General features: G+C 39.3%; 5 protein-coding genes across 5 annotated transcripts in view; 4 read left to right on the forward strand and 1 right to left on the reverse strand.

The window, feature by feature from the left end:
- Positions 1-12,731: 12,731 nt before the first annotated feature.
- LOC138903136 (cell wall / vacuolar inhibitor of fructosidase 2-like) lies at positions 12,732-13,298 on the reverse strand. The gene has a single exon (XM_070191054.1). It carries the CDS (start codon positions 13,296-13,298, stop codon positions 12,732-12,734), a length of 567 nt encoding a protein of 188 aa, XP_070047155.1.
- Positions 13,299-45,996: 32,698 nt separating this feature from the next.
- On the forward strand, positions 45,997-46,389 carry LOC138903137 (uncharacterized). Its single transcript, XM_070191055.1, has one exon. It carries the CDS (start codon positions 45,997-45,999, stop codon positions 46,387-46,389), a length of 393 nt encoding a protein of 130 aa, XP_070047156.1.
- An 887-nt stretch (positions 46,390-47,276) lies between these two features.
- LOC138903138 (uncharacterized) lies at positions 47,277-48,829 on the forward strand. The gene is made up of 2 exons (XM_070191056.1): positions 47,277-47,539; positions 48,676-48,829. The coding sequence occupies exons 1-2, from the start codon at positions 47,277-47,279 to the stop codon at positions 48,827-48,829; spliced, it is 417 nt and encodes a 138-aa protein (XP_070047157.1).
- Positions 48,830-55,996: 7,167 nt separating this feature from the next.
- On the forward strand, positions 55,997-56,587 carry LOC138903139 (uncharacterized). The gene has a single exon (XM_070191057.1). The coding sequence runs from the start codon at positions 55,997-55,999 to the stop codon at positions 56,585-56,587; it is 591 nt and encodes a 196-aa protein (XP_070047158.1).
- A 15,035-nt stretch (positions 56,588-71,622) lies between these two features.
- LOC104109405 (uncharacterized) overlaps positions 71,623-72,089 on the forward strand; it is a 2,503-nt gene continuing 2,036 nt past the window's right edge. The window contains exons 1-3 of the mRNA XM_070191058.1: positions 71,623-71,796; positions 71,848-71,950; positions 72,038-72,089. The exon at positions 72,038-72,089 is cut by the window's right edge and continues 166 nt beyond it. Of these exons, the coding sequence (XP_070047159.1) occupies positions 71,623-71,796; positions 71,848-71,950; positions 72,038-72,089 (329 nt within the window). The remainder of the gene's footprint in view (positions 71,797-71,847; positions 71,951-72,037) is intronic.

The raw sequence follows: 72,089 nt of genomic DNA on the forward strand, positions 1-72,089 counted from the left end.
GCTCTTGCGGGATCTTCACAGCATCCGCTGCTTGCTCCTTGTCAGCATCATTGGGAGTTCTTTCCCGAACCTGTCCATGATACCGTCTGTCATGCACCGACGTGGCGTCATTCCCCTCATTGCGGGTGTCACTGATTGAGTTCTCAAAATGAGGTTGATCCTCTCAAATTATAGGGTTGTATGTATCGTTAACAGTGTTATCTGCCATTTTTTGCGATTTTTTCTTAGACAAAATAGTCAAAACATGTTAGTAAAAAAGGCAAGAATCAATTTAATTGCACGGCTGTCTAGGCCCCACGGTGGGCGCCAAACTGTTTACTCGTAATACAGTTAAATTTGTACGTAGTTTCTAGACAAGTAAATTAATTTGATCCTGAAATAATATAATAATCGAAGAAATACACAATACTTAGCCTTAGAATGTAGATGAAATAGCAAAGATAGTGATTCCGTGAGCACGGTTCCGAATACAGTAGTGATGAGATTAGAAAGCAAGAGTGAAATTGTATAAAGCTTTGTATAAAATATAGTAGATATTCTTGCCAGAAATTTCGTGTCCTTTACAGTGGTAACTAAACTCACTATTTATAGCTATGCACAGGGAAAGAGGTCCTAGGATTGTGCCCTCCTTTAATGCCAATTATGAGGGTCATTGATGAAGATATAACGTTGAGCATAAATGCCAAATTCTCTGTAATGGACCGTCGCTCTCAATGTTGTAGAATATTCTTTAGTAAATACTACCGGGCGCAGGACATTTAATACACTTTTATGAACGTTATCCGTTCCGGTGACAAGCGCAGTGGCTGCGTTCGGTCCTCAGCCATTCCATCTTGGATTTCACATGTCCTCCTTTTAGTCATCCACGTGTCATATCATATTTTACCCTATACAAAAAGAAATACAGTGGATTTAGCCCTTTCCAAAAAATTGAACGAAATGTGACTTAGCATCACTACACGATGCCAAATTATAGCTTTCAAAAAACCTTGTTTCAAAACCAATGGAAGGAATTCTATATAGTTTCTTCAACCAACTCATCGGTCAAGGTTTTTGTCCTCAAAATAAATATTCCTACTCAACAAAGGGGTCTTTCTATTTTTCTTGACACTTAATGATGAAGGAAATAAAACAAATTATCAACTCCATGCTTGGTTTGATTAGAGAAGAGGAGAAAAAATATAATATTAATCAGGTGCGGAGGTCGTCCGCAGAAGCGGATCTTCGTCCAAAGAAGGCTGGAGGTTGTGGCGGATCGCGGTTTTTTGACCGCACCTGCGGTTCTACAGATGCGGCTAAGTGATCGTAGGTGCAAAAATCGTTGGGCAGAGGTGCATTTATTTAGAGACTTAGCCCATTTTTTTACACACTTCAACTTGGTCTTGGGCGAATTTGAGAGCACTTTTGTGGAGGATTCTCATCAACATCACAAGCTTCGGATTGCTCGGCTTCCTTTGGAGAGTTCTAGTGAGGTGTTAAAGAGCCGGTTAGTGGACTTGAAAAAGAGGTAAGTCTCTTGCATGATATTGTAAGAGGGAACTTATCTCCTTATTTGTATTAATTGTTGTGTGATACTTGTTGTGGGGAGCTATGTACGCACGAGGTGACGAGAGTCCGTACGTAGCTATATTCATGATATGTCCGGGTAGACTTATATTCGCAGCATGCCTTTACTTGTGCTATTTATACCTACCTTGTGTATTAATTTTCTTGATTATGACTAAAATTGAGGATTTTAATAAAGATATCGACTCAGCCTCTTACTTTGGAAAAATAGGGAAATATCTGATAAACTATAGATCCGTGTCTTCTCATCTCACATGTGCTTCCGCGAGCGAGGTAAATTTTTCTACTCTTATGGTATCGGGTCGTTCGCCTTGACAGTATGATAACATTATTCTTATGGGATCGGGTCGTTCGCCTCGCCAATATGGTAATACTATTCTTATGGGATCGGGTCGTTCACCTCCGCAGTATGGTAACACTATTCTTATGAGATCAGGTCATTCGCCTCGGCAGTACTGAGTACCACAATTCCTATGGGATCGGGCCGTTCGCCTCGACAGCTTCGTGCGTAATATTTGAGACTGGATTTGGTTTGGTAATAGTTGAGTTAACGCCCTCGAGGACGGTTATGACATGTTTAGTGATTTGATATAGACTTATGTGTGGATTTACTGTAATTATTTTTATTTTCTTTGTTGCTACTTGTTATACACTCACCATGTCTACTTTATATATTTCTATTATTGTTTGACCTCTAGTAAGTGTCATGTCGACCCCTCGTCACTATTTCTTCAATGTTAGACTGGATACTTACTGGGTACGTATTATTTTTCGTACTTACGCTACACTTCTGTACTGAATGTGCAGGTACTGAGACTTGTACTACCGGTGATCATACGGACGCGTAGCCACACTTTTATGGAGACTTAGTGGGGAGCTGCTGGCCTTGCTACGATCTGCAGCACCAGAGTCTCCCTCTACCTTGTTATTATTTCTATCTATTACCTTTCAAATAGTAGTTGTATTAGTTTTGTATATTTTCTAGATTTCTCGTGCACTTGTGGCACCAGGTTTTGGGGGCTTTTTAACACTTATGTACTGTTGTACTTATTATTACTGTCACTACAGTGGATGTATTCATCACTCTGGTATTTTGTTGTGAAAAAAGTATGCACGGTTGCATGAGATCTTACTTATTTCGTTCTTTTTTTTTTTCAAAAAAAGAAACTTTTGTTCTTAAATGTTAAAAAGGGGTAATTAAATTGTAGGTTCTCTTATGGGCTTGCCTAACGGCGGCGTTAGGTGTTATTGCGACATATTATGGATTTTGGGCCGAGACAGAAGTAAATATAAATATCTGCATATATCTTTCTCTCCATGTGTGTGTATGACCTTCTAAACAATTATCATAACGTTCTTTACTAATTCTCTTTCTTGCAAATTAATTTGTTTTTATTAAAAACGCTTTTAGAAAAGTTTCAAATTGTCCTCTGGCGTGAGGTAATATAAACTTGTTTATTTAATTTAAAAAGCTTACTCTCCTAATTTTCTTTCTAAATTTGTTTTATCGATCGACTGTATATAATGAATTTTTCACAATAGACTAGAAGAACTTTTGCTTCACACTCTATCATTTTCAATTTCTAGTCAAATTGTAAGACTTATTTCAATAAAAGAATTTTTGAACAACAAAAGGTGATGAGACTTCTTCCATTTGTATTTTTTTTCATTTTGGTCAAATCCTAAACCCCAAAACCTTTTATCTCTAAGAGCCCAAACAATGATCTGGTCTAGATTTTGCTTGATAACTCCACAAGTTCAGAATTATTCTACTTGTAATTTAGCACAATCGCAAATCTATTCTTGCTTAGTAATTAGTACTACGCCTCATGTTTAGGGGCTTACTCTTCGCCCCACCTTAAGTAAAATGTTCCGCTTCACGTTTCCGCCTTTTAAAACATTGTTTAGTAATTAGTACTACTGTAAGTAACATGAAAGATGGTGGATCTGACGAAGAGAAAAAAAAAAGTTACTTTAAAAGAGATTTAGATATATAAGTCGATTGATATTTTATGCGTGTAGCCGGAAGCTAGCCGGTTAAGAAAGAAAAACTTGATAGTGCAAGTCAATTCGTTGCCATTAATTAATAACTTGACGAAAAAGGAAATATAATATGCGTAAATTTTTAACTTGTAAAAACAGAGCTATACCATTTTCTCCATTGCTCTATTATGAACATATTTTTTCGCTTATAAACAAAATATTAGTTATACTACGTTATCCTAAGTTATACCCCAGTTAGACTTAGGATACTACGTTATCCTAAGTCTGATACACAGTCTTAGAAAGTAGAACTGAATAAATACAACTGAGGAATAGGGGAGGAGAGTCAAGGTCTGCGGACGCCAAGGCAGCTACCTAAAAATAATCTCCGAAAAACGACTGAAAACTCTGAGATCAACAACCACCGTGTCCAGAAACACCTGGATATGCACACAAAGTGCAGGGTGTAGCGTGAGTACAACCAACTCAGCAAGTAACAAGTCTAACTTTTGGGCTGAAAGCAGCGACGAGCTTCACATGTACAATCTAATTATAGAAATACCGTACAGAAATGTAGGCATGCTTTCAAGTTCAATAGTTAAAGTTCAAAGAGATAAGGTATGTCAAGTGTGACTGAAATGAGAAATAATACATCTCGATATCGTCAGTTATGTATGCCAACTATAGCACAAAACAATGATGAAATCATATGCATACTCTCATAGTATCAATCACTCTGTCTTCCCATTCACTCCATCCTCACAGTCACTCATTCCTCAAAGTCACTCATTCCCCACAGTCACTCCATCCTCATAGCCACTCTATCCTCTCAATCGCTCGACACTCGCTCTATCACGACCCAATTTCTCCTATGGGCTGTGATAGCGCCCAACGTTATCACTAGGCAAGCCGACAGTGAACTAACTCTGTGATCCTTTCTTTTAAAGATTTGAAATAGTTGATAATTTTTTTGTGCATAATTTGCAAAGTAAGCATTTAATAAAAATGAGAAATCAAGATTTTTAAAGTAGTGAGATAAGTAAGATGACCCCAAAAATGAATCATCACGTGTCTACTAGCTTAAGCCACCAAGACCTGGTGTCACAAGTGTACGAGCAACTAGTAGAATATACAAAAGAATTCTATGCTACTATCTGAAATGAGGTAGACAGAAAATACAAGCAAAAGAAAAGACTTCGACTGCTGCTGAACGGCTCGGAAGGCAGCTCACGGTGTAGTCTCATAGGAGCGATCAAGTATGAGCTCCAGACTGATATCTAGATGCACCTGCCTCAGATCTTGCACATTAAGTACAAAAGTATAGCGTGAGTACATAAACAACATGTACCTAGTAAGTACCTAGTCTAACTTCGAATAAGTAGTGACGAGGGGTCGATTTTGACACTTACTATGGCCTAACAATAAAATGTTAAACAATAACTAAGCATGGATTACAGAAAATATATCTGAAACTCAATAACAGGAAAAATAAACAATCCTTTCGCTCATAGTATATCCCAAGTTTATTTCCATCATTTAACAATTTATTTCTCAGGTCCACGAAACAATATCAATTATAATCAATTCCAAAGGTTTATCATGAGCAATTTATGCCGAGGTCGTACGAACCAATCCAACATAAAAATATTTAAATTGTACACTGACGAGGGTCAAACGTCACAAACCATAGATGCATCTATCTTCTACCGAGGCGCTCGGCCCGCTCCACGAAAAGAGAAAATACTGTATAACAGTCAATTCAAGATTTATTAAGAGAAAATTATTTAAAGAAACACCAATCCTCAATAACGGTCAAGTGGCCCGTTCAAGAATTTAAGTAAGTGAAATTTAGCCTTCTACCACTTCCTCTATCAAGTTCCAACATGATTCAAGCAATTAAGTTAACAAGTAGGGTGCAGCATCATAAATATAGCATGGTATGAGTCCTAGACTACCGGACAATAGTATAATCAGTAGCTACGTATGGACTCTCGTCACCTCGTGCGTACATAGCCCCCACAATTTGGAGCACATAATAATCAATTCACCTATGAGGTTAATTCCCTCTTACAAGGTTAGAAAAGAGACTTACCTCGTTTCAAAGCCTACTTTCCGGTCCAAGATTGTGCTCAAACCCTCAATTCGATGCCAAATGACTCGAAACTATTCAAATGTTATATAAAATGATCAATACATGTTCAAAAGTTCATATTCTATCTATTAAAGTGATTATCCAACCCCATATGTAGGATTCCTAAAATTCACCCCGGGACCACGTGCCCGAATTCCGGAAATATTTTGAAGAATGTTGTTACCATAACCTCATGAGCTCAAATATATGATCTTCATTAAATTCCATAACCATTTTCGTGGTTAAATCCTATTTTTATCAAAAACCTAGATTTTTACCTAAACCCATAATTTTTACTATTTTACATGTTATAATCTACCCACAAACTATGTATTTAACTCACATTGTGTAGCAATTACTTCCCTCAAAGTGCTAGGTGAAATTCCTTCTCTAAGAGCTCCAAGAATCGCCCAAACAATGAAATAAACTAGCTCAAAATGGCTAAGTCCCGCATTAAATTGGGGTCCGCCTCCAGTGATTATTGCTTCTGCGGTCGCTGGGCCACATCTGCGGCATCGCTTCTGCGGACAAAGGTCCTCTTCTACGGAAGAGCATAAGGCAGGCTGGTTTCGCTTCTACGGACGGGATCCCGCTTCTGAAATCCCGCTTCTACAGCAAGTGTGCCGCTTCTGCGGCTGGGTCCGCTCCTGCGTCCTTCCTCATCGCACCTGCGCGTTCGTGGGTGTGCACAAAAATCCACATTTGTGGTCCCTGGCGAAATGCTCCAGAACCACTTCTACACGCAATCCTTGTGACTGCGGGCTCGCACCTGCTGCCCAAAGCTTGCAGGTACGTGCACACCAGAACTGGTGCACCAGTAGCCTCTTGAGTTCCAAACTCAATTCGCGCACCGTCCGAATGGCATCCGGGGCCTCCGAGGCCCCGTCCAAACGTACCAACAAGTTTGAAATTATAAAACGGTCTCGCTCGCACCCTCAAAATGCATAAAACAACAACGAAATTAAGAATCATACCCTAACCAAATTGAATGAAGAACATGAACTTCAAGTTCTTCTAACTTACTCCCAACGCGCCGAAATATACATAAACTACTCGGAATGACCCCAAATGCTATAATAATCCAATCATGGCATGAATCAATAAAGCCTTTTGCGACGTGCAGCCCGATCCCATAAATATCCTCACAATCAGGCCCTCGACCTCACTCAGTCATCCATCTCTTCAGTCTCTCTTGCTTACAAGAATCATGATAATCCGCCCAAATAATATAATATAATATATCAATAAATGGCAACAAAGACTGAGATATGATGCAATTAATAGCTATGACTGAGTACATAATTACAAATTAAGTAAATAATTCAACATGCAACACGACCTTTATGGGTCCTAACAGTACCAACATGTAGCCTAAGCATGATTTTTAACATGACTTTCAACTCAATTTCTCTAACACATGGAGAATATACGGATAATGACAAGATTATTCAACTATACGGTTTCACGGAATCGACCAAGTCACAATTTTTACGGTGCACGCCCATACGCCTGCCACCTAGCATGTGCGTCATCTCAACACCGATCACATAACACGTAATTCGGAGTTTCATACCCTCAGAACCAAGTTTAGAAGTGTTAATTACCTCAAACCGTGCAAATCTCTACTCTAATAAGCCCATGCCTCGCGAATCGGCCTCTGAATGCCTCGAATCTATCCACAAACAATTCGATACAATCAACACGAGCTAAAGGAATCAATTCCATATGATAAATCTAAGTTCTTGATCAAAAGTCAAAAAGTCAATTCAAAAGTCAACCCCAGGGCCCTCGTCTCAGAATCCGAAACAAAAGTTACAAAATCTGGAAGCCCATTCAACCACGAGTCCAACCATATAAAATTTACCAAATTCCGACACCAAATCATCACTCAAATTCGCAAATTTAACTCTCTAAATCCCTAGCCTCAAACTCCCAAAATTTCACCTATACAACATACAAACTAGGTGGTAAATTCAATAGAGAAACAATATTATTGAATAAAAATGATCAGAAGTGACTTACCTCAAGAAACCCTTTGAAATCCCTCTCAAAAGTCGCCTTAATCCAAGTTTGCAAAGTCCAAAATGATAAAAATCACGAAAGCCCTTCGACCTATATTCCGCTCGGTGCTTTTCGCACCTTCTTCGCTCCTGCGTTACCGCTTTTGCGGTCAAGTCTCTACATCTGCGGAACTCTCTTAAACTCTGCTCCATCGCCTCTGCGGCTCCCAATCCCTCATCTGCGAGCTCGCTCCTGCGCAACAAGGGTTGCTTCTGCGAACTACCATTTCCAGCTCACCCTCCGCTTTTACGGAGCCACATTTCCCTCGCACATGCGACCCATCAGCAGCCCAGTCAAACTCGCTTCTGCGATGCCATCCACGCACCCGCGACCATGACCCTCGCAAGTGCGATCACACTAGTCCAGCATCTATCAACTATTTCTCAAGTCCAAATTTCGATTCGCTAACCTTCCAAAATCCACCTGAGGCCTCCGGGACCTCAACCAATTATACCAACAAGCCCTAAAATACGATAGGAACTTAGTCGATGGCTCAAATCACATCAAACAACATCAAAAACACGAATCACACCTCAATTCAAGCCTAACAAAAACTAAGAAATTCCAATTTCCACAATCGATGTCGAAACCTATCAAATCAAGTCCGATTAACCTCAAATTTTGCACACAAGTCATAAATGACACAACAGACCTACTCCAACACCCGGAACTAAAATCCGACCCCGGTAACCACAAAGTAAACTCTTAGTCAAATTCCTCAATTTTCAAAACTTCTAATTTTCTACTTTCACCATTTCAAGCATAAATCAACTACGGACCTCCAAATCACTATCCGGATACATTCCTACGTCCAAAATCAGCCAACGGAGCTATCTGGACCATCAAAACTCCATTCCAGAGCCATTTACACATAAGACTATATCTGGTCAACCTTTTCAACTTAAGCTTCCAACCTTGAGACTAAGTGTCTCAACTCATTCCGGAACATCCCCGGAACCAAACCAACTACCTTGGCAAGTCACATAGAGACAATTGGGCTTAGAATAAGAAACAAATGGGGGAATGGGGCTACAACACTCAAAATGATCGGTCGGGTCATTACATGTCACCAGATCTGGATCTGACGGATACGCCGGAATTTATGGCTTCTTCTCCCTCTTTATATCTCACACATGAGTGTATTAGTTTGGCCGGAAACTTATTCTGCCACCTATTCTTTTCACGCCAGAAAAAGGAGTCGCCTCTTTCTCCTCTACTGCCTTTCACGCCGAAAAATTATTGTATAAATATAATGTATTTTGTATTTCGTCAGAAATTTATAGTGTATTTTATATTTTTGCCGGAGATCTGACGGGATTTGATTGTTTTCTCCATTTTTAAATACATTGTATTTTGCATTCTCGTCGAAGATTTGACTGTATTCTTCATTTTAGTGTAAATACAGTATCTTTTTAAAAGGATTTGAATGTATTTTTCATTTTTAGTATAAATATAGTGGTATTTTATATTTCATCGGAGATCCAACCGGGTTGGATTTTATTCTTCCTTTTTAAATACATTGTTTGTTGTATTTTTGCCAAAGATTTGACCAGATTTGACTGTATTCTTCATTTCATCATTTTTAGCTTAAACTGCATGCAAATACAGTCGAACGTTCAAACTTGCGACATCAAAGGATGGATGTTTTTGCGTAGCCTATTTGTAATGACTCAACCGGTCATTTTAACTTTTAGAACCTCGTACCCCTAAATAAGACTCCATGTATGTGCTTATATTAATTTATAACTTGAGGGGATGGTTGGTTCGGGATTTGGAAGTGTTAGGGTTGAAATCGGAACACTTGGTTCCTTAGTTTGGCTTTAAAGGCCCAAGTTTGACTTCGATCAATATTTTGAGAAAACGACCCCGAAATCGAGATTTGACGGTTCCAATAGGTTCGCATGATGATTTTGGACTTGGGTGTATATTCGAATTGGGTTTTGGACAACCCAGAAGCGTTTCAGCGCTTAATAGTGAAAATTAACTATTTGAATGTTTAATGTTCTTTAAATTTGGTTTGGAGTAGGTTTTGGATAATTGAAGTCCGTTTGGAATTCCGAGCCCGAGAATAGCTTTGTATGGTGATTTAAGACTTGCACGCAAAATTTGGTATCATTATGAGTAGTATAAGTATATTTCGGTGCATTTGGAGTAAGTTTGAAGAATTTAAAATTTCTAAGTTGAATCAATTTGGTTTGAGGTATGATTCTTAGTATTGATATTGTTTTACACATTTTGAGGGTGCGAGCGAGTCCTTTTTATGATTTCAAACTTGTTGGTATGTTTGAGTGGGGCCCCGGAGGCCTCGGGTGTTAATCGGACGAGGCTCGGACCAATTTTGGAAGTTGGAGCAACAGCTGAAGCTTCCAGCTTCTGCTGCAATCGCACCTGCACTCGGGTAGCCGTAGGTGCCAGCTCGCAGAAACGATCCCCAAGCCGCAGATGCGAGAAAAAGGAGAGGCTGGCACAAGCCGCAGAAGCGGGATTTTTGGGCGCACTTGCGACCGCGTAGGTGCGAAGCAAGGAGCGTAAAAGCGGAAACATGCGCAAGTGTGAAGGTTTGGGTGCACCTGCGGTTGCGCAGAATCGACCACTTTGTTCGCAGGTGCAAAAAAGGTTGTTGGACAGAATGTTAAAAAGGGACGAGTCTCAGTCGTTTTTAGTCCGTATGTCCTCCATTGTTTTGGTGATTTTGGAGCTTTTTGAGAGGGGATTTCAACTAGCAACTTGAAGGTAAGTTTATTCTTTACACTTTGAGTTAAATACATAGATTATGAGTAGATTATAACCTGTAAATGGTGGAAATCAAGGGTTAGAGGAAAAATCTAGATTTGTATAAAAATAAGATTTTAACCACGAAAATGGCTATGGAGTTGGATGAAAATTGTATATTTGAGTTCTTGAGGTTATGGGTAACGATTTCCTCTGAATATTTTCGGAATCCGAGCACGTGGGCCCGGGGTGAATTTTAAGAATTTTACCATTTTGGGTTGGGTAATTAATTTAATAGTCTAATTTTCAATTATTAAGCATATATTAATTATTTTATATAACAATTGGATAGTTTCGGATTTTTCGTCACCGAATTGGGATTTTTACGCGACATCGTGATTGGAAGTGGGCTTGAGACAAGGTAAGTCTCTTTTCTAACCTTGTAAGAAGAAATTTACCCACATAGGTGATTTAAATTAATAATTGTTGCTAATTGTGGGGGGCTATATACGCACAAGGTGACGAGAGTCCGTACGTAGCTACTAATTTTGCTATGTCCCGGTAGTTTAGGACTCAAGCCATGAATTTCTTGTGATAATTGCATCTTTTATTTAATTAAATTACTAAAATTATATTGTAAATTGTTAGAGGAAATAGTAAAAGATCGAAACTTCATATACTTGAATTTAGTGTAAATTATTTAATTGTTAACAGAAATTGAATATCTTATGTGTTAATATTATTAATAACTTCTCATTCCGGAGGTTTATAAGAAAATGTCCTCCTTTCTTGTAGAGCGGGCCGAATGCCTCGGCAGTATAGATGCATCTATAGATAGTGCCGCACGTCTCTCGGTAGTATACACGATACTCTGGATCGGGCCGTACGACCTCGACAGAAATCATGCCTAATAATAATAATTTCACGATCCCTTGATATTTTAATTGCAGCTTGTGAAGCTAATTGATAAATTAAAAATTATTGAATTTTAAAGAATTAATTATTTCTGCTTGTTAAAAAAAATTATTGTTGTTCACCTAAGAATCATGTTTAATTCAATATATTCTATTGTAATATTATTGACCCATAGTGAGTGTCAAACTAATTCGAATATTATATTATTAAAATAATAAATAAATATCAATTACTACTTTTAGTAGGATTACTTCCAGAAATAATGTATAACAAAAAAGAAATTGATTATCAAATTACTCAAATAAATAAATATGATTATCACACAATTTCTCAATCAAACAAAAATAATATATCAAAAAATATCTCTCAAATAAGGGTGGGTCAAGTCCTAATGAATCGGGTCAGCAGATTTTGGTTGGGTCTGGTTATTAATTATTTAAGAAGACAAAATAATGGTTCCGTTAAACTAAGGGCATGAATGAGCAAGTATTGGACGGATTGGGCATATTTGTGCCAAACTATTAACGACGGGTATATTTGTCCTAATTCGCATAGTTCACTGGCATATATGACCCTTTTCCGTTAATTCAATATATTCTATTGTAATATTATTGACCTATAGTGAGTGTCAAAGTCGACCTCTCGTCACTACTTCTTCGAGATTAAGCTTGATACTTACTGGGTATACGTTGTTTACGTACTTATGACCTGAGACAGGTACTATCGGAGGACCTATCGGCGCGCACCCACATTATTCAGAGGCTTAGTAGTGAGCTGCCTTTCTGAGCCGTTCTGCAGCAACTAGTGTCTCTTCTTGTATTTGTATTCTGTCTATTTTATTTCTGACAGTATTTAGAATTTTGTATAATCATCTAACTGTTCATACACTTGTGACACCAGGTCCTGGCACACACTAGTAGAATTAGTGGATTTAATTATTTTACTTGGGTATTAATTTATCTTAATTTCTTATATCTTTCTTAATTTTTTGAAATTTCGAAGAGTTTGATTACTTGGATAATTTTTAAAGAATTGAATATATGTTTAAATCATTAGTTGGCTTTCCTAGCTGGAATGTTGGGCGCCATCACGATCTATAGGTGAATTTGGATCGTGACACTATTGGTTAGAAATATCCGAAAACATTAGAAAAATGGATGTGCTCAAGAGCCCAAAATTGACTTATTTCATGAGGATCAAACGATAAAATAGTGGGATAATTTTTTAACAATTTATTGTAAATAGTGAATTTTATTTTACTGCCTTAATCTTTTAGGTTAAGCATAAAATTATTTTTACCTTTAGTATAAACCATTAAACATCAATAACAATATCCCAAAAAGGAAGAGCTTGTTTTACTTTTCTATACCATTGTTTTATAGGGTGCGGCTAAAGATAACGACTTTACAATCATTTGAAAATTGTCTAACAAACTCAATGTTATATCATTAAAATGAAAAAAATCATCACTCCTGGCTTTTAATGGATCCTTGCGAACTGAATGCCATTCAGTGAAAGACTCTTTATAAGTGACAGAAAAAGTTGTGGCACCACTTATACCATCATTCACCATATCAAAGTTATTCTCGTCTAAATATTTAATTGAACTTGTAATTTGTGACACAGCTAGATCATAATTATCCCGACAAATTTGAAGGCATTGCTGGAGAATTGGCTCCATTGGTTGCTTCAATATAATAAGAGTTTGATTATAAATGTTCTTAGCCTTGGTTAAAGACAATTGAATCATAATACACACCAAACCTTTCTTATCAGCAGAAGAACTTCTAGGATTCGCTCTAAGAAAACTGACACATAATTTGTAGTTTGTAGACTTTTTGCAAACATCTTCTGTCAAATCTCCAGAGGAACCAGCCACTAAAGATAGAAAGTTAAAGAAAATCACTATTGATGTTCTTATGTAATTCATTTTTTTTATAAATTTTTTTATATGTTATGATGAACTGTTCTTATAGAATATAGTATTCACGTTAATGTTGGTATTCCCCTAATGAGATTGTGGTAATCAGATTTTACTTCTTCTTTTTCTTGGGAAAAGAATTAAATGCTAGAAATAAATAACCTTCATTATTTAATGTGGATGAAATTTCACATAAGCAATTTTCTAAAGCAAGAATCATCTTTATCCCTTTCCCGTCTTTTACTAGTAAGTGTGTAGTGTTATCTACTAATTTAGGGGAATAATCAAAATTTTAGTTGATTTCATATTCCTAAATATTAGAATAATAACTAAATTAAAATTTCATCCAATATGAAATCTATTTATAAAGGATAAAAAGGCAAACGACATTTCGCGGACTTCATACATGGTTTAAATAAGAAAATATTTAATAATAATATTTTAATAGATTGTAGGGTTTTTAATATTAGAAAAATAATTAAGTTCCTTAATATTATGAAAATAATTAAATGACTATTCCTATATATTAGAAAAATATTCAAATGATTATTTTGTCGAGTGTGAACTATTTTTTAAAAGGGATAAAAATGACGAGAGATATTTCGCTAAGGGTTTTCATGCTTTTAATATAGCATAGATTGAATACGTGTTACGTGCGTACTAAAACTTTAAAATATTATATAAATATTACTTAATTGTGTATTCCTTCTATGCAATTGTTAATTATCATTTATCATTTTAAAAGTATTTCTAGAATTTGATATTGAGTAAAACAGTATAATAATTATGGATATTGAAATAATTTATATATCACTAAGATCATAAAAAAATATTTCCAAATTATTTCCAAAATATATTTTAAAATTATTTCCAAATTTAGAAATTATTAAGTTAATTTATATCACTAACAACATAAAATTTTAATTTTTCACAATGCAAACTAGTATTTTTGTTTGAACTGAATTTTAATTTTAAAATATTAAATTAATCAAATCCAATCTAACTACAAAGATTAATCGGGTTGACTTTAGAGGCGAAACATAATTAGTATTTTGGGACAAACGAAATAATGTATAGGAATTAAACTCTAAACTAAATATATTGCTCGACATCAACTTTATCGTTGTTAGATTCCCAAAGCTGGAGCACATTAATTCTGTAACGACCTGACCGGTCATTTTGAGTGTTATAGCCCCATTCTTCCAGTTATTGCTTATTTTGTGCTCACTTGTTGTTTTGTGACTTGCCGGGGTGGTCGGTTTGGTTACGGGGATGTTTCAGAATGAGTTAGGACACTTAGTCTCAAGGTTGGAAGCCTAAGTTGAAAGAGTTGATCGAATATTGACTATTGGGTTAATGGCTCCGTAATGGAGATTTGATCGATCCGATAACTCTTTATGGTGATTTTGGACTTAAGAGTGTGTTCGGATATTGATTTGGAGGTCCGTAGATGATTTTGACTTATTGAAGAGTTGAGAAGTTTGTCCGAGAATTGACTTTGTGGTAACCGGGCTCGAATTTTGGTTTCGAAAGTTGGAATAGGTCCGTTGTGTCATTTATGACTTGTGTGCAAAATTTGAGGTCAATCAGAGTTAATTTGATAGGTTTCGGTATCGATTGTGGAAGTTGAAAATTCATTAGTTTTATTAGTCTTGAATTGGGATGTGATTCATGTTTTTGACGTTGTTTGAGGCCTCGACTAAGTTCATATCATGTTTTAGGACTTATAGGTATATTTGGTTGAGGTCCCAGGGGCCTCGGGTGTGATGCGGATTATGTTCGGTGCATTTTGAACTTGGAGGAATTGCTGATTTTGATGTGGCTGCTTTCCTTATACACAATCGCGAGTGGAGGATCGCGATCGCGAAGAGTATTGTAGGCAGCTGGGGAATTTGTGCTATGCGTTTGCGAGAGGGTGTTGCGATCGCGAAGCTTGGGAAGGTAGTGCTACGCGAACACGTGTGTTAGGTCGCGTTTGCGAAGAAGAATGGAGGAGACTGGAGTTCACGCAATTTGTTCTTCACGATCGCATAAGTCTGGGAGTCTGTGTATCGCGTTCATGACTGTCGGTTCGCGTTAGCGAAGAGTACTTTGAGGGCAGCTTAATTTTCTTTCTTCGCGATTGCGGGGGACTTTCCGCGATCGCGAAGAGGAACACTTGGGCAAAATATAAGTTTTCAAAAATGAGGGTTAGAGTAAAATTTCATAATTAGACTTTGGGAGCTCGGATTGAGGCGATTCTTGGAGGGATTTTCAAGGAATTGATTGGGGTAAGTGGTTCTAACTCGGATTTGGTTAATATGCATGAATCTATCATTGTTTTTATCATTTAATTAGTGTTTTGAGTTGGAAAATTAGGAAAAATTGTAGAAACTTCATAGGCTTTAATTTGACGATTTGAAGGTCGAGTTGTATTAAGAAATGAGTAATTTTTATATGATTAGGCTCGTGGTTGAATGAGTTTTCGGATTTTGTTAATTTTGTCGGATTCCGAGACGTGGGCTTGGGGTTGACCTTTTGAGTTGACTTTTTGACTTTTGTTAAAGAACTTAGCTTTGTCATATGGAATTGATTCCTATAGCTTGTGTTGATTGTATCGAGTTGTTTATGGCTAGATTCGAGGCGTTTGGAAGCCGATTTGCAAGGTAAGGGCTTATTGGAGTAGAGATTTGCATGGTTTGAGATAAGTAACACTTCTAAACTTGGTTTTGAGAGTATGTATCCCTGAATTACTAGTTATGTGGTTGGTCTTGAGGTGACGCAAATGCTAGGTGACAGGCATGTGGGCGTGCACCGTAGAAATTGTGATTCGGTCGATTCCGTAGAGTTGTGTAGTCATATGAACTTGTTATGTTCCACATATTCTCCATGTGTTAGTGAAATTGAGTTGTGATTCATGTTAGAAACAATGTTAGGCTATATGCTTATCCAGTTGAGACCCACTGGGGTCATTTCTCCTTTTGAATTATTTGCTTAGATGGCAATTTTGCACTCAGTTTCATCCATCATTTGCATATCATATCTCAATCTCTGTTACTATTTATTGTTATGTTATATATCATTGTTTGGGCTGATTGGCATGAGATTTGTGAACCCGAGAGACTGGAGAGATTAATGACTGAGTTTGGGCCTGAGAACCGTATTGTGCGTGAGATTGGTGGATCGGGTTGCACACCGCAGTAGGCCTTATGGCTTTATATATATATATATATATATATTATAATATGGATCGGGCTGCACGCCGCAACATGCCTTTTAGGCTTTATTATTATGGGATCAGGCTGCACACCACAGCATGCCACATTGGCTTTATATTAGCACTTGGGCAGGATCCACCCCTCCGGAGTCTGACATACTAGCAGTGAGCACAGGTACCGTACAATGCTAATTGACTAAGTGTGATGATCAAGAATTGAGACAATCAGATTGAGTATTCTGAGAGTGTGAGTACGTGAGGTTTTCATTGTGATGCATCACATGTGACATGTAGATATAGAGATGTAACATTCCTTATTTCAGTCATACTTGACATATTTTATCTGTGTTGAGCTTAACTGTTAAACCTGAAAGCATGTCTACATTCCTATACTGTGTACCAACAAATTAGGAGTTTCTTTGAGATATTATTGTCATATTTCCTGTCATATCTGTATTGTTTGAAAATCGGTATTCATACTGTATTGGATGAGCTCGTCACTGCTTTCAGTCCAAGGTTAGTCTTGTTACTTATTTAGTACATTGGGTCGATTGTACTCATATGACACTCTGCACTTCGTGTGCAGATCCATGTACTTTGGAGCATGGCGGTTGCTATCTTGGGAGCTTTAGCTCTTAGGAGACTATTAAGGCAGCTACCTTGGCATTCGCAAACCTTGATTCTCCTTTTTCCAGTTATTTGTATTATTTTATCTTTCTAGATAGTGTTTGGCAGTCAGGCTATGTTGTCAGTTAGATGAACATGTACTCAGTGACACCCGGATTTTTGGGGGATATTGTATTGAGTCACGATATTTTATTATCAGTATTTATGAGATTTTACTCTTGAGCTTATTGTACTATGTTTCCAAATTTAAAGATGCATGATTTATTGTGATTGTCAGTTTACCTAGTATTGCGATAGGCGCCATCACGACATATGTGATTTGGGTCGTGACAAGTTGGTGTTAGAGCCTAGGTTACATAAGTCTCACAAGTCATGAGCAGGTTTACTAGAGTCTTGCAGATCGGTACAGAGACGCCTGTACTTATCTTCGAGAAGCTGTCGAACCATTAGGAAAACTTCACTTTCTTGTATTCTCATCGTGCGAATTTGATGATTCCAGAAACTAAACTTCTGTTATTATATTCTCTCACAGATGGTAAGGACACATACTATCGGATCGGGCAGACGGCTACCAGTACCACCAGTTAGGGCCACGAGAGGCCGGGACCGCGGTAGAGGCCGCGGTGTAGCTCTTACAGAAGCTAGAGCATCACCTGTAGACCCACTAGTTGCTCCAGCTTAGGAGCATATTCTAGATATGGTTAAGTCAGTGGAACCAACTCAGGCACCAACTGTGCCCATTGTGATTCCAGGCTTTCAGGAGGCTCTGGCCCAGATATTGACTATTTGCACTAGCCTGGCTCAGGCATTTTCAGTTCCGGCTGCACCAACCACTTCTCAGGCTGTAATCCAGAGTAGGTGGTGCAGGGACTTCAGATACAGGGGGTACTACCAGCCCAGCCAGTTGAAATTGCTCAGATCCAGGTGGGTCCTATTATGAGTGATGAGTAGCAGAAGAGACTAGAGAGATTCAGGAGGCTCAAGCCTTCATCATTTAGTGGGGCTGAGTCAGAGGATGCTTATGATTTCTTGGATAGGTGCCATCAGATTCTTCACACGACGGGTATTTCGGAGACTAGTGGGGTCTAATTTACTACTTTTCAACTATCAGGGGAAGCTTTTAGATGGTGGGAGGCCTATAAGTGGAGCAATCTAGTCGATGTTGCACACTTTTATGGCACGAGTTCTCCGTTCTCTTCTTGGAGAACTTTGTACCACCAACCCGCAGGGAGGAGTTGCGTAGGTAGTTTGAGCAGCTACGCTAGGAGGGTATGCTCGTGACCCAGTACGAGATGAAATTTTCAGAGTTGGCTCTTCACACGAATTGGTTGGTTCCCACAGAGAGGGAAAGGATTAGAAGGTTCATTGATGACCTCAACTATGGACTACGCTTTGTTATGACTTGAGAGAATGTATCAGGTTCTAGGTTTGACGAGGTGGTTGATATTTCTTGGTAGCTAGAGCTGGTCTGTAGTCAGGAGCATGAGGAGAGGGAGGCCAACATGCCTCGTGGTTTGAGTGGTTTCAGCGGTGTTTCTTCCAGGGGTTAGTCCCACTACAACATGAGTCGTCCTTACAGGCCCGCTCAGATGGCTCATCCGGTTCATCGTGGTACATCAGCTAGCCATGGTTCATATAGTGCCCATCCGGGTCAGTCATCTCTCATTGCCCTCCCATCTCAGAGTTCATCTCGTGCTCCATTAGTTTAGGGTTCATCTATACCAGGTTCTTCTAGCAGTTATTCTGGTTTTCGGGGTCCGATTCAGTCCCCACCACCATTGACGGATCAAAGTTACTATGAGTGTGTGGAGTTTAGACATGTGAGGAGGTATTGTCCCCATCTCTTGGGAGGTCCAGTTCAGTAGAGGGGTTAGGCTATGACTTCTAGACTAGTTACTTCACCACCCGCTCATCCAGATCGGGCTGGTGTTCATGCAGCTAGAAGTCGCCCTGGAGAGGGAGGCCGATTAGGTGGTGGCCAGGCTCAATTCTATGCTATCCCTGCCAAGCCAGAGGCCGTTGCTTCATACACAGTGATCACATGTATTGTTTCAATGTGTCACAAAGATGCGTCCACATTATTTGACCCTAGTTCTACTTATTCCTATATATCATCCTATTTTACTCGTTATTTAGATATGCCCCGTGAGTCCTTAGTTTTACCTTTTCATGTATCTACGCCAGTGAGCGATACTATTGTTGTGGACCGTGTGTATCGGTCATGTGTGGTAACTATTGGGGGATTGGAGACTAGAATTGATCTCTTATTGCTTAGTATGGTTTATTTTGACGTGATTTTGGGTATGGATTGATTGTCCCCATATCATGATATTCTGGATTGTCACGCTAAGAATCTGACATTGGTGATGCAGAGGTTGTCAAGATTCGAGTGGAGAGGTTCTCTAGATTATGTTTCCAGCAGGGTGATTTCTTATCTGAAGGCCCAACGGATGGTTGGGAAGGGGTGTCTATCATATTTGGCCTTTGTGAGGGACGCTGGTGCTGATACTCCTACTATTGATTCTGTTACGGTTGTGCAAGACTTTTTGGATATGTTTCCTGTAGACCTGCGGGGCATGCCGCCCGACATGGATATTGATTTTGGTATTGACTTGGTGCTGAGCACTCAACCCATTTCTATTCCTCTGTATCGCATGGCATCAGTAGAGTTGAAGGAATTGAAAGAGCAACTTTAGGAACTTCTTGATAAGGGGTTCATTAGGCCTAGTGTGTCACCTTGGGATACACCAGTTCTGTTTGTGAAGAAGAATGATGGTACTATATGGATGTGCGTCGACTATAGGCATTTGAACAAAGTTACATTTAAGAACAAGTATCCTTTGCTGCGCATTGATAATTTATTTGACTAGCTTCAGGGAGCGAAGGTGTTCTCTAAGATTGATTTGAGGTATAGGTTTCACCAGTCGAAGATTCGGGACTCGTATATTTTGAAGACAACATTCAGGACCCACTATGGTCACTATGAGTTCCTTGTGATGTCCTTTGGGCTGACAACCTCCCCAACAACATTCATGCATCTGACGAACAGTATATTCCAGCCATATCTTGATTCGTTTGTCATGGTATTTATTGATGACATCCTGGTGTACTCACGTAGCCAGGAGGAGAATGCACATCATTTGAGGATTGTACTGTAAAGGATGAGGGAGGAAAAGCTTTATGACAAGTTCTCCAAGTGTGAGTTTTGGCTTAGTTCGGTGGCGTTATTGGGGCACGCTGTGTCTAGTGAGGATTAAGGTGGATCCAAAGAAGATAGAGGCAGTTTAGAGTTGGCCCAGACCGTCTTCAGCTACTGAGATTCAGGGCTTTCTCGACTTGGCCATATATTATCGTCGCTTCGTGGAGGGTTTCTCATCCATTGCAGCACCTTTGACAAGGTTGACACAAAAGGGTGCTCTATTTAGGTGGCCGGATGAGTGTGAGGAGAGCTTTCAAAATATCAGTACTACCTTGACCACAACTCTAGTCCTAGTTTTGCCTTCAGCGTCGGGTTCTTAGATAGTGTATTGTGACGCTTCTCGAATTGGTATTAGGTGTGTCTTGATGCAGGAGGGTAGAGTGATTGCTTATTCTTCACGCCAGTTAAAGTCCATGAGAAAAACTACCCTGTTCATGACTTGGAGTTGGCAGTCAGCATTCATGCATTGAAGATTTGGAGGCATTATCTTTACGATGTGTCTTGTGAGCTATTTACAGATCATTGGAGTCTCCAGCACATGTTCAAAGAAAAGGATCTAAATTTGAGGCAGCGGAGATGGTTGGAGCTTCTAAAGGACTATGATGTTACCATTTTGTATCATCCCGGGAAGGCCAGTGTTGTGGCCGATGCCTTGAGTAGAAATGCGGTGAGTATGGGTAGCGTTGCATTTATTTTGGTAAGAGAGATACCGCTTGCATAAGATGTTCAGGCCTTGGCCAATCGGTTCATAATGTTAGACGTTTCGGAGCCTAGTTGGGTTCTAGCTTGTGTGGTTTCTTGGTCTTCCTTATATGATCGCATTAGAGAGCGTCAGTATGATGACCCCCATTTGCTTGTCCATAAGGACACGGTTCAGCACGGTGATGCCAAGGAGGTTACCATTGGGGATGACAGGGTGTTGCAGATGTAGGTTCGGATTTGTGTGCCCAATGTGGATGGGCTAAGTGAGTTGATTCTTGAGGTGGCCCACAGTTCGCGGTATTCCATTCATCCGGGTGCCGCAAAGATGTATCAGGACTTGAGGAAGAACTATTGGTTGAGGAGGATAAAGAAAGATATAGTGGGGTTTGTATCTCGGTGCCTAAATTGTCAGTAGGTAAAGTACGAGCATCAGAGACCGGGAGGATTGGTTTAGAGGCTTGAGATGGAGTGGTAGTGGGAGCGTATCACCATAGACTTTGTAGTTGGGCTCCCATGGACTTCAAGGACGTTTGATGCTATTTCGGTGATTGTGGATTATTTGAACAAGTCCGCGCATTTCATTCCAGTTAGGACTACCTATTCTTCAGAGTGGTTGGCTTAGATCTACATCCACGAGATTGTTTGCCTTCACGGTGTGCCGGTGTCTATCATTTCAGATCGGGGCACACAATTTACATCGCATTTTTGGAGAGCAGTGTAGCGAGAGTTAGGCACATGGGTTGAGTTGAGTACAACATTCCACCCTCAGACGGATATGCTACGCACTTGGAGGATATGCTACGCACTTGTGTCATGGATTTCGGGGGTTCTTGGGATCAGTTTCTGCCGCTTGCAGAGTTTGCCTATAACAACAACTACCAATCGAGCTTTCAGATTACTCCATATGGGAGACGGTGTCAGTCTCCGGTAGGTTGGTTTGAGCTCGGTGAGGCTAGGCTAGTGGGTACTAACTTGGTTCAGGATTCTTTGGACAAGGTTAAGTTGATTCAGGATTGGCTTCGCACGACGTAGTCTAGACATAAGAGCTATGCCAATCGGAAGGTTCGTGATATTGCTTACATGGCAAGAGAGAACGTATTTCTCATAGTTTCGCCCATGAAGGGTGTTATGAGGTTCGGGAAGAAGGGCAAGTTGAGCCCTCGGTATATTGGGCCTTTTGAGGTGCTTGAGAGGATTGGAGAGGTGGCTTACAAGCTTGCATTGCGACCTATTCTATCGAGTGTTTATCTAGTGTTTCATGTTTCCACGCGCCGGAAGTACTGCAGCGACCCGTCTCATGTTTTGGACTTCAGCACGGTTCAGTTAGATGGGAATTTGACTTATGATGTGGAGCCGATGGCCATTATGGATCGGCAGGTTCAAAAGTTGAGGTTGAAGAACATAACTTTAGTGAAGTTATAGTGGAGAGGTCAGCCAGTCGAGGAGGTTACTTGGGAGACCAAGCGGGAGATGCGAAGCAGATATCCATGCTTATTTGAGACTCAAGGTATGATTCTAAACCCGTTCGAGGACGAACGTTTGTTTTAGAGGGGGAGGATGTAACGACCCGGCTGGTCGTTTTGAGTATTATAGCCCCATTTTCCTATTTATTGCTTATTTTGTGCTAATTAATTATTATGTGCCTTGTCGGGATGGTTGGTTTGGTTCTGAGGATGTTTCGGAATTAGTTGGGACACTTAGTCCTAAGGTTTAAATCCTAAGTTAAAAGAGTTGACCGGATGTTGACTATTGAGTAAATGGCTCCAGAATGGAGTTTTGATGGTTCTGATAGCTTCGTATGGCGATTTTGGACTCATGAGCGTGTATGTATATTGATTTGGGCGTCCATAGATGATTTTGGCTTGAATTGATAAAAGTTGGAAAAATGGAATTTTGAAGAGTTGAGTTGGCCGAGAGTTGACTTTGTGGTTAACGAGCTCATATTTTGCTTTTAGAAGTTAGAATAGGGCCGGTGTGTCATTTATGACTTTTGTGCAAAATTTGGGATCAATCGGAGTTGATTTGATAGGTTTCGGCATCGATTGTATAAGTTGAAAATTCATTAGTTTCATTATGCTTGAATTGAGGTACAATTCATATTTTTGATGTTGTTTGATGCGATTTTAGGCCAATACTAAGTTCGTATCGTGTTTTAGGACTTGTCGGGATGTTTGGTTGAGGTCCCGGGGGCCTCGGGTGTGATTCGGATCATGTTCGATGCATTTTTAACTTGGAGGAACTGCTGATGTTTTTGTTGCTGGTTTCCTTATACATGATCGTGAGTGGAGGATCGCATCGTGATCGCGAAGAGTGTTGTAGGCAGCTAGGAAATTTGTGTTATGCGTTTGTGAGAGGGTGTTTTCGATCGCGAAGCTTGGGAAAGCAGTGCTACGCGAACGCATGTGTTAGGTCGCGTTCGCGAAGAAGAATGGAGGAGACTAGAGTTCACGCGATTTGTTCTTCGCGATCGCGTGAAGAGGTTCGCGATCGCGTAGGTCTGGGAGTTTATATATCGCATTCGTGACTGTCAGTTCGCATTTGCGAAGAGTACTTTGAGGGAAACTTGATTTTTGTTCTTCGCGAAGGACTTTCCGCGATCTCGAAGAGGAACACCTGGGAAGAATATAAGTTTTCAAAAATGAGGGTTAGAGTAAAATTTCATAATTAGACTTTGGGAGCTCGGATTGAGGCGATTCTTGGAGGCATTTTCAAGGAATTGATTGGTGTAAGTGATTCTAACTTGGATTTGATTAATATACATGAATATATCATTGTTTTTTATCATTTAATTAGTGTTTTGGGTTGGCAAATTTAGGAAAAATTGTAGAAACTTCATAGGCTTTAATTTGAAGATTTGATGGTCGAGTTGTGATCGGAATTGAGTAATTTATGTATGGTTGGACTCGTGATTGAATGAGTGTTTGGATTTTGTTAATTTTGTCAGATTCCGAGATATGGGCCCAGTATTGACCTTTTGAGTTAACTCTTTGAGATTTGTTAAAGAACTTAGCTTTGTCATATGGAATTGATTCCTATAGCTTGTGTTGATTGTATCAGGTTGTTTATTGCTAGATTCGAGGCGTTTAGAGACTGATTTATGAGGCAAAGGCTTATTGGAGTAGAGAATTACATAGTTTGAGGTAAGTAAAACTTCAAACTTGATTCTGAGGGTATGAATCCCTGAATTACGTATTATTTGGTTGGTGTTTGTCATGCCCCAAACTTGGGGAGGTGTGGCCGGACCTGGTACCATATTTGGCCCGAGCATTATACTCTATTACTGTGAACTCTGGAGGGGTAACCCTCAACTTAGGCCGACAAGGCCTACCTTACAAATTAAGGCCGACGAGGCGACCATGAATGTCCACAACCAGTAATACCAAACTAACATGTACACAGGGTTGGCAAGGCTACCATACTGATATACAAAATATACAGGACTCATCTACAAGCCTATAGAGATAGCTGAAGTGTATTATGGTCGGGACAGGGCCTCGACCTACCTATCAAACCAGTATATATAAAATGGACTGCAAGGTCTAGACCTAGTAACCCCGAGGAGGTGGAGCTTACCAACCAAGTTAATGTTTGACTCTATCAAATGGAATGTCTATCCAGCTGTCTATCAGGACCTGCATGCATGAAATACAACGTCCCCGATAAAAGGGACGTTAGTACAAAATAATGTACCGAGTATGTAAGGAAACAGAATAACTGAAAGCTAAAAGTGAGCTGATAATATAATAACTAAAAATAACTAGGAGTTGTTGTTGTTGTACTTAGTATTGTTGAGCTGAGAGCTATGGGTGGTTATGGTATCGAAACTATTTGAGGAAATGTTGTGGTATATGGGCACATGTTGTGAAAGTCATTTTATTGTGCCATTATATTTTGTCATACGTGGTATTGTTGTGAGGATTGTCTGGATATTCAGACGTGAGGTGTCCATGCTGTTGTTATTATTGATATTTCCACATGCGACGTGACAAGGCGGGCTATATATGTAGGTTTGAGCATATGGAGAGATAAGGTGGGGATATTATTGTGCGTATGCAGTGAGACAAGTCGGGCATTTACTTTATTATTGCGCACGTGGCAAGACATGGTGAGCTATGTCGGAGAATGATTTGTGAAGACTTGTGATTGCCTAGGGAGTATTGTTATTAATGTTATTTGTGTAGCGGTGTGCTTACCCTATGTGAGTTATACCGTGTACATTTTTTGGTGATCGTTGCTTATGTGCTATTCATTGTCTCTACTCTTACTTGTTGACTTGAATTGTGATAGAACACTTGCACAAGCATACACGTAAATAAATCACATATATCAGTTTAAAAAGATGAATCCTGATGTTATTGAGCATTTACATGTACTCCCATGTACTTGCCTTCTGTGTAAGAGTTATCCTGTTGGCACGTGAGTTATCCGTGCAGTTATGAGTGACTGAGTCATTGTTATTTTTGGCACGTAAGTGGTCCGTGCGGATAGTAGATATTGTCACTCTCTTGGCAGGTGAGTCATCCGTGCGGTTATGAATTGTAATGTGGGCACAAGTTGCCAAGTGATTAGGGTTCATGAATTGGGACTTGTGATTTGTGATTATGAGGTTTGGTACCTCGTGGAAATTCTTGAATAAATATGGTTTAAAAGTGGTTGTTGTTAACGAGTTGTTACTTGTTTATCTTTATTTGGTTTCACCGGACTTAGACTGTGTTCAGCTTACTCTACAACATTATTACCTATCTGATTCTTGTTGCTAATTGTTATTTCTAGTGTTTCATTGTGAGTATTATCTTGCCTTCCTTACTATGCTTAGCTTTATATTAACATTGTTTCCCCATTTGTTCACCTTCATACTTGTTCAGGTTGTTTAGTCCAGCAGATGTCTTGACTATCCCTCGTTAATACTCTACCGGGGTTAGTCTTGATACTTACTGGGTACCGCCTTGGTGTACTCATGCTACACTTTCTGCACATTTTTTTGTGCAGATTCAGGTATTTCAGAATTGGTTGATCAATATCTAGTTGTTTGGGTTTTGCTATGGAGACTCAAGGTAAACATGTCGTCACGTTCGTAGGCCTCTGAGTCAACTTTTGATATTGTACCCGTACTAGTTATTTCTATTCTGAAACAGTTATACTTAGGTATTTTTCTAGCAAATTCAGTACAGCTTATACCTTGTACCACCAGTTTTGGGATATTATTTCATGTTGGAAATGGTTGTTTCATTTAGAAATATCTGGTTTCTGCTTAATGGTTCTGTTGGTTAATTTCTATCAATTAATTCAGTAAGTGTTAGGCTTACCTAGTCGTAGAGAATAGGTTCCATCACAACATCCTACGATGGGAAATTGGGGTCATGACAAGTTGGTATCAGAGCTCTAGGTTCATAGGTGCTACGAGTCATAAGCATGTTTAGTACAGTCCTGTGGATCGGTACAGAGACGTATGTACTTTTCTTTGAGAGGCTACATAACTATTAGGAAATTCCACTTCTTTCATTCCTTATCGTGCGACATTGATTCAGCTTGAAGCGTATATCTTATATTCCTTTGCATCCACTCGTGTATGATATTGCGGACTCAGTATCAGCTATGCGCCAACTGTTCGTGATACTGCGGATTGGCTATGAGGGAGATAGGGATGCTCAAACATTTTCTCAATGTGTCGTCCATACCGAGGATGTGGAGGTATTGAGAGACTATTCAGTTATTCACGTGGGGGTGTAGTGGGTTATGGCATCTGGTTGATAAGCACGAGCTTGGGAAGGTTTAATTGGTTGACTATTCATCGCGATGGTGGTAGGGTCACGAGGTGGATGTTGATTTGAGAATAGTTGGTGGTATTAGAGACTATGTGGTTCGTATGGGATTTCTACTCAGTGGAAGGTACATATTATCCTTCAAGACACTAGAGGAAGCGAGTTTGATAGTCACGAGGATGGTCATGCACTTAGTAGAAGACTTAGGGTATCTTATGACTGGTGTTGTACGAGTTGTGAAGGATAGTTATGTGGATCATCAGATGTTGTGTCCTTTGGCTTCACGCCAAGTGGGGGAGTCCATTATCGACGAACAGATTTTAGGGTCATGTGTTGTTGACGACCAATTTTGACCCTCCCTTTTAAATTAATTTATTTATAATTAATAATTTACAATAAATAATTTCAAAGTTTTTTCTGGTAATGAATATCTATTTTTCAAATTAATCAAGCATTAGTTTCAAAATTAATTACTTAATGTTGACATTATGTAGTTACAAATATATTTACTATCTTAGGTTATTAAAAATATTTTATATACGAAGGTTCCATAATTAATTCAATAAATTATTTCTTAAGATTTCTAGTTAATTAGTTTACTATTTCAATAATTCAAAATTATTGTCCTAATAAAGTATTTTTACAAACAATTAATTAATTACAATAATTAGTAGTATTTAATAATTATAATTTTTACTATATTTTATTGAAATAATTAAATTTATTTAAATTAATTTCAAAAGGGATAAAGACTAAAAGGCTGCCATTGCAATTTCTTAACTAATTACAAAGTGGCTATTAGTTAAATTATTTCAGCCCAAATACAAAGCCCAACCCGAAATTATCCAAACCAAACACCCATCACATTTGCCACCTTCGTGATCCATGACAACCTCTCTGAGCCAATCTGTGCATGCCACGTCACTCACTTCTCTCACTCACAAAGAAAGCACATTCAATCTCGGCCATCCATCTATTTGATCAGCGACTTACATTTTATCTCTTATTTATTCTTTAATTTAAAACACATCTTCAGATTTATCTCAACTGTCAAAGCCTAAGAGATCCAACGGTCCATGTATTTTGTCATTTTAAATTGTTAAAGCCTGAATTATCAGGGCCGTTGATCTATAGATCCAATGGCCCAAATCTCCCTCACCCATTGTATCCCTAGAGACGGACCATCCCAACCCCAAAAACCCTAATCATTCTCTATTGACCCTACCACCCCCATTTCCCTTTTCTCTCTTCTTTCTCTCGTATTTCCAGCCTTCATCAATCACAAAACCTTACACAAATCCGTGCAAGGTCAGCAAATCAACCATGAAATCATTCTTTCTGTCTTCCCCAACCGCGAATCTCGCCGATTTCATTCCCGTTTCATCACACAAATTCGAAATCCCCAAAGCTTAACCCTAGACTCAAAGACGAAAGTTCAAATCACCTAGATTCTGCTATGTTCTTTCAAATCAGAGCTAGAAATTACCTTTTGCCTCCTGAAGTCCGTGAATCCTGCTGCAAATTCCCTTTTTCAATCATAAAATTCAAACATCTAAATCCCGAAACCCTAGAGCTAAAGACGCAATATCAAATCTCCAATTTTCTATCGTGTTTTGTCAAATCGGAGCATGCATGGAGTTCCTTCTTAGAGGTCATCATGAGGATTCGATGTCCAGAAGTCAACCTCAGTGACCTCTGGACAATAGAGTTTAACCGATGGTACTCTGCCTTCAACAGTGAATCTCCCTTCTCAGGTAAAACTCTTCACTGTTTTTCCCTCTGTTCTCTTTTACTTTCACTCAATCATGCTCACATCATTTGGTAGTCGTCACCTTCCACTATCTGATTTGAATTCTTTGAAACCCTAGTGTCACGACCCAAAATCTCATATGTCGTGATGGCGCCTATCTCAATACTAGGCAAGACAAAAATCTCAATAAACCACCATATATTTTAAATTTGAAAACATAATTTTTAAATTCAGCGGAAGAAAAGCACACAAACACAAATATAAATACTCCCAAAACCCGGCGTCACTGAGTACATGAGCATCTAAATGAATACAAAGTCTGACTGATAAAAATCGTTGTCTGAAATATAGAATAGTACAATAACTAAACAGGAAGGGAATCAAGTCTCTGAACATCAAACAGCTACCTTGATAGTCTCCCATAGAAATAACTCTGAAATCTAGCAGCCATCATATCCGAAAGCGCCTGGAGCTGCACACGAGGTGCAGAGTGTAGCATGAGTACAACCAACTCAATAAGTAACAAGACTAAACTCTGGGCTGAAAGTAGTGACAAGCTCTGCAGGTACAGTCCAGTATAAATAATGGTAAAACAATGTAGACATGCTTTTAAGCTCAGTACAAGTCAAATAGATCAATACTGCATGATATGTGGAATATGACTTCTCAGTAGAAAGACCTCAAGTAAATACTAGTCACCAATTATTCGGTCACTTGGTACTGTTTATGACCAATCCAACCTAGGGGTATTCCAACCCGTATATAAATACACATCGACTGACAGTCAGTCACTTAGTACCGTATAAGGCCAATCTAGCCTCATAAATTTATCCCGAAATGAAAATGATACGGATAAGATCCATGTCCATGTAAGTTTCACTATGATATAATTAAGTAAGGCAAGGCCATGCCCTGGGAAATCCATCCTGAATATTTATATAATCATCTACGCTCAATGATGGTGTGTACAGACTCCGGAGGGGCTCTTTCAGCCAAAGCATGATATAAAGCCTATATGGCCTACTGCAGGCGGGCAGTCCTGATCTGTATAATAATAAAGCCTATAAGACCTGCTGCAGGCGGGCAGGCCCGATCTATCCATAAAATAGTAAAGCCTATAAAGCCTATTGCAGGGGGGAAGCACCTATCCATATAATAATAATGTATAAAGCCATTCTGGCCTGCTTTAGGCAGAAGCACCGATCCCATAAATATCCTCACAATGGACGAATATGACTGAGTGTAAAATGTATATTTTTGAAACAATTAATTCAACAGCAACACGACCCCATGGGTCCCAAAATATTGTCACATAGCCTAAACAAGATATTTAATAAGAGCCTCGGCTCACTTTCTAATAGTAAAATCCAAGAGTATGGACACCAAACATCTGTAAAGTCTCACCATATCATAATTATCCCAAAAGAGCCGAACATACCATTACCATACTGGTCTAGCCTTCTACCTAGTTGTCCTATTTTCTTCGAGTTTCTTCTGAATTACCCTCAAGTTGACACTTCTCCTTGTCAGAACACTACGATCCATACCCAAAGTTCAATACAAGATATCCCAACATAAAACCACACCGCTCTAGGTCCCATAAGCCTCTGTATTATTCTTAAGCACCTCCATAAATACCACAACCGAGACACCCACTCTTAAGGACCTTATGTGAATTTAAAATTATTCCTCTTTCTTTTCTTATACTGAAATGTAGAATCCATAGTCAAACAGAATTATCGCACGTCCCGATACTATCCAGTGTAAGTAATTAATTCTAGTGATATACAAATTCGAAAATTTTTCAATTTCCACTTATATATTTTGAATCCATTAGAACCTCTACTCTGCTCAAATCTAATTTTCTCCGTCCAAACGGGCCGAAAGACACGTGCTCCTTTAGCACAATCAACACTCAAAGATACTACCTTGCCTTAACGCGACCAATCAAATTCATACTTCGTGCGCACTACGTCCTTCAAAATAACAACTTAATTATTCCATAATTTATATATTTTCATAAAGTGCAATGTAACCCGTATCCAGGAATTTCCTTACTCGAGTTATCCTCGATCTCCACCTCTGTAAGTCATAACTAACCCACAAGTATGCCTCAGACCAAAACTAAAATTTAACATATATCCATGAAATTGAATTGTCAATAGTAGGCTCCCCCACTTAGCTCAAAGCCATAGAACAAAACACTTGATAACTCACAATACCCATACTTTATTACTGCCATAATACTACAGTCAGTTCAACGAAAATTCTTCTCAAACTTATGCAACACCCACAATAAAATACCTCAATCATCCGCTAAGTTCGCATTTATTCTCGTGACAGTCAAGTCAAGTTTCTCAACCAGATTCAAATTTAAATCCCAACACATACGCCCCGCTGGTAGAAAATAAACTCTTCACTCAATATTATAAGGAACACACCTACGTAGATTACTCGGCAGGAGAATATCCACATGCTTAGCCTCAAATTGGCATCTTGCTATACCCTTTCACACCCACAATTACCACGGAATCACTTAATATTTCTGAGTTTGAACTCATCAACACTACATGAAAATCTACTTCCCTCCACAATTAAACAGCATGACAGATCCCCAACACACTCAAAACTCAAGATTGTATGTCACATCAAAACAGGAATTAAGTGTATTTTGGTCACTAATTGCACTCTAATTCATTGTACTTTACTAGTGTTTGAGCTTTAAATGGTACTGTTTTGCAGTGAGTGTGTGTTTTATGTCTTGTAGGAATGATTCCGTGTTATGAAGAGGTTGTGAAGCTAATTCGAGCTATTTTGGAGCTTTGAAGTATGAGTAAAAGCCCAAGGATTAAGTTGGGATCGTGTTCGGGGATCAACGGACGAATGATGCACTTAATAAAAGAAAAAAAGAGTTGAGCAGGAGGCCAAACCAGATGCACGACCACGCATGAGACCCCCTCAAGTGAGTACTTGAGCATGCAAGTAATGCAGTGCACTGCCAGAGGAGCGCGGCCATATGCTCGGTCACAACTCCAGGTGCGAGGCCACCCACGTCCACTTTCGGAATCTTTATTGATGCCTATTTCTTTAATTTCGGAGGTGACTCCTTTTGATCTATATGAAGCCTAGCTCGTCTAAAAACAAGGTATATGGGATTTGAAAGAACCTTCGGGGGAGAAGAAGGCATGGAAACAACGGAGACTCAAAATACATCATCTAATTCATTCAATACGGAAGTTTGCTTTATTTTGAGAATTGTAATGTCTTCTCGTAATTCTAATACTCTTGTGATGAATAACTTCTCCACTATGGAGTAATCTTCATTAGGGTTGTTGACGGATATTGTGATTGGCTAGTGTTTTGGGGCTTTACTTTCTGTTAATTGCACGAATTCGTTGAATGAGTATTAATTGAATTGCAAAGCTAATTGTGCTTTTACTTTAATCAAAAGAGAAGTGTTGCTGCAATTTGCATTGTATTATCTTGTTTGGGTTGATTTTATGCCTCTCTTAGGTAATCGAAAGAGCTTAGTTAACGGAAAGAGACGTTCCGTTAAATAAGATAGCCTAATCATCTGTTGAAATCGTAAAAGTCAATAGAAGTTAATAGTGAACTTAGCACAGAGTTATCCGGAATAATAGATGATCACATATCTTATCACAACCCTTGCTTCTTATCTTGATATTCAATCATTGCTACTTAGTCAATAAATTTCTATTATTTTCCCGCAATCGATAATTTTAGTTTTTATTATTAGTTGATAATAATATAAATCAAAGGTTTATTTCCTGGATAGTGTTAAGCTGAAGATTTATTAGAACATTATTTAAACCAATCCCTGTGGAGATGATTTAATACTATACTATATTTGACTAGCGAGATTAAGTTTTATACACTGGTTTTGCGCTCGTCAGCCAGGTGCGCCAGTTCTCTGATATGTTGTACCTCCTCCCTTAAAGATTCCATTTCCTGGGCCATCCTAGCCACGTGTTCATCATTCCTGGTGTTGTCCTTTTCTCCCGATCGCCCCGGGCTGTCGGCTATGACCAGAGCATGTTCAGTTGGGTCTTCTGTGGCTGATATCTTTCCCTTTGACCTTAGATTATATGGTGGCTCCGCCAGTTTTGGTCGACACAAACCAACTTTCTTTTCTTTTTTGGGGTGATAATAAAATAAAGCAAAAAAAAATAAGAAGAAAGAAAGAAAAGAAAAGGAACAAGAGTTAGCTTCTTCATTTGTGCGAGAAGGAGATCACATAGAGCGGATAATTCTTGCATTACAGCTAGCGCGTTCCTAGGATTCGTGGAGATCTCTCATTGCCGAAGGTAGGCCTAATTCGCGGATATTGGACAAACATTTAGACATGACACATTTAGATCCGAAGCAATTTGTTTGCATTGATAATTTTGGAATGATACAAGTGGGAATAAGGATTTCATCATTGTTTCATAGAACTACATGGGCTTGGAAAACTCAGCCTTTTGGAAAGTAAAAGAGAAAACTAGGGATAAAGGTACAAAGTGGGAAAGAGGGGAAATCAACCATCTCTAATAACCATCCCATAAGTCGTTTCCCATGTCCTTCTCCTCTTCCGAATCCTCCTCCAGTTCTTCCTCAAACTCCTCTTCATCGTTGAATTCAGACTCTTCCTCCGGGTCTTCTTATGGCTCTATACTTGATTCTATCTGGATACACTCCACTACCCGATCATCATCTTCAACAGGTGGCAACATGTGGTCAATAGATCCTGGGACCACGTGACGATGCATTGACGTGGTCATAAGATATCTCATGGTAAATCTGTAAAGCAACCACCGCGTCCTCTAACCAGGCTATACCATCTCTGGTTGGGCAGTCCAGTTCTTCTTTTTCATTAATCCAGACGTAATACTTGGGAGTACACCATGAGTTTTGACCCATAGGCATTGTCACCAGGTCATTCCACTCTTCTTGTAGTCTTCTTACCTTGGGAATTGGGATATGGCCATTGTACTTATCCTCGTATAGCGATGTCCTTGCCCACAAAGGCACATCTTGGATCATCCCAAATTGCCTGAGGACCCGCATGGGTGATTATGGTTGAATGCCTTCCGGTCCAATCAACTTAATGAAGTATTTCTGAGGAGTCCTCAAGATTGCCCTTCCACCTAACCAAGAGAGTTTCCAGTTGATCCATTCTCCTGTCAGATTGGTCAGTGTTTCTCTCCATTCTTCTTGTCCATGTAGGGAGATCCAGTGTCTCATTCTTTCATTATGGTTGCAGATCATATTGCGGACACCCACGAAGTAGTCGATGGTTGCCTCTCGCTGGCAGAAGTGTTCAATAGCCCATATCTAAAGTAGCAAGTTACAACCCTTAAAGAAATCATACTCTCGTGCACATGTGGACAAAGCTCTCAGCATCTCAGCTAACACCACCGGCACCAAAGTAGCTTGAAGATTTCCGCGGAAGGTTGCCAGAACCACTGAAAACATGTTGATGTTGATACGCCCCCTTCGCTGCGGGAAGACCAATAATCCCAACAGTGCCATTATGAAAGTGATAGGCATGAGACTCTCCCACATCACCTGGTCACATTGAAACTCCCCTGAATACCATTTGCAGCTTTCACGATGTCCAAATATGTCGAACATCTGGTCGAGGCTCACCCATCATTCCTCGATACTTCCGAGGCTTCTGCTATTGGTAAGACCTAAGGTATCCAAGAACCGGTAATGAGGCATAGTAACTGGCAATACTATATTTCTTCCATTGAAAGGCAGCTCCGTGAAACTTTTGATTTCTTCCAATGTCGATACTAACTCACACTCGGCAAATTTGAACACCACCTTAGCCGGATCCCAAATATCTATCAACAGGCGAGTGAGCACTATGTCTGCTCGGATGTTCATCAATGCAGTTAATGCCCCAAGGTGCGTTTGAACCTCAACTCTATGTTCTCAACGAATATTCTTCCACCACAGTTTCAACTTATGTGGTGCTCCCATTACCATGCTAATTTCATGGATGTTTTGGTTGATTTATATTTTTTTAGGCGGGTAAAAGAAAGATATTTGGGTAAGTGCTTACTTCAGATCCTTAAGTGTCTGGTCGTACTTGTTTGTCTTTCCATAACAATTATGTCGTTGGGTGCATGACCCGTTGACATTAGGGTGGATTACTAATTGTGTATCAGTACCAAGGAACGACTCACCTACGATTTATGTAGTATGACTTATTTTACTAGAGTAGAGTGTTTCCTACTTTTGATTTGGACTGAAGGTTGCGAGAACTTATGTTAGTTAATCTGACAAAGCCATTCTCTGAAATTAGAGAGTTTTGAAAAGAAGGTTCGGAGGGGCATAAAAGACAACCCTCGCGGGCCATTTTGTGTGATAGTGTACGGCCAAGACTCGATTGGAAGAAATATGATGACAGCGTGTATAAAGCAGTAATTAAAAAAGGTGTAGCAGCAATAAGCATGGTGTTCATAAAGAGCAAATAATTATAAAGAGCAAATAAAGCAGGTAAGCATGTAATTACAATTTCAATTATAATCAAAGTAAGGTATAAATAAATCTAGAGGCCAAATTAGTCTAAGTCTGCTAAGTTCAAAACCTAAGTGTGATCTCCCCAACAGAGTCACCATGTTGTTGCACCCTATTTTGCACTAGTTAAGATAGGATTCAACTTGTGGTTTCTCTATTTTTGATGAAAGAGAGTCTTCGCCTAATATTTAAAGGTATACTAGGGTACCTATTTAATTACTAAGTTATGTCCATTACGGGTCCGCAAACATGTGAGACTATGGGTAAGGGTTTTTGTTCTTCTAAGGGGAAGGTATTAGGCACCCCTTAAAATCTACCTTGTAGCTCAATAGGACTTAGACTAATTTTAAGGAATCAGTTATTTATATTATGCTTAATTACAACTAAGGCATGGCTTACTAAATATTAAAGGGAGTATATGTGAGACTTAGAATGGATGTAGGATTATAAAAGGTTTATTGAAGGTTAAGAGGGTTTTGAAAGTGGTCTATATTTTAAAGATTCTAATTATTAAGTTAAGAAAGTGATTACCTTTGAAGAACAAATGCTTGTACAATTTTAGAAGATGGACACAAGAAAAAGCGATTCTAAATTGACCTCGGTTTTTCAAAAAATTTTGAAGAAGCCTAGTCTTTGAAAATTCATTTGGGTGATCGTTTCGTTACTTCTTTTCAAGAAAACTCTAGTTTCATTCCTTGTTAGAAAAAAATAGTAATTCTTTTATAATTTCTCTTTGAAACGGGCTGCTGTTTGATTATGGGCCTGAGCTTCAAAACATCTTTAAGAAAGGTGAGTATACAAGATGAGCAAATTATAATTGACAAGGGCAAAGATTAATTACCAATTAATTCCTCTTAAGTCCTATATTAGTTAGAGTTTGCCTATATTTCATATGATAGTGTATGAAGATAAAGCACATAATTTAATATATGAGTGTTAAATACATGAGAATGAAATACGATAAGGCAACAAAGGCAGTAAGCAGAGTATAATGAAAGCAGTAAGCTAAGCTATGGAAATAATGAGCAGTAATGAAAGAAGCTAGGGAGAGAGGACTTGACTCTGATGATTGGGCCTCAATAAGATAGGCCCAACAATTGAGGAGCGTGGCTAGAGCTGACTAGACTCTTCGGGAAATGCAGTGAGGCTGGTTTGGGCCTGAGTTCCTTAGGAACTCAACATGCCCAAAAGAATAAAAAAGGTCATTAAAAGTATATTTCACATTCTCAACATATGCATAAAATTAATGAGATGTACATTAAACTAACAATTGGAACATGAAACTAATCAATACTGTGGAAAATTATATTAATGTGGTGGTTCTACTTATTAAATAATTCACATTGAAAATTTTTCGTTGTCATTAAATATTAACCTCCCCAAAGAACAAAATATGTCAATGCATTAAGGGTTAAGGAGGAAACTCCACTCCCTTTAGATCCCCCGACACTTCAAAGTTCCCAAGGGACTCAAGGCCCAGGGTAATGCTTGTGCCAGGGAGAGCAGCCCAACGTAGAGTCGAACTCTACTCCCAAATACCCTTAAACACTAACAACATATTTTCCTTACGGGTTTAAATGCCAATGAGGCCCTTTCAATGTAAATTAAATGCTTTAGAATTACCTACCACAAAATATATACTTTCCCTCCTAACATAAGAACATATAGTTTACATTGGATACCAAACAAACATATATTAGATGAATCTAAAGATCTGACTTTAAACACATACATGTGGGGGGATAGAAGCATCATAATCATATTTCAAAAGTCTAAATTTGGAGCAGATTAATATTTTAAGGAAAAATAAAGTTATGCAGCAATAACTCAACATATACAGAGGTTTCAAAGATATCTAGGACATGATCAACTTTCTCAATAGGTCCACAAATTTACAGATTACAACATGGAATCCCTAAGGATTTCTAAAGAATCATAATCCTAATAGTATTAGCTTCAAACAAATCATCTAGTTCAGATAGTATCAGCAAGGGTTTTTATGAGACTTGGAGATTGGATTTGGTTTTAAAGTTATCAGGAGAGCAAGAACTAGGGGAGTTCTGCACAAGATATAAAATCAGGAGCTAAGCAAGAGCATGCAGTACTCAGTTATCTACTTAAACATTTTAGATCAGTAATGGTCCTATGTTGACAGAGGAAACTTTACACATTTTATAGGATTAGATTAAGCAAAAGTTACAAATAAGGGAAATACATTGCATCAGTCTAACTAATTATCAGTCTTTATTATAAAGAGAAGAAACATGATCATGATCATATTATGAGGAATGATAACTTAGCCTTAACAGATGTGTACAATAGGGTTGCTGGAAGAAGAGAGGAGAGGTTTAGTTTAAATAAGATTAGGTCAACAGAAACAATAAGCAACTAAACAAAATGAAAGACTATAGTTGCAACTCAGAAACAGTCTAACTGACATAAGTAGAAAAGAAAGCATATAAACACTTTGAGTTCTTACTTAAGGTTAAAGGATAGAGGATATAAACTTAACACCTTCAGATTCATCCTAGTCATGGTTATTAGATAATAAGTTCAACTTCAAAAACTCACAAAAAACTATAGAGATGCAAAAGATAAGGATAAAGATTACAATATGCCAAAAAAAGCTATAAGGTTCATGTGAACATGAACATTTAATAACTTAAACACGTGGACTGTTGGAAACTCAAGAACAAAGATCAGTAGGAATCAATTAATGGTTTAATCAGTCATTGATTAAAGACTCAAAGCAATACAACTAATCAAACATATATTAAGCTGACAGAACATAAGCATTAACATATTAAACACCATAAACCAAGGTAATACTCAGAATATATCTAATATATTTGCAGCATTCAAAAGAGATAAACAAAAGAGAAGAATGAGAGATGTGCAGAACATTTCTAGAGCAGCAGACCAAACGAGAGCTCTTTTTAGTTGCTTAAGACCCCAGAAACCTCAAGTTTAGACCAGCGATAATACTCTGCAAAAGAAGAGAAAACAGTAAGAAAACCTAAGGGTTGGAATCCTAAACTTCTTAGTGATTGTGTGTGTGTTTCTCTACGGTGTTAGGTGGTTGATTCAAGATGTTAGGTGAGAACATTAAAGCCCTATTTATAGTGCCATTTAAGGCTCTAGGTGTAATGACCCAGCCGGTCGTTTTGAGTATTACAACCCCATTTCTCCATTTACTGCTCTATTTATTCTTTACAGTTATTTTATGACTTACCGGGTTAATTGGTTTGGGTCTGGTGAGGTTTTGGAATGAATTGGAACACTTAGTTTCAAGGTTTAAAGTTTAAGTTAAAATAGTGACCGGGTGTCGATTTATGTGTAAACCACCCCAGAATGAAGTTTTGATGATTCCAATAGCTCCGTATGGTGATTTTGAACATAGGAGCGTGTCCAAAAAATTATTTGGAGGTCCATAGTGAAATTAGGCTTGAAATGGTGAAAGTTGAATTTTTGAAAAGTTTGATCGGGGGTTGACTTTTTGATATCGGGGTCGAAATCCGATTCTGAAAATTGTAATAGGTGGGGTATGATTTGTGGTTTAAGCGTTGTTTGAGGTGATTTGAGTGTTCGCCTAAGTTCGTATGATATTTTAGGACTTGTTGGTGTGTTTGGTTGAGGTCTCGGGTGAGTTGTGGATGGTTAACGGCTCAAATTCGGACATAAAACCACTGCTGGAATTTTTACTTCTGGTATTTTCGCACATGCGGAGGTTTAATCGCAGGTGCGAAGCCACATGTGCGCACCAGCCATCGCAGAAGTGATCTTTCCACAGAAGCGGAGCGAGCCTTGCAAATGCGAGCCCGCAGAAGCAGCTCGTAGCTCGCAGAAGCGGCTCCAGTGGAGGCCTGGCAAAACCACAAAAGCGGATGAATTATTGCACCTGCGAGACCGCAGAAGCGGCTAAGTGAGTCGCAGGTGCGAAACTCCTGGACAGTATACATTTCGAAGGGGTTCCGAGTTTTGCCATTGTTGGACCTTCAAGCACGATTTTTGGGGCGATTTTCAGAGAGAATTCAAGGGAAACTAGAGGTAAGTCACTTGTGATCATTTCTACTCCATAATATTGAATTATCATTGAATAATTCGACTAGATTACATGTTTTTGAGGTGTAAATCGGTTGAACTTAGGAATTTGGAAATAAGATTTGATGATTTGGAGGTCGAGTTGAGGTCGGGTTTTGGTAAAATTAGTATGGTTAGACTCGTGGTTGAATGAGCTTTCGGATTTTTCTAAATTTTGTCGGGTTTCGAGACATGGGCCCCACAGGCGATTTTTAAGCTAAATTTTAGATTTTGTTGGAAAATTAGTATTTTCTTATGGAATTAATTCCAATAAATTTTATTGACTGAATCGAATAATTTGTGGCTAGATTCGGGGCATTTGAAAACCAATTCACGAGGCAAGGGCCTAGCGGAGTAAAGAATTACACGGTTTGAGGTAAGTAATATTTCTAAACTTGGTTCTGAGGGTATGAATCCCTGAATTTGGTATGATATAAATTGTTTGGAGGTGACACACACGATAGGTGACGAGCATGTGGACGTGCACCATATAAATTGTGTCTTGAATAAATCCTGTGCATTTGTAAGATTAATGAATCATGTTATTATCTGAACATGTTCCACGTGTTAGATAAATTGAGCTGAGGTTCTTATTAGATATTGTGTTTAGGCTATGTGCCAATATTTCGGGACCCATGGGTTCGTGTTGCTGTTGAATTAATTATTTCAAAAATATACATTTTACACTCAGTCATATTCGTCCATTGTGAGGATATTTATGGGATCGGAGCCACCGCCTTCTTCATGCCAGAATGGCTTTATACATTTCTATTATATGGATTGGGGCTGCCCGCCTGCAGCAGGCCTTATAGGCTTTACTATTTTATGGAAAGATCGGGACTGCCCACCTTCAGTAGGCCATATAGGCCTTATATCATGCTTGGGCTGAAGGAGCCCTTTCGGAGTCTGTACACACCCCTAGTGAGCGTAGATGATTATATATATTCGGGATGGATTTCCCAGGGCATGGACTTGGCTTACTTATTTATATTGTAATGAAACTTACCTGGACATGGATCTTGTCCGTATCATTTTCATTTGGGGATACATTTCCCAGGGCTGGATTGGCCTTATACGGTACTGAGTGACTGACTCTTAGTCGATGTGTATTTATATACGGGTTGGAACACCCCTGGGCTGGATTGACCATAAACAGTACTGAGTGACCGAATAATTGGTAAACATTATTTACTTGAGGTCTTTCTACTGAGATTTCATATTCCTTATATCATGCAGTATTGATATATTTCACTTGTACTGAGTTTAACTGCTGAACTTGAAAGCATGTCTACATTGTTGTACCATTATTTATACTGGACTATACCTGCAGAGCTCGTCACTACTTTCAGCCTAGAGGTTAGTCTTGTTACTTATTGAGTTGGTTGTTCTCATACTACACTCTGCACCTCGTGTGCAGGTCCTAGTGCTTCCGGACACGACGACTGCTAGATTTCAGAGTTATTTCTATGGGAGACTATCAAGGTAGTTGCTTGATGTCCGTATACTTGATTCCCTTTCTGTTTAGTTATTGTACTGTTCTATATTTCAGACGGCGATTTTTATCAGTCAGACTTTGTATTCATTTAGATGCTCATGTACTCAGTGACACATGATTTTGGGAGTGTTTATATTTGTGTTTGTGAGGTTTTCTTCCACTGAATTTAAAATTTATGTTTTTAAATTTTAAAGATATGGTGGTTTATTGAGATTTTTGGCCTACCTAGTATTGAGATAGGCGCCATCACGACATGTGAGATTTTTGGTCGTGACAAGTTTGTATCAGAGCTCTAGGTTACATTGGTCTCACGAGTCATGAGTAGGTTTAGTAGAGACTTGCAGATCAGTACGGAGACGTCTGTACTTATCTTTGAGACGTTGCCAAAGCCTTAGGAAAATTACACTTTCTTATATTCTATCGTGCGAAATTGATTCAACTTAAAACATAATTCTTTGAATTCCTTCCACGTATTCGTGTGCGCATGTGAGCGCTCAGTATCGGCTGTGTATCGTTGGCTTATGATTCTAGGCCAGAGTTAGACTGCAGCTTAAGCTCGGTAGTTTCGGATGTGAGAACTTGTGCGTTTTGACTTATGCGTTGCTAATATCCCTATGAGTGGAATTTGTTGCTCGATGGGCGGTTGAATGACTATATGATGAGTATGATGTGAACTCGGGATGTGTTCAGGTGGGTTGAAGGAGACGAATAAAGTTTACTTATGACTCAAGAGTCTGCTATTGGGTGCCTACCATCACTGGTCGTGACAACACTTCCCCAGCCACCTAGATTCCTTTCTTTGGATTCACTTCCACATCACTTTCCTTCCACATAATGCCAAAACAATAAAACCCTAACTTCAACTCCCACCACTCAAGTCATACCTCCAGTAAACCCCACTAACCCACCAAATCCCCCTATTCACACTCCTTACGTACCACAATACACTCAACCATCACAGAACCCTCATATTACCACTAATGTAACTACACCTCGTCGTGACGGTGTCACTTTCACCACTAACCAACACATACTTGTGGTACATGCTGCCACCCATGAGTGGTACGTTCCCCCTGTATATGCCATTTCTGAACCTACCTTTACAGCACCTGTCACGGTCAGGGTGCCTTATGAGATTGACCAATACACAGAGTTGGAGAGAAAAGTTAGGCGTAAGGAAGAAGTGTCAGTATCTGAGCAGTTGCAAATGTTGAGAAGGCAAAGAAAGATGAGGTCGTAGCAGTCGTCTCTTACTACCAACCCAACCCACCTTATGGAAACACCTCTTTTTTTCCCAAAAAACCACTCACCACCACCCTCTTATGCTCTAGTCTATAATACCTAGCCATATTACCACCCTCAACCACAATACAACCCTCCTCGAGCCAACAGCAACCAAAACCCACAACGACCACATGCTCCTGTCTAAACCACTACTCATCAAAACCGACCTAGTTATGCACCACACCCTCATTCCAACTTTGAAAAGAGGGGTCCTAGAATTTATACCCCGATTACTGAGCCTCGGGCCCAATTGTTCGAAAGTTTAAGAAGAACAATATTGATACACCCAATCTAGGGAAGGATTCCTGAACATCCCTCCAAATATTTTGAAGCTACTAAGTGATGCATGTACTATTCCAATGTACCTGGGCACGATACTGAAGATTGTTTCAAGTTGAAAAATAAAATTGAAACCCTGATCAAGTGCGAAGACATACAGTGCACTCCGTCACCACCTAATGTGAATCGCAGCCCACTGCCAAATAATCGAAACTAGGGAGCTAAGATGATCACATTAGACGAAGAATATGACTTGAAGGGAACAATTATCACTATAGGAAATGCAGAAGCCGCAAGTATCCCTCCTCAAAAGGCTCCAATAATTACGGTACAACTAAGGCTTACAGTGATGGTTCAGACTTATCTGTAGCAACCTGCCGATGCTACTCGAGACGAAGAAGATCGGGAGTGCAAAACCATCCTATGGACATACCAGCAAAAGGGAAAGGCCAAAATGATTAACTCTGTCGCAGCCCATGATATGAATAGGTCTGGGAGATATTAGACCCCTGAAGATGTAAATTGAGGAAATCCAGGGAGAGAAAAAATTCCAAGGAGGAACATAACCAACCCAGAAGCCGCTGAGTTTTGGAAAAGAATGTCAAGCAAAGAGTATTCATTGGAAGAGCAACTCAAGAAAACTCCAGCAAAAATATCTATCATGGATCTATTAATGAGCTCCAATAGTCATAAGGATGCCCTGTTGAAAGTACTAAGTAGGGTAAGTTTACCAAGTCACACCACTAGTGAGGTGTTGGCCTCAACAATTGGGAAAATAGTCAAAGCAAACATGATCACTTTCAGAAGAGACGAACTTCCTGTCGAAGGCGCAAGTCACAACAAGGCTCTTCACATCACTGTCAAATGCGGGGACAAAGTGGTATCCTGGTTGCTGGTCGATGGAGAGTCAGGAGTCAATATTTGTCCGCTCTCCACCCTATAGGAGTTAGGAATTCATTTGAGGGAAGTCAAGGAAATCCACGTAAGGGTGAGAGCTTTTGATGGTTCACAAAAGGATGTTATTGGGGAAGTTTATATAGCTTTGCAAATCGGACCGTTCAATTTTCCAGTGTTGTTCCAAGTGATGGAAATCACCTCTTCATACAACTTGATGCTGGGTAGGCCCTGGATACATATGGTAGGGTTTGTACTGTCTACTTTTCACCAATGCATAAAATTTGAGTGGGGATGCCAAGAGATCATGATTCATGGCGAGTGGGGTCACTCCGCTTTTTTGGAGTTTGTTGTCCCATTCATTGAAGGGCTGGGCGGAGTTGCCTTCCACACTGTGGAAATCATGCAGACTACTGAGATGGAGAAGACTGAACAAATTTTGAGAATGCAGTCACCGTATAGATCCAAGATGGCTATGAGGAAGATGATGAAATATGGATACAGGCCAGGAACAGGGTTGGGAGCCAAGTCAGATGGAATCATAGGGCCAATTAAGCATAATGGACAGAAAGGAAGGTCTGGCATAGGATATCAGCCCCCGAAAAGGAAAGCTCGCACCATTAGCTCCGGGAAAAAGGTCTTTGTGCCAGAGCAAGTTGCAAGTCCGGGATAGAGTTCAGTACCCGAAGATGATATCATCGACGGGGTGGGAAAGCTGTTTGTGAATATGATTGAAGAATGCTGCGAAGAAACTGACATCAAGACACTGACTATTAGGGATACCGAACCAGGGAAAAATCTACAGAATTGGACCTCCAGTCCATGTTTGGTTCGCCAGAAGTCTTGGTAGTATAGAACTATAAAAAAAATTCTTTTGAAAAGAGCACGGTCAATTGAGGCATGTACCATGTTTGTAACTTTTGTCATTTGCCTCTTGTGAAGGCTTAAGACATTCCCCTTTTGATTAAATAAAAAGAATCATTTTCCTAAATATTGCAACTTTGTTTTACTGCTTTATTTATACTTAGATTTTCTGTTCAGTAATCAAACCAATAAAAAATCGCGTTCCACAATTATGACATGTAACGAAACTGTTGAGCACAATGACCCGGACTACGAGGAATATGATGAGAGTATGATGCCAGAAAATCTCCCGCAGGAGATCGAATAGCTGGAGAGTCAAAACAATCCCAACCTCGAAGAAACGGAAGTGGTCAATCTTAGAAGCAAAGAAGATGTAAAGGAAACCAAAATCAACATTCACCTAGAAGTCGAGCAAGAGGAAAAAATGATTGAGCTCCTCCGACAGTACGTAGAAGTTTTCGCATGGTCCTATTATGACATGCCAGGATTAAGAACCAACATTGTATCGTATCGATTGCCCATTGACCCTACCAGACTGCCGGCCAAGCAGAAGCCCAGAAAGTTCAAACCTGATTTAAGTCTGAGGATAAAGGAAGAAGTGACCAAACAGATTGAAGCAAATGTAGTAAGGGTCACCAACTATCCAAGCTGGTTGGCAAACATCGTCTAGTGCCCAAGAAGGACGAAAAGATCAGAAAATGTGTGGACTACCAAGATCTCAACAAAGCTAGTCCAAAGGACGATTTCGACTACCAAATATCCATATCCTCATCGACAATTGAGCGAATCATGAACTGTAGTCATTTGTGTATTGTTTCGCTGGATACCATCACATCTTAATGCACTAGGAAGACGCAGAGAAGACAACTTTCACCATGCCTTGGGGAGTCTACTATTATAGAGTTATGCCATTCGGTCTCAAGAATGCCCACGCCACCTGCATGAGGTCTATGACGGACCCTCTTTCACGACATGATTCATAAAATGATTGAAGTGTGTATGGATGACGTCATCATAAAATCTCGAAAGAGTTCCGAGCACTTGGACGACTTGAGGAACTTTTTCAAACGCCTGCGAAGATAAATTTGAAGTTGAACCCAACAAAGTGTGCGCTCAGAGTCCCCGCTAGGAAACTATTGGGTTTTATTGTAAGCAGGAAGGGGATAGAACTGGATGCATCATAAATCAAGGCCATCCGGGAGTTACTGCCACCAAAGAGCAAGAAAGATGTCATGAGTTTCCTGGGAAGATTGAATTCATCAATCATTTCATAGCCCAGTCCATGGTAATCTGTGAACCCATTTTCATGGTGCTAAAGAAGGATGCTGCCACGAAATGGACAGAGGAGTGCCAGAAAGCCTTCGACAGAATCAAAGAGTATCTTTCAAACCCGCCAAAGATGGTTCCCCCCGAATTAGGGAATCCATTGTTGCTCTATTTGTCAGTCTTAGACAACGCTTTCGGTTGTGTGTTTGGGACAACATGACGAAACTGGGAGAAAGGAGCAAGCCATCTACTACTTAAAGCAGTAAGTTCACATAATGCGAAGCCAAGTATACCTTGATAGAACACACTTTCTGTGCTCTGACTTGGATTTCCTAGAAGCTAAGGCATTACATGTCGGCATATACTATGCATCTGATATCTTGGCTTGACCCTCTCAAGTATAATTTTTATAAGCCAATGTCTACCAGAAAGCTAGCTAAATGGAAAATTCTCCTCGGTGAATTTGACATTGTGTACATAACTCAGAAGGCTATCAAAGGACAAGCTTAGCCGACCACCTCACCGAGAATCTAGTGGATGGAGATTACGAACTGCTTACCACATATTTCCCTGATGAAGAAGTATTATTTGCCGGGGAGGATATTGTCAAATCACACCCTGTGTGGAGAATGTTTTACGATAGAGCAGCAAATTTCAAAGGAGTCAGAATTGGGGCAGTCCTGATTTCTGAATCTGGACAGCACTACCCAGCATTGGCAAAGATAAGATTCCCTTGTACCAATGATATGGATGAATACGAAGCGTGCATCCTTAAAATCGAATGGCAGTGGATATGAACATCAAAGAACTTTTGGTCATAGGAGATTCTGATTTGCTGATACACCAAGTCCAAGGAGAATGGTACACCAAGAATGTCAAGATACTGTCATACATGCACAACGTGAAGGAGCTGTGCAAGAAGTTCACAAAGATTGAGTTCAAGCATGTCCCCGGGATTCAGAACGAGTTCGCTGACGCTCTTGCAACCCTATCATCTATGATTCAGCATCCAGACAAGAACTACACCGACCCTATCGAGGTAGAGACCAGGGATCAACATGCCTATTGCTTCCATGTAAATGAAGAATCAGATGGTAAATCACGGTATCAAGACATCAAGAAATTCCTTGTGACCCAGGAGTACCCAAAAAATGCTATTAATGGTCAAAAGTGAGCCCTCAGGAGGTTGGCAAACCACTTTTTCCTCAACGGGGAAATCTTGTACAGAAGGACCATAGACTTAGGTTTGATGAGATGTGTAGAAGCCGCTAAAGTAACCAGACTGCTAGAAGATATACATGCAGGGACATGCGGACCCCACACGAACGGGTTCACATTAGCTAAGAAACGTTTGAGGGATGGATAATTTTGGATGACTATGGAAAGCGACAGTATCTGCTACATGCAGAAGTGTCACCAGTGCCAGACTCATGGAGATTTCATACGGGTTCCACCAAATGAGTTAAACGTAATGAGATCACCCTGGTCGTTCGCCGCCTGGGCATGGACATGATTGGACCCATAGAGCCTACAACATCAAACGGACATCGTTTCATCTTTGTGGCTATCGACTATTTCACCAAATGGGTCCAAGCGTCTACTTATAAGGCCGTCACAAAGAAGGTAGTCGTGGATTTTGTCCGAAACAACATCGTCTACAGATTTGGGATATCAGAGTCTATTATCACTGACAATGCCGCTAACCTCAACAGTGACCTCATGAGAGAAATCTGCGAGAAGTTCGGAATTGTCCACCGCAATTCCACAACCTACAGACCACAAATGAATAGGGCAATCGAGGAAGCCACAAGAATAACAAGAGGATTCTTTGAAAGATAGTGGACAATCAAAGACAATGGCACGAGAAGCTACCTTTTGCTTTACTGGGTTATCGGACGACTATGAGAACATCCACTGGGGCAACGCCATACATGTTGGTATACGACACTGACGCGGTGAAACCCGAAGAGGTGGAGATACCGTTCTTAAGAGGCATAATTGGACGATGCACAGTGGATACGGATCGGGCAAGAACAATTCATGCTCATTGACGAGAGAAGAATGGATATAGCATGTCATGGCCAGCTATATCAGAACATGATGGCTAGTGCATTTCACAAAAGAGTGAAGCCTCGCCAATTGGCACTAAGGCTATTGGTTCTGGAGATAATCTTTCCCCATCAAGAAGAAGCCAAAGAAAAGTTTGCACCAAACTGTCAAGGACCTTACGTGGTTCACCAAGCACTATCGGGTGGAGCTCTAATCTTGGCGGAAATAGATGGAAGTGTCAGCACGAATCCTATTAACTCAGACGCAATCAAGAGGTACTATGTCTGAAGACAAATAGAGTTAGGGATTTTGATGTAACAAAACTATGTTCAACCTGACTTCCTACTGAGGGATAAGTAGACAAATATCACTTTTGTGTGTTGTTTAGGAACTACGCCGACCCTCAGAAAGGAATACATAGGCAATCCTCATCGGATTTAGTCGTCTTTTGTAATTGAACAACATTCGGCCTGATTCCATTTGGATACGTAGGCTGTCTGAGTTAGACTCGGTCATTTTTATTCTTAATCTCATCATTTTGCATATGTTGTAATCGAACTACGCTTCGAACAGATTCCATTTGGATACGTAGGCTGCCTGAGTCAGGCTCGTCATTTTCATCATATTTTATGATCATCTGTCGAACTGTGTGTAGACCTGATTCTATTTTGAATACGTAGGCAACCTGAAAGGGTTTAGTCATAACCTTAGGAAAGACTTTGTAATACATTAGATCAACATTAGGATGCAGTTGCAACAACAAATAGTCGCATTGTCAGAGGCATCACGGAAGATCAACACTGTGGTTGACACAAACCAATTCCCCCTCCTACTAAGAAGTTTTCTTTGATTGTAGGGTCAACAGGGAATAAGGAAGCACTAGGACCACACTGGAGCAAATGACAGATCTGCCACTAGCCTAAAATTTTCCCTATTTCTCCTTTACTAGAATTTTTTTGTTATAACTAGAGCTAACTTTTGAATCCTTTGCAGGTACCTCAAAATCAGACAGCTGATACAGAAATTTGTACATAGCGAATCGCCTGCTCAATCAATCGGAGCATCTTGTACATAACGAGTCATCAACTTTACCAATTGAGCTATCGACTTCACCAAATGGAGTCTTGTATATAGCAAACCGTCAGCTCAATAGGTCAAAGCACACTATACAAATCAAACGTCGGCTTCGCCAACTAGAACCTTATATATAGCAAACTGCAAACTTCGCCAACAAAGAAATTTGCATCACCGCTCCATCATCATGGACCCCGAAATAGACAATTACAAACCTCGTCATCAACATTCTGCCAAACGATGTCCGCAACCTAGATTCGTAGTCAAGAGTATCTCATGGGCATGCTTTTATTTCATTTGCTATTACTTTGATTGTTTTAACGTTTTGTTCGTGCAGCTTTAGGAATGATTACGATTTTAATCAATCACTCCCAAGCGGAGAATACTTTACATTTAAGTGCAAAGCTTTCCTAACAAGCGGAGACGCACATTATAAATCAAGCTCTCCCGATAAGTGGAGACATTTCTCAGCGCAAAGTTCTCCCGACTAGAGGAGACGCACTTTACCAATCAAGCTCTCCCAACAAGCGGATACAATTTTCAAATGCTCCGACATCTGTGGAACGGTACACATTCCGGCTGACAAATCGAATCAGAATCAAGTATCCCATCATCCCAATCCCAAATAACGGCTCGCCGGCAGCCATGCATCATCATTCCTGCATCATTTACATTGCATCTTAATATATTTTGCATTACAATATATTGGTATGCATGTATTTCATTTGTTTTGCAAGGACAAACACAGCAACGTGGAACTTTTTCTTAGTAGTAGACCAAACTATAATGCTATGGGGACAGCCAACCTAGTAGCGGGTCTAAGATCCCAGCTCAAGACGATCAGCAAGATCAAAATTTTTAATCATTCAAATCTAGCCGCAAAATTCAAGCTACCATAAGTGACCTATCTTCCGTCTTGCCGTATCGTCGCAATACGATACTAGGGCAATTCTTGTGAGTGCCGCTTTTCCAAATTACCTACTCCAAGACTACATGAGGCATGATCCTCGTTAAGCCCGAGGTATGTGAGCAATTCAAAGCTAGAATTCGACCCAATATTCCCAAATCTTTCTACGTGGTTCCTCAACTCAATCCTACAACTTAACCATCTCCATTTCCTGCAATTTCTTTGCCCGAAAACTCTTTCATCATCTCCGGTCAAAGAGGGGCAGTTGTTGACGACCAATTTTTACCCTCCCTTTTAAATTAATTTATTTATACTTAATAATTTATAATAAATGATTTCAAAGTATTTTCCAGTAATGAATATCTATTTTTCAAATTAATCAAGCATTAGTTTCAAAATTAATTACGTAATATTGACATTATGTAGTTACAAATATATTTACTATTTTAGGTTATTAAAAATATTTCTATACGAATGTTCCATAATTAATTCAATAAATTATTTCTTAAGATTTCTAGTTAATTAGTTTACTATTTCAATAATTCAAAATTAATGTCCAAATAAAGTATTTTTACAAACAATTAATTAATTGCAATAATTAATAGTATTTAACAATTATAATTTTTACTACATCTTATTAAAATAAATAATTTTATTTAAATTATTTTCAAAAGGGATATAGACTAAAACGCGACGGTTGCAATTCCTTAACAAATTACAAAGTGGCTATTAGTTAAATTATTTCAGCCCAAATACAAAGCTCAATATGAAATTATCCAAAGCAAACACCCATCTCATTTGTCACCTTGGTAATCCGTGACAACCTCTCTGAACCAATCTGCTTGCACCACATCACTCGCCTCTCTCACTCACAAAGAAATCACATTCAATCTGGGTCATCCCTATATTTTATCAACAGCCCACATTTTATCCCTTATTTATTCTTTAATTTAAAATACATCTTCAGATTCATCTCAACCGTCAAAGCCTAAGAGATCCAACGGTCCATGTATTTTGTCATTTTAAATTGTTAAAGCCTGAATTATCAGGGTCGTTGATCTAAAGATCCAACTGCCAAAATCTCTCTCACCCATTTTATCCCTAGAGATGGACTATCCCAAAACCCTAATCATTCTCTATTGACCCTCCCCCCCCCCCCCATTTTCTCTCTTTTTTCTCTCGTCTTTCCAGCCTCTATCAATCACAAAAACCTAGCACAAATCCGTGCAAGGTCAAAAAATCAACCTTAAATTCATTCTTTCTATCTTTCCCAACCGTGAATCTCGCCTATTTTATTCACGTTTCATCACATAAATTTGAAATCCCCAAAATTTAACCCTAGACTCAAAGACGAAAGTTCAAATCACCTAGGTTATGCTATGTTCTTTTAAATCGGAGCTTGAAATTACCTTTTTCCTCCCGAAGTCCGTTAATCCTGCTGCAAATTCGCTATTTCAATCACAAAATTTAAACATCTAAATCCTAAAACCCTAGCCCAAAGACGCAATATCAAATCTCTGATTTTCCTTCTTGTTTTGTCAAATCGGAGAATGCATGGATTTGCTTCTCAAAGGTCATCATGAGGATTCGATGTCCTGAGGTCAAACTCATTGACCTCTGGATAGTAGAGTGTAACGGATAGTCGTCTGCCTTCAACGATCAATCTCCCTTCTCAGGTAAAAATCTTCACTGTTTTTCCCTTTGTTCTCTTTCAATTTCACTCAATCGTGCTGACATCATCCGGTAGTCGTCACCTTTCACTATTTTATTTGAATTCTTTGAAACCCTAGAGCCTTAAATGGCACTATAAATAGGGCTTTAATGTTCTGGCCTAACATCACGAATCAACCACCTAACACCGAAGAGAAACACACACACAAATACTAAGAAGTTTAGGATTCCAACCCTTAGGTTTTCTTACTGTTTTCTCTTCTTTTGCTGAGTATTATCGCTGGTCTAAACTTGAGATTTCTGGGGTCTTAAGCAACTGAAAAGAGCTCTCGTTTGGTCCGCTGCTCTAGAAATATTCTGCACATCTCTCATTCTTCTCTTTTGTTCATCTCTTTTGAATGCTGCAAATATATTAGATATATTCTGAGTATTACCTTGGTTTATGGTGTTTAATATGTTAATGCTTATGTTCTGTCAGCTTAATATATGCTTGATTAGTTGTCTTGCTTTGAGTCTTTAATCAATGACTGATTAAACCATTAATTTATTCATGCTGATCTTTGTTCTTGAGTTTCCAACAGTCCACATGTTTAAGTTATCAAATGTTCATGTTCACATGAACCTCATAGCTTTTATTGGCATATAGTTATCTTTATCCTTATCTTTTGTATCTCTGTAGTTTTTTGTGAGTTTTTGAAGTTGAACTTATTATCTGATAACCATGACTAGGATGAATCTGAAGGTGCTAAGTTTATATCATCTATCCTTTAACCTTAAGCAGGAACTCAAAGTGTTTATATGCTTTCTTTTCTACTTATGTCAGTTAGACTGTTTCTGAGTTTCCACTATAGTCTTTCATTTTGTTTAGTTTCTTATTGTTTATGTTGACCTAATCTTATTTGAACTAAATCTCTCCTCTCTTCTCCCAGTAACCCTATTGTACACATCTATTAAGGCTATGTTATCTTTCCTCATAATATGATCATGATCCTGTTTCTTCTCTTTATAATAAAGACTGATAATTGGTTAGACTGAACTTAACTATTTTCTTTATTAGCCAACACCCTCAGTTGCATGCTTACTTGGTATCATATCTCCTATCTCTTATCTTTAGGGTTATCATTCATCTTTGTAAAGCTGGCATGCATTTTATTTGTTAAGATTGTCATCCCTTAAAAGGACCTAGTTACTCTACCATAACTAAGTGATAACTTATAAAAGTAGAAGCATGATCATCTTTGTATTCATGTACTAACCTAGACTTAAGTTTGAGTTAAACCTATCTTGATGCAATGTCTTTCCCTTATCTGTTACTTTTTCTTAATCTAATCCTATAAAATGTGTAAAGTTTCCCTGTCTACATAGGACCATTACTGATACTATCTGAATTTGATGATTTGTTTGAAGCTAATACTATTAGGAGTATGATTCTGTAGAAATCCTTTAGGATTCCATGTTGTAGTCTGTAAATTTGTTGATTTATTGAGAAAGATGATCATGTCCTGGATATCTTTAAAACCTTTGTATATGTTGAGTTATTACTGCATAGCTTCACTTTTCCTTGAAAAATTACTCTGCTCCAAATTTAGAATTTTGAAACATGGAATCCCTAGTCTGTAAATTTGTGGATCTATTGAGAAAGATGATCATGAGCTAGATATCTTTAAAACCTTTGTATATGTTGAGTTATTGCTGCAGAGCTTCACGTTTCCTTGAAATATTACTCTGCTCCAAATTTAGACTTTTGAAATATGATAATGATGCTTCTGCCCCCAACTATATGTGTTTAAAGTCAGATCTTTAGATTCATCTGATATATGTTTGTTTGGTATCCAATGTAAACTATATGTTCTTAAATTTGGAGGGAAAGTATATATTTTATGGTAGATAATGCTATAGCATTTAATTTATATTGAAAGGGCCTCATTTCCATTTAAATCTGTAAAGGAAAATATGTTGTTAGTGTTTAAGGGTATTTGGGAGTGGGGTTCGACTCAAGGTTGGGCTACCCTCCCCGGCATAAGCATTGACCTGGGCCTTGAGTCCCTTGGGAACCTTGAAGTGTCGGGGGATCCAAAGGGAGCATCGACCTTGAGTGGTGTTTTCTCCTTAGCCCTTAATTCATTGACGCATTTAGTTCTTTGGGGTTTTAATGTTTAATGACAATGAAAGGTTTTCAATGTAAATTATTTGCTAAGTAGAACCACTTCATTAATATAATTTCCCACAGTATTGATTAGTTTCTTGTTCCAATTGTTAGTTAAATGTACATGTCATAAATATTTTGAATATGTTGAGAATGTGGAATATACATCTAATGACCTTCTTTTATTCTTTTGGGCATGTATACAATTGGGCCTGCTATGTTCCTAAGGAACTCAGGCCCAAACCAGCCTCACTGCATTTCCCGAAGAGTCCAGTCAGCTTTAGTCGCGCTCCTCAGTTACTGGACCTATCTTATTGAGGCCCAATCATCAGAGTCCAGTCCTCTCTCCCTTATTGCTTTCATTATTTTTTGCTTACTGTCTTTGTTGCCTTATCGTATTTCATTCTCATATATTTAACACTCATATATTAAATTCTGTGCTTTATCTTCATACTTTATCATATGAAACATAGGCAAACTCTAACGAATATAGGACTTAAGAAAAATTAATTGGTAATTATTCTTTGCCCTTGTCAATTATAATTTGCTCTTCTTTTATACTCACCTTTCTTAAAGATTTTTTGAAGCTCAAGCCCATAGTCAAACATCAGCCCATTTTCAAAGAGAAATTAGAAAAGAATTACTAGTTTTTGCTAACAAGGAATGAAACCAGATTTTTCATGAAAAGCAGTAACAAAACGATCACCCAAAATAATTTTCAAAGACTTGCCTTCTTAAGAATTTTTAGGAAAAAACCGAGGTCCATTTAGAATCATTTTTTCTTGTATCCAGAACTGTCACAACCCAAAACGTAACATGTCGTATTGTTGCCTAACGTGGTACTAATTCCTACTGCGACGTACAATCCGATCACATCATGAGTCAATAGTACCCGCTGCGGCATGCAGCCCAATCCCATCAATATCACTCACAAACAGGCCCTCGGACTCACTCAGTCATCAATCTTTCCAGTCTCTCAAGCTCATAACACTCATGCCAATCAGCCCAAAACAATAATACATGATGTGACAATAAATGAAAATAGAGACTAAGATATAATATGCAATAATGAATGCATCTGAGTACATAACTGCAAATTAAGCAAATAACTAAACAACAAAAGAATAATCGTTGTGGATCCCAATAGTACCAGCAGATAGCCTAAACATGATTTCTAACATAAATCACAGCTCAAATTCTCTAACACATAGAGTACAGTAATAATATTCAGATAAGATGACTACACAGTTCCACAAAATTGACTGAGTCACAATTTCTATGGTGTACGTCACCTAGTTATGTGTCACCTCAACACCGATCACACAACACGTAATTCAGGGATTCATACCCTTAGAACCAAGTTTAGAAGTATTACTTACCTCAAGTCATGCAAATATCTACTCCAATAAGCTTTTGCCTCGCGAATCATCCTCCGAACACCTCGAATCTAGCCACAAACAAGTCGATACAATCAACTCAAGCTATATGAATCAATTCCATATGAAAAAACTAAGTTCTTTAACAAAAGTCAAAAAGTCAACCCCGGACCCACGTCTCAAAATCCTCCAAAATAACAAAATCCAGACACCCATTCAACCACGAGTCCATCCGTACCAAAATTATTGAGTTTCGATCACATCTCGACCTTCAAATCCTTAAATTAAAGCCTATGAAGTTTCTACACTTTTTCCCAATTTTTCAAACCAAAACACTAATTAAATGATGAAATCGATGATATATTCATGTATATTAACCAAATCCGAGTTAGAATCACTTACCCCAATTAATCCATTGAAAATCCCTCCAAGAATCGCGTCAATCCGAGCTCCCATAGTCCAATTACGAAAATTTACTCTAACCCTCGTTTTTGAAAACTTATATTCTGCCCAGGTGTTTCTTCTTCGCGATCGCGGAAAATGCTTTGCGATTGCGAAGCACAAAATTCAAGCTGCCAAAATTAACCATATGTGAACGCAGAAACACAAGCGAGAATGCGATGCATAAGGACTCAACTCTACGCGATCGCATCCTCATGCGATCGCGTTGAACAAATGTGTGGCTTCCAGCCGCCCCTCCTTCCTCTTCGCGAACGGGGTACAACCCTCGCATTCGCATAGTACCACTGACCATAGCTCCGCAATCGCAGACCTAAACGCACGACCGCATAGAAATAATTCCCCAGTCACCCAAACAACCCTTCGTGATCGCGAACCTCCTCTTGCGATCGCGTATAAGGAAACCATCAACATATGCATCAGCACTTCAACAATTCTTCTAAGTTTCAAAAATGCGCCGAACATGATTCCAATCACCCCCGAGCCCCCCAGGACCTCAACCAAACATGCCAACAAGTTATAAAACATCATAAGAACTCGCTCAAAGCGTCAAATCACATTAAACAACACTAAAACCACAAATCGCGCATTGATTCAAGCCAAATGAACTTTTAGACTTCTGACTTTCAAAACTAATGCCGAAACATAGCAAACCAACTCTGATTAATCTCAAATTTTGCACACAAGTCATAATTGACACAACAGACCCATTCAAACTTCCATAACCAAAATTCAAGCCCGGTAACCACAAAGCCAATGCTCGGTCAAACTTCTCAACTCACCAAACTTCTAATTTTCTAACTTTCGGCATTTCAAGACAAAATAACCTACGGACCTCCAAATCAATATCCGGGCATACTCCTAAGTCCAAAATCACCATATGGAGCTATCGGAACCATCAAAACTCCATTCCAAAGCCATTTACACATAAGTCAACATCCGGTCAACTCTTTCAACTTAGGCTTTTAACCTTGGAACCAAGTATTCCAATTTTTTTTGAAACATCCCCGGAACCAAACCAACTACACTGACCAATCACATAACAATGATTAAGCACAAAATAAGTATTAAATAGGGGAACGAGTATACAACACTCAAAATGACCGATCGGGTCATTATAGATCTATATGAGAGGTTTTATAAAGTAGATGACTCAAGATCATTCAATTTGCACAAAGAAATAGCTACTTTGACCCAAGGTACTTCCTCTGTATTTGCATATTACTCTAAATTGAAGGATATGTGGGAAGCATTTGAGTCATTAATACCAGTTCCTGAATGTGTCTACCCAAGATCTAGAGATTTTGTGGTGTATCTGCAAAAATTGAAGTTGTATCAATTTCTCATGGGCCTTAATGAGTCATACTCTCAAGAAAGAAGTCAGATTCTCATGAGAATCCCCCTTCCAACTGTCAACCAAGCATATTCACTGATCATAAGTGATGAAACTCAAAAGGCATTAGCTGCCACCTCTGGGATATTAGGTGCAAATCCAGCAATCACTACAGGAAACTATGATGTAGAAATGTACACAAGAAATATCAAAAATCAGAGATATAAGATGATCTATAATTTTCAGTGTGAATTTTGTAAACTCAAAGATCAGAGCAAGGAAAACTGTTTCAAGATAGTTGGTTATCCTTCTGATTTCAAGTTCAAAAAGAAAGGAAATGTTGGAGCAGGAGCATAAGCAACCTATAATGTTCTTTCATAAGTAACAAATCATCAGCCTACTATGAACTCTATGGGCACATATCAACAAGCACAAGCACAGATGCCTAACACTTATTAGAACTTGGGACATGCTGATAACTCACAGTCAAATCAGATGTCACAGATAAGAGCTTTCACAAAAGATCAATATGAATAAATATTGCATATTCTCAACAAAACTAACACTGGAAGCAGCAGCAATACCTCTACAGCCAATATAGCAGGTATGAGTACAGCTCTGTTGGTTTCCAACTTTCCCAAAGAGTGGATCATTGATACAGGTGAAACCAGTCATATGGTGTCTGATATTGCAATGCTAAATCAGAATTCAATTGTTAAGAACATTAATCCTAAGAGGGTGTGTCTATCCAATGGTAAAGTGTCTCATGTTACTCACACTGGAACTAGCTCAATTTCAGCTAGGAGTACACTTCAAAATGTCTTTCATCTGCCTCAGTTTAAGTTTAATCTAATGTCTATTTCAAAGATGACTAAAGTGTTAGCTTGTGTATCTACATTCTACCCTGATTTTTGCGTGTTTCAGGATCTCTTCAATGGGAGGTGATGCACTTTATTTTGAACTAGTCAAAATAAAATTCAACTTGTGCTTTTTCTGTTATTAAGAATCGCCACCTAATATTTAAAGGTATACTAGGGCACCTATTACTAAGTCATATTCATTAGTAGTCTGCTAACTGGTGTGATTTTGAGTAAGGGTTCTTGTTCTTCTAAGGGGGAGGTGTTAGGCACCCCTTAAAATCTACCTGAGACAGCTTCATAGGACTTAGATTAATTTTAAGGGATCAATTATTTATACTATACCTCAATTAGTATTAAAGAGTATGACTTACTATATACCTAAAGAAGAGTATAATTAAAGAACGTGAGACCTTTAACGGGATGTGAATTTATAAAGGAGTCTAAAGATATGTTGGTGATTATAATTGAAAGAGTTTTGAAAATTGTATGTAAGTGGTTTATATTTATAAAGCTTGTGAAGGAAGGTTAAGTTATGAAAATACTTGGTTTAGAGAATGAGTGATCATATTAACTCTAAGATAGCTTCGTAAAAAATGAGCCTAAGATATACCTTAGTTTCTGAAATCTTAAGTATTTGACTTGAGAAATGGTTTTGAAATTCTTATTAGGCAGCAACACTTTGACCTTTTGCAAGAGTCAATTTTTAGAAAGCTAGCCTTGCGATTCAGACCTGATTCTTCTTTGAAAAATGAGTGCTGCTATTTTTACTAAGTTATGGGCTTCAAAATCTTGTTAAGAAAAGTAGGTAAGCGAAAAAGAATAATATGATGTAAACAAATATAATTAGAGAAATGGGAATTAATTACTAACTAATTCCTTTAATCTTATGTTCTTTAGGGCTTGCCTAAGTTTTATATGACATTAAAGAATAAAATAAAGTATGTGATCTAATATATGAGTGTTATATACATGTAAGGCAAAATAATAATAAGGCATAACAAAATGCTACAAGGCAGTGAACTAACTAGCGAAGCAGTAGACAAATAATAAAGGAGTTGAGGAAAAGAGCATTGAACTCTGGAAATTGGGCCTCAAGAAAGCAGGCCCATCAGTGAAGATGTGACTACAGCGTATTTATACTCTCTAAAAATGCAGCAAGGCTGGGATTGGGCCTGAGTTCCTTAGGAACTCAGCATGCCCAAATAGATGTACATATCCAAAATATAAAGAAAGTCATTAAATACATGCTCCACATATTTAACCATGTACAAAATATATAAACAAACGACTGAAACAAAATATATTAAAACATCAATACTCTAACACTATTAGAAATTATACTAACGTTGTGGTTATACATGACAAATAATTTATATTGAAAACTTTTCATTGTCATTAAACACTAAACTCCTAAAACACCAAAAGTGTCAATGAATCAAGGGCTAAGGAGGGAGTTCTACTCAAGGTCGATGCCCCCCTTTAATCCCTCGACACTTCTAAGTTCCCAAGGGACTCAAGGCCCAGGGCAATGCTTGTGCGGAGAGTAGTCCAATCTTTAGTCAAACTCCACTCCCAAATACCCCTAACCACTAATGAATTATTTTTTCCTATGGGTTTAAGTGCCAATGAGGCCCCTATAATATCCCCTACCACAGAAGTATACTCTCCTTTCAAACAGAATAACATAAGGGTACACAAATTATTCTACATTTTTAACACCATATGAACAGTCATCATATAAGGTAAATCTAAAGGTCATACTTCGAGCACATATAGGGGAGAGGCAGAAACATTATAACATACTGTAAAAGGTCTAAACATTGGGGGAAAATATATTCAAAGGGAAGGTAAAGTATATAGAGTTTAGATATGCAGCAACACAAGAAATGCATGATGCTCTTTGTGAGCACCTAATTTTTGACTATATTTGAGTTTTTAACTCACTTTTTAGTATTTAAATAGTTTTAAGTTTAATCTCAATATTGTAGTTTTATTTCACCTTTTTATAGGTTTATTTTAGATAAATTGAAAATCAACAAAAAAAAATTCACATTGATAGAGTATACAATTTTATTCTAATTGGCAAAAGAAAAGAAAACACACAAAAATTTGTTTTCCTCTTATTTTTAGTATGTTAGTAATTTTGGAATTTCTTTTTAATAGTTCCTTGACTGGAAGTAGCTAGTTAATATTTAATTTTGCTATCTCAATTTAGTAGGAATAATATTTTAAAAGTTTATTTTATTTTGTTATCCTTTACAAGAAAATCAAAAAAAGAAAAAATAAAGAACCAATCAAATTGTGCCAACTTTTTTGTTCTTGTTGAGATTTTGTCTTTTAGTCAAGATTCCTCCCTATCCCAAAATAACTAACTCATAAGGTATATTCTCTCCCGTCACGTGATTGTTCTGGAGTAATCACCTGCACCTTATTTTGGATCTTTTATCCATTCACACACTTGTCATGATCTGATTTTTTTTCTCTCCAAGACTTTGCCCACACACATTATATATAAAGACCTAAAGCTAACCATAGAAGGGACCGTAAAAAAAAACAGAGAGGAAGGGATCTGAAGAGAAGCCAAATAAAAAAAAATGCAGCAATGCCCACCGAAAAGGTTCATCTTTCTCACCAAAGCCTCTTTGCTTTTGGCCATAGAAACCAGTAACCATTAGCTATGTAAAACCACTGCAGTAACAATTTTAGAAACAGCTTCAAAACGCCCTTAAATCACAGCAAAATCAGCCTCGAAATTCACCTCAAACCAGTCCTAAACCAGTTGGAATACTACCCAAAATGGCCATGAAAATCACCTCCGAACCCAGAGTCCTAAATCTCCAATAAAGTACCGAAATTTTCAGCTGGAGTTAAAATAGAGTTCGAGAGGTCCTTTCGAGTTTACGACGAGGTTTCCGGCGCAGTCTACTCTTCGGTTGACGATGTCATTCGCGTTCAGTCTTGTCAGCATATTTTTCTCTCGTCTTCTTTGTAAGCCAATTGGAGGTTCTTATTAATATATTCAGAAAGCTTCAAAGAAGGTTCATTGCTTCCACTTTTATTTTATTTTATTACCGTGTTTATGGATATATATCGTTGTCTTGTGAAATCTTTGTCATTGAAGTGTGCCATCCTTCTGTTTGTTGAGTTTTCTTATTATTTTTTTTTGTATAATTAAAGATTATTGCCATGTGTTTACTTCGTGCTCTCTTTCTAGTTACATGTTAAAAATATTAGTTTTATGTTTGGTACATAATCTATTTAAGTTACTTTGGATCTGTGATGATGATTTAGATAAATTAATTTCCATTTTGTTTGGCCGTGATTTGTAAAATAACATGCTGGGAAAGAGAACTTTGAAAGCAGAAAGAATTTGTGGGCCTATGTTGATTTAAACCAACAATAACTAAAATGGACGGTATAATAGGTTGCTCGCCCAATTCACTATAGTTGGCTTATTCGTTGTAAACACACTTAGTTGGCCTGCTTCAGTTGACAAATAAATGTCAATTACCTCCATATCTTGGCCTATTAGTTTAACGATCTAAGCTACCTTTTCCACGACAAATTTCCATAACTAACGGCCTCACAGTTGATTCCAAAATTACGACAAAGCATGAACATCGTAGCTTGCTTTAGGAGCGATCAATAATAAATCATCGTGACTATGGGTATGGTTCCAGTGGCATAGTCATGATACATAAATTCCAATTCGAGTGTGCGTTTCACGTGACTCGACCAGAACTTCACAATAATAAAAATAAGCATGTCGTCAATTGCGGGTGCATTTAATGTGGCGCGGTTTGTGACGTGTGCCAAAACGACAAGTGTACGACAACGTGACTTATTCAAAAAATAATTCCATAAATAATTAAAAGCGGTTTAGAAGATAAAAATGCACACTAGGTTTTAAAACATGTATTAAATCATATAATTAGGCCAATTATTAATAGTTGAGAGACCGTGCTAAAATCACGTAACTCGGGAGTGCCTCACACCTTCTCCCGGGTTAACAGAATTCCTTAGCCGGTCTTCTGTATTCACAGACCATAAATAGAGTTAAATTTCCTCGATTTGGGATTTAAATAAATCGATGACTTGGGACACCATAACTTATTTCAAGTGGCGACTTTATTTTTAATAATTAATCCCATTTCGATTAATGTCACTTTAATTGGAAAAACTCCCTTATCCCCTATCCCACTGCAAAAAAATGAGGTATGACAGCTCTGGCGACTCTGCTGGGGACCGAACCCAGAATCTCTAGTTTAGGGTTCAGAATTCGAGCTTAGAATAGCTGTTATGATTGGCTTTCATGATTGTCTTATTTTTACGTGTTTGAGCCTAATGTGCTAAATGCCATTTTTTTTACCGCTTTGATATTGTGTGAATTGTATATAAACTGCTACGAAACCCTTCTTCTCTTTGAGTCTTCTAAATCTTCTGGGAAGCGTGCGCTTCGCGTGGCTTCTTTTATGTTAGAGTCATATCCTAATTTTAGAATGAGGTCCGGACAAGTTGCAAAGCCGGTGAAGCTTCTGTATTCCCGATACGCTGCCCCCCTCGGCTCGAGTTGTCCGCTCGGGTAAGCCAGGTCTAGAACAATACACCCAGGATTTAAACTTAGAATAACACAGCCTCATGCCGGATCCCTAGTAGGTACGTTTGCTTGCATCACGTGCATTTGACTTAGGGGACTCAACACAGGGGTTGGGTCTGTCTAGGATAGGTGTACCCAAAATTAAAGGACCATCCTGATGCATTCTTTACGTGCTACTTGTGCATTAATTTGCTTGGCTTGTATGTTGACCGGCTTCTTGAGTTAGAAAAAAAAATCAAAAAAAAAACCAATAGAAGAGAAAAACCAAAGAGTGAGGTAGGATAGAAAACTGCCTGGTTTTGATAATTTCGGTATTCAAAAATCCCGTTACTCTGTCAAAATTTCAAGAATAAAGAGAGAAAAGCATTTCAAAATAAATCATATTTGTCTGTGCATCAAAATTGACCGAACTACGCGGGTTTGATTCTCACCGGATGTGAGATACGTAGGCAACGCTCATCGGGTCCGACCCCGTTTTTGCAAAAATAACCAAAAAATACTTCATTTTGTCATAAATAAATTTAGGGGATGCCATTTTCTGTCCAAATAGCCAGAAACGTCCCGACGGGACGCCGAAAGGCTTGTTTTGCAAAAATAGCCACCTATGGCTCTTTTCCTAATTTTGACCACTTAGCAAGTACAGTTTTAAAATCTTCATTTCTGAAGGGAGGGCCGTATTTGCAAAGGTGGCCTTGAGTTGTTTGAGTTTTATTTTACAAAAAATAATCTTTTTTTGGGGTCAAAAATCAATAAAAAAAATCAAAAATCACTTGTTTTTAACCAGTCGCCTTAAATAAAATGTTCAGGATGAGCACTGTTGAAAATATACCTTTTCGAGTCGTAGATGGGATTCCACTAGGATTCCACATGTGGTTGAACGACCTGGGGGAGGTTGCCAAGCGTTCTGTGAAAAAGGCTTTAGGTGGGCTCACTGGTCTTCTGGAGATTAAACCAAAGGTTGATATAATCGAAGCTTTGATACCGTTTTGGGACCCGACACACAATGTTTTCCACTTCTCTGATTTCGAGTTGACCCCTACACTGGAGAAGATAGCAGATTATGCTGGGTTCGAAGGGAAGCTAAGGCATCAATATCCAGTAGCACCAAGAACTATAACCCCTCATAAGTTTTTGGACCTCTTGATTATTAGCCGGCAGGTTAAAGATAAAAATTTAGCCGTAGGATTCTGCACATTCCATTTCTTATACAACCAGTATGGGGACCCCCATGGATTTGAGGCTCCGTACACTGGTTTGAATCATAGGGAAATAAAGACAAATGGGAAGCACGCAGGGGTTTGGCCTTTGTGGTGGCATTTTTAGGCACTCTGATATGCCCAAGGAGTGACAGACATATAGGAATAGGGCTCGCAGGAGTGGCCGACTTTATGGTCAAAAAGGCCAATGGCACTATCATACCGATGATTCTCGTAGAAATTTACTAAGTTTTAACCGCTTGTCGATCCGGGACAAAGTTTTTTGAGGGTTGCAACTTGCTTTTACAAATGTGGTTAGTAGAACATCTTTGTCATCGCCCAGGTTACATGAACTACGGTCTGACCGAACTCAACTACATCGAAGAATATGAAAACCGAGTAAACAGTCATGAGTTGCCAGAAGGTACTGAGGTATGGTTCGCGTATTTAGGTTCTTTAAATGCAAATCGAATTGAGTGGACTTTCGGTTGGCTCCCGGTCGATAAAGTTATTTACATATCCGCCGAAGTGTGCTTTCTTTTATTAATGGGTCTTCGGAGTATTCAGCCATATGCCCCGCATCGGGTCCTACGCCAATTGGGCAGATACCAAACAGTCCCCTATGACGAAGATTTGAGTCCACAGGTTATTGAACTATGCCCAAAAGCCACATTTCCAGAAGAAAGGGTTCGTCAGATTTGGCACCAATGTAGGTTCTTGGAACCACAGACTCAAGTACAAGATTTGTCCATGGGTGAAGTAGGATCCAACTACGCCATATGGTATGGTAAAAGAAGTCGGGTCGATCAAGAGCCAGAATAGCCCGCCAAAAGGCCCCATGTCCAACAATTCACCGATGGAGCACAAGAGCAATGGGTTTGGTTAGCTAAAGAAAAGGAATATCGGACTATTATAAACAAACTAGAAGAACAAATTGAAAAAATCAAATTTGATAGTAGTTTGCAGACAGCTGAAGATGAAGGGGAAAAGAAGAGGTTGGCTAGGGAAAATGAAGCCCTTCGAGCACAAATCCAGAGAATGAAAATAGCCGCCGAGACACCGGTAAGAAGTGAGAGAGATGAGAAAATTATAACCAACCTAAGGCGGAAAGTGCATGATTATGGTTTTGACTTGACAAAGGCCGAAAAGGACTTGTTAAATGCTCAAGCAAAGTTGGCCAAAAGTGCAGAAGAACATGCTAGATTAGCCCACCAGTTGAAGCAGAAATATGACAAAGAAGTAGTAATTTTACAGAAAAAGCTGGTTTCCCTGGAAAATGAAATGGTCAAGCAAATAAAGGATTTCAAGACAGAAAGAGAGCATTGCTATGCATTGATTTACCAACTATAAGAAAGCCTTCAACAGTTACAAGACCAAAACAACACAGATACACAAGTGTTAGAGGCTCGGGCCCAGCAGATTGGACGTTTGCTTCAAGAAAAGGGTGTCATCGGAATGAAGATTAAAGAGATAGCTGATTATGTTGTAATGAAATGCCATGAATGTGAAGACATGACCAAGTCTATGTTTTTTGCTTCTGTAATGACATTCGTTCGACAGGTGATGGTTGACTTAGACCACCTTCAAGAAGATATTGCCCGTAGGCCCGTGCGGAGACCGGCTGATGTCCCGCAAGCCCCCGGAGTACCAGTGGAGGCTCTTATGTATTTTTGATTTTTTTTAGTTAGTTTTTGAGTATGTATTTTACTTTCCTCGAGTTTTGTTCATCCTTGTCAAGGCTGCTTATTGCTTTATTTCGAGTCTGCAGATTTTTCTTTTGTAGTCATCACTACTTTTAAGTCCTTGTAATAGAAAATCCAAAAGATGTCTTTTATTAATGAAATATTAAAAAAAAAATCATTTCGCATTTATTTTCCTGAACTACGTAATGATCTGATTCATACGGCATCATGATATGTAGGAAATCCCCATAGGATTCGATCATAGTCTTAAAAGAAAATAGAGAAAAGAAAACAAAAAAAAAAGAGAGGAAAATAAAAAAGGAGGGAAGAAAGAAAAGAGAGGCCAAACAAAAGAAAAAAAGAGAATGAGAATTAAAAGAGCGAAACACAGCATAAGGAGAAAGGAAAAAATCAGGATTCAAAATTTGGGAAAAGAGCCAGGATGAAACACATAAGTCGTCGCAAAGCATTTAGAAACGTTTAACTGCTCAGGTGCATTGCATCCCCAATATGCGATTCCCTATCTGTTAAATGCTTCAAAATTGACCAAGTTATTTTGTGTGCATAAAAAGACAGGTTCTGTTTAGGTGGTTAGTTTGTTGGCATCCTGGCAAGTCACCCTATAATACCAGATCAAAGCGCAAGGCAGTCATGACTAGCAAAGAGTCGGACACGGGTGTTGTTGACCCGCCGAGGGAGATTGTAGAATCATAGTCTGAATTGAAAGAGGAGGTCCACAGGTTGAAGCATCAAATGGCTGAAATGTATCAAGCCTGGATCAGGGGGCATCCTCCACCTTTATTTCCCGCTAACTACACAGAAAATCCCGCTTTCATCCCACCACTGGCACAAGCCCAGAATCCCACTACCGTTGATCTTTCCCCTCAGCATGCACCGGGTTTTACCCCTTTCCACCACTACCCCGACACCTCGTCCCAAACTTTCCATGCTCCATCAGCCAAAACAACCGCATACCCGGCTCCAACATCTGCTCCTGTTTTCGTAGCCCCTCCGCGAGCTACCCTCCACCGATCTTCTAGTGAACCCGCGTTCCAAGCTCCAGATACCCAATATTATGCTCCGAAACAAACTTTCTAAGTCACGGATCCTTATTCCTACACCCCTCAATTTGAACCTCCTACTGAAACTAAGAAACCATCCCGGAACGTGGAGCAAGATGAGATATTTAGGAAACTGAAGAGTCTAGAACAATCTTTGTAGAACATGCAAGCGATAGGAAGCCAAGTAAGTGTGGCTTACAAGGATTTATGCTTATTCCCTGATGTCCAACTGCCCGCTGGGTTCAAGATGCCCAAGTTTGACCTGTACGATGGACATGGAGATCCCGTGGCCCATTTGAGAGGCTTTTGTAGCAAGATGAGAGGCGCCGGTGGGAAAGACGAATTATTAATGGCGTATTTCAGTCAGAGTCTAAGTGGGGCGGCTTTGGAATGGTACACCCGCCAAGACGCTAGCAGGCGGTACACATGGGATGACTTGGCTCAGGCCTTTGCTCGGCACTTCTAGTACAATATAGACATTATCCCGGATCGCCTATCTTTGACCAAGGTAGAGAAGAAGCCCAGTGAGAGCTTTAGGGAATATGGTTTCAGATGGAGAGAACAAGCTGCACGGGTCAATCCTCCAATGGAAGAAGATGAGATGGTCGGGTACTTTCTTCAAGCCTTAGAACCTACTTACTTTGGCCATTTGATCTCAGCCATAGGTAAGTCCTTCAACAATGTGGTAAATATGGGAGGAATGGTGGAAGAGGGACTCAAGTCAAGCAAGACCATGAGAAATTCCGCCATAATGCAACCACACAGGCAATTCAAAGTGGCACCGGAAGCCTATTAGGCAAAAAGAAGAAAGATGATGTCGCTATGTTTGTCTCTGGATCAGGGCGTGGCCTAAGGGGTTCGCCTCACCAGTACACCCAACCTCGCCCCCAACCTCAAGCCTACACCCAAGCTCCATATAACCCATCCCAACATTATTTCCCACCTCAAGACTCTCAATATTCAGTCAGACCACCCCAATACCATGTTCACCATGCACAGTCATATGCGCAACCCCCTCCTTACCCGCAATAGCATGCTCCAACTCCAAAAAATCCTTATCCACCTCCCACAACCATACCGAAACCCTACTAGTCCAAGCTTTCGATCAAGGCCGGATTATAGAAAAGAGAGGCAACAACGGAAAGAAACCTTCACCCCTCTTGGAGAGTCGTATACCAGTTTGTTTCAAAGGTTGAGGCAGTTGGACGCTTTGAGGTCGATTGAGCCAAAGGTACTAAATCCACCTCCAAGGAACCTTGACTATTCCCTCAGATGTGCATATTGTTCTGATGCCCTAGGGCACGGCACAGAGAAGTGTTGGCATTTGAAGAGGGCGATCCAAGATCTTATTGATACAAATCAAATTGTGGTCCAGAACCCGGAGGCACCAAACATCAACCAAAATCTTTTGCCGGCCTATGCAGAGACACATATGATTGAGATAGTTCATAAGGATGGGGAGCCCAAGAATTCTTCCAAGTCTGTCATGATGATCCGAGCTAGCAAAAGTAATCCAGTTAAAGCTCCAGATTCTGCAAAAGCAATGCCGTTGACAGTTGAAGGGGTGTCGGAGAAGCTAAGCACGCTCAACGTGAAGCCATCTATATTGGTTGTGAAAAGTCCTCCGATTGATGTTGAAGCGAACCAGGAAAAGCAAAAAGTGGTCGTGCCAGGGGTCCCGGGCAAGCCTGTCATAATCATGGAAGGGGCTCATATTACCCCCGTTATTATTAAGCAGTGACCCAGTTACCAATGGTTGACACAAAGGCCGTCCCGTGGAATTACAAACAGGTGATAGTAACATATAAAGGGAAAGAAGTAGAGGAAGAAGTCAATGAAACCGGAGGACTGACTCGTTCTGGGAGATGTTTTACCCTAGAAGAACTGAGGAAAGCCAAGCCATTCAAGGATGGCCACATCCCAGTAAAGAAGCCGGTCACCGAAGAAGAGGCTGAAGAGTTCCTGAAAAAGATGAAAATGCAAGACTATTCCATTGTAGAGCAGTTAAGGAAAACACCAGCTCAGATCTCTCTTTTGTCTTTGCTGATACACTTAGATGAACACCGCAAAGCCCTGATGAAGATTTTAAATGAGGCCCATGTTCCTGATAAGATCACGATAAATCACTTGGAAAAGATTGCTAACAAGATTTTCGAAGCAAACAGGATCACTTTCTCAGATGATGAACATCCTATGGAGGGTACAGAGCACAACCGAGCTCTTTATCTCACAGTGAAGTGCGAGGATTCTGCTGTCTCAAGGGTACTGGTTGATAACGGTTCTAGTGCAAATATTTGCCCTCTGTCCACTTTGCAAAAGTTGAAGATCGGCACTGAAAGGATCTACATGAACAATGTACGTGTTCGAGGCTTTGAAGGATGAGGGAAAGATTCTGTTGGTGATATAATGCACGAATTGTCAATAGGTCCAGTTGAGTTCACTACGGAGTTCCAAGTGCTAGATGTGGTTGTCTCCAATAACTTGTTGTTGGGCAGGCCCTGGATACATGCTGCCAAGGCAATCCCGTCTTCTCTGCATCAAATGGTGAAGTTTTAATGGGACAGGCAGGAAATAGTTGTGCACGGTGATGAGAACTTATCTACTTACAATGACACAATTGTTCCATTTATTGAAGTTGAAGATGATAAAGGGCATTGGGTTTACCAAACATTCGAAACAGTGTCTTTCAAGAAGATTCCTGAAGGAGAATGCATTCTAGGTTCGAAGCTACCATCCGTGTCCGTCATGGTAGCAAATGAAATGTTGAAGAATGGTTTTGTGCCGGGTAAAGGCCTGGGTTCGTCTCTGCAGGATATTGCACATCCGGCGTGTCCACGTGAAAGTTTCGATACATTTGGTTTGGGATTCACACTCACAGGGAAGGACATGAAAAAGGCTAAAAATTTGAAAAGAAAGGCATGGTCACTTCCTAAGCCTGTTCCACATATCTCCAAGTCTTTTGTCAAGCCAGGGGTCACAAAACGCCCAATATCAGCGGTCCCAAAACCTGTGGTTGACTTTGATGAAGAGCTGATCAAGAGGTTCCAGAGTTTGTTTGATGAGGTTAACATGGTGGAAATCAGGGAAGGTTCCAGTAATGCCGATGTGCAGCTTGTTGGGCCAAATGTGAAGCTTAGCAATTGGAAAGCTACTCCTCTCCCCAGCCGGAATGAGTTTTGGTAGTTTGCTTTGTTTTCCTTTCTGTTATCTGGGTTATTCCAGGGTTGTAATCCAGAATTTTTATTTTTTGCTTGTTTTAATGTACAAACCCTTCTATCCTTTTATTTTCAATGAAATACAATTTCCCGTTTTCCATTATTCCTGATGGCGTTTCATTTTTGTTTTGTTTCCTTTTTCTATACAGTTCTTTTTATGCTGGTTTCAATGACATGACATGCATGAGGAATTTTCAGCCAAATCTTAAAAGCCAATCTAATTCCGAAACAACAATCCAAGAAGTAGAGTGTGATGATGAAACAGAATATGATGAAGAAGCAGCATTTCAGGAAATCAGTGGAGAACTAAATCACTTTGAAGAAAAACCGAAGCCTAATCTGAATGAAACTGAAGCAATCAATTTAGGAGATCAAGATAATATCAGGGAAACCAAGATAAGTGTGCATCTGGAACCACAAATCAAGGAAGAAATAATCAAATCACTGTTTGAATATAAAGATGTTTTTGCATAGTCGTATGACGACATGCCGGGTTTGAGCACTGATTTGGTAGTTCATAAATTGCCAACTGATCCGGCATTTCCTCCAGTCAAGCAAAATTTAAGGAAGTTCAAGACTGACATGAGAGTGAAGATCAAAGAAGAAATCACAAAGCAGCTTGATGCAAAGGTCATTCGGGTCACTCGATATCCCACTTGGTTAGCTAATGTCGTGCCAGTACCAAAGAAGGATGGTAAGAACAGGGTCTGTGTCGATTATCGTGATCTCAATAAGGCAAGTCTAAAAGATAACTTTCCATTACCGAACATCTATATTCTGATCGACAATTGTGCCAAGCATGAGATTGGGTCTTTTGTGGATTGCTACACGGGATATCACCAGATCCTGATGGATGAGGAAGATGCAGAAAAGACAGCATTCATCACAACATGGGGGACATACTGCTACCGGGTAATGCCATTTGGTTTGAAGAATACTGGGGCAACTTACATGAGGGCAATGACTACCATATTTCATGATATGATACACAAGGAAATTGAGGTTTATGTAGATGATGTGATCATAAAGTCAAAGAAGCAATCCGACTATGTTGGAGACTTGAGAAAGTTTTTCCAAAGGCTCCGCAGGTACAACCTCAAGCTCAATCCGGCAAAATGTGCATTTGGTGTCCCGTCCGGGAAACTGTTGGGATTCATAGTCAGTCCACGCAGTATTGAGTTGGACCCATCAAAGATCAAAGACATCCAAGAATTACAACCACCAAAGAACAAAATCGAGGTAATGAGCCTTCTCGGAAGGTTAAACTACATCAGCAGGTTTATTGCTCAACTCGCGACAACTTGTGAGCCCATCTTTAAGTTGCTAAAGAAGAATGTTACGGTTAAGTGGACTGATGAGTGTCAGGAAGCATTTGATAAGATCAAGAGTTACCTGTCAAACCCACCTGTACTGGTCCCACCAGAACCTGGGAGACCTTTAATTCTCTATTTGACGGTATTGGATAATTCTTTCGATTGTGTGTTGGGTCAACACGACATCACAGGCAAGAAAGAACGAGCCATTTATTATCTCAGCAAGAAGTTTACTCCTTATGAGGTTAAGTATACTCTTCTTGAAAGGACATGTTGCGCCCTGACTTGGGTGGCACAAAAGTTGAAGCATTATATGTCATCCTACACTACTTACCTTATTTCTCGCATGGATCCTCTAAAGTATATCTTTCAGAAGCCTATGCCCACAGGAAGATTGGCAAAGTGGCAGATTTTACTCACAGAGTTTGACATCATCTATGTGACTCGAACCGTGATGAAAGCCCAAGCCCTGGCCGATCACTTGGCCGAGAATCCGCTGGATGAAGAATATGAGCCACTGAAGATTTATTTTCCTGATGAAGAAGTTATGTATGTTGACAAGGCTGATCATGATGAAAAGCCAGGTTGGAAACTCTTCTTTGATGGAGCTGCTAATATGAAAGGTGTCGGAATAGGGGTTGTACTCATTTCTGAAACAAGGCATCACTACCCCATAACAGCCCAGCTTCAATTTTATTGCACTAACAACATGGCTGAATACGAGGCATGCATTCTGGGTTTGAGGCTAGCTATAGACATGGGAGTTCAAGAAATATTAGTTTTGGGAGATTCAGATTTGTTGGTTCACCAGATTCAGGGAGAATAGGAGACTCGAGATTTGAAGCTCATACCGTATCGACAATGTTTGCATGATCTTTGTCAATGATTCAGGTTGGTAGAATTCAGGCATATTCCCAGGATTCACAATAAGATTGCTGACGCCTCGGCTACTCTGGCGTCAATGCTACACCATCCGGATAAGACTTATGTCGACCCTCTGCATATCCAAATCCGTGATCAGCATGCCTATTGCAATGTGGTTGAGGAGGAACCTGATGGTGAGCCTTGGTTCCATGATGTCAAGGAATACATCAAATCGGGGGTATATCCGGTACATGCCACAGGTGATCAAAAGAGAACAATTCGGCGTCTGGCTAGTGGATTTTTCTTAAGTGGGGGAATATTGTACAAGAGAACTCCAGATCTAGGATTACTAAGGTGCATAGATGCTAAACAAGCTTCGACTATCATGGACGAAGTGCATTTCGGAGTTTGCGGGCTGCATATGAGTGGGTATGTCTTCGCAAAGAAGATTCTTTGAGCAGGTTATTATTTGCTCACCATGGAATGAGATTGCATCAGCTTCGTTTGCAAATGTCATCAATGCCAGGTGCACGGTGATTTGATTCATTCCCCGCCATCTGAGTTGCACACAATGTCTGCACCTTGGCCCTTTGTTATTTGGGGCATGGATGTCATTGGACCAATTGAGCCGGCAGCGTCAAACGTGCATAGGTTTATTCTGGTGACCATTGATTACTTTATCAAGTGGGTCGAAGCTGTAACTTTCAAGTCCGTGACCAAGAAGGCGGTGGTAGATTTTGTTCATTCAAACATCATTTGCCGGTTCGGAATTCCCAAGGTAATCATCACAGATAATTCTGCTAACCTCAACAGTCATTTGATTAAATAGGTATGCCAACAGTTCAAGATTATGCATCGAAACACCACTCCGTATCGTCCTAAGGCAAACAAAGCTGTTGAGGCTGCTAACAAGAACATAAAGAAGATACTTCGTAAGATGGTGCAAGGTTCCAGGCAATGGCATGAAAAGTTACCTTTTGCTTTACTGGGTTATCGCACTACTGTTCGCACTTCAATAGGTGCAACTCCCTATTTGCTGGTATATGGAACCAAGGCAGTTATACCTGTGAA

Source organism: Nicotiana tomentosiformis, chromosome 12, assembly GCF_000390325.3.
Source record: "Nicotiana tomentosiformis chromosome 12, ASM39032v3, whole genome shotgun sequence".
Lineage (NCBI taxonomy): Eukaryota > Viridiplantae > Streptophyta > Magnoliopsida > Solanales > Solanaceae > Nicotiana > Nicotiana tomentosiformis.

Coding starts and splice junctions, on each gene's coding strand:
- LOC138903136 (XM_070191054.1), bottom strand. CDS start 13,298: ATGAATTACATAAGAACATCAATAGTGATTTTCTTTAACTTTCTATCT.
- LOC138903137 (XM_070191055.1), top strand. CDS start 45,997: ATGGCAGTGGATATGAACATCAAAGAACTTTTGGTCATAGGAGATTCT.
- LOC138903138 (XM_070191056.1), top strand. CDS start 47,277: ATGGATATAGCATGTCATGGCCAGCTATATCAGAACATGATGGCTAGT. Junction 47,540..48,675: donor AACTCAGACGCAATCAAGAG/GTACTATGTCTG, acceptor TTGTTCGTGCAG/CTTTAGGAATGATTACGATT.
- LOC138903139 (XM_070191057.1), top strand. CDS start 55,997: ATGACCGATCGGGTCATTATAGATCTATATGAGAGGTTTTATAAAGTA.